The following is a 72,089-nucleotide window of genomic DNA, read 5'->3' as shown; positions in this document are numbered from 1 at the left end:
AATTGGCATTAACAGAAAATGTGTTTTAAAATTATAACGTAACGTAGGATTGGATAAAATTTGGTAGGTATTTTCGGCGAGTATCAAAAAGGAGTGAGCAAACATTTTGTTATAAAGAGATTAAATGTTAAAATGTAAAATTAAATGTTGAAATAATTATTAAATGGTAAATGAATGGAATTTCGAAGAAAAATTAAATTGTCAAATATTTATTTTAGATTAAGTCAATGTTTATAAGCCACCTTGTACAATTAAGGTTATTAAGAATATGTTAAACTTTTAAAACAACTCGACTCTTATTGTGATACACAGCTTATCCATTATACATTCTAAACGCACCTATCAACGCACATTTAAATACAACTAATTCGTAAATAATGATTTCTGATATAACTTGTTTGGTTTTAAAAAGCAATAGAAATACAAAGAAAAATAAGAAACAAAGACATCTATATTCGTATTATCCAAATATAAAGAGTCAATATATTGAAATTATTATGGAAAAGTTGATATCTTTTGTTTGGCTGAAAAATAGTTGTTGACAATACCGATATTACATATTATCTAGTCTCTGCGCATGCATGCATACGTTTTAAAGTTAATTATTTGAATAATTTCCTTCTAGTTGGAAATCTAGTTGGAAGAAAAATTTGCAAATGCCGTTACCGTTTGGTCAACGTAATAAAACGTAATAAAACGTAATAAATATGATTAAAGTTCGTTATTATAATATCGAAATGTACAGGTTGTTTTGCAAAATTTTCTCATTAAAACTGAATATTATTTACATATAGAATATATACATACTATATAATATCGAAACGAATATTTCTTAATTAATCTTGGCCCTGTTTGTTTAAACGGTATTCGATATTTTTGTGAAAACGACGTAATTCCAGATACAGCTAACTTGAACGATGAGAAAGCGTGAAATACTTTAGATTCAAATATATAGCACAGCTGATATTTCAGAGTATTTGTCTTTGTTTATTTCGCGATTTTATCAGAGGTAGAAGGAGACATCCGAATATATGTTTGCCCCGACGCACACAGGGATATGAAAACGGTAACGCGATATGACAATGTCGATATAGAATGCAGTTTATGCAGTGGGAATAGGTATGCGCGCATACGTGCAATGTGCGCATTACGAAGACAAATCCGTGTCGCGCGAATGGCTTTCGTCGGGTATACGTAGTCGCACACGACACGTACATGAAAAGAAAAAAAGAGAAAAATAGAGATAGGGAGAAGGAGCGTGTACTGGAAACTCCCTGGATCCTTGAGACGCGGATAGGCCTAGTGAGACTTATGAATATTGATGAACCTTTCCCGACGTACTTACTGGCCCGACCGCACCTCGATCATTTGTTGCTACTCGACGGCAATCTTCCTCTTTTCTTCCTCCTATTTGTTTTCACAAAGTAAGTTTTTCGAGCATGTCGCGTACTTATTGCTAGCTACACTTTTTCCTCCGCTCATCTACTTTCTTATCCAATCGACTTACGACGATTGTAAACGTACCGCCCCGTGTATTATAAATATTGCCAACAGAGAAGCGTTAAATACGAACGTGCTTCGGTTGCACACGATGATCGTTAATACGAATCCCTTTTAAATCTGTTCGTTTCCCATTGCCAATTTGCTATTAGCATTTAAATGTTTTTGGTGAAAATAAATTAGCCTGAATGATTTTTTAAATTAGTCAACCTAACCCCAAGGGGTTCTGGAGGGCAATTCTTCGATCTCATCTATATGACGATGAACGATGCGTTTGGAAATATGCAGGATAATAAATCTGTATTTTTGATTCAGCAGAAACGCGACTGTAAATGCAATTAGGCGGTGATGTGGACAAGTCGAGGGGAAAGTAACGCAGAAACGCAACATTCCTTTACGTTCCAGTAGAAACGTAAGATACGCGACGATATAATTAGTTTTTATTTATTTTGGGGTTAGGTTGACAGGACTTGACAGGATTGGACAGGATTTGACAGGATTTGACAGCATTTGACAGCATTTGACAACATTTGACAGGATTTGCCAACATTTGACAGCATTTGACAACATTTGACACCATTTGACAGCATTTGACAGCATTTGACAGCATTTGACAGCATTTGACAACATTTGACAGGATTTGCCAACATTTGACAGGATTTGCCAACATTTGACAACATTTGACAACATTTGACAACATTTGACAACATTTGACAACATTTGACAGGATTTGCCAACATTTGACAGCATTTGACAACATTTGACAGCATTTGACAGCATTTGAAAGCATTTGACAGCATTTGACAGCATTTGACAGCATTTGACAGCATTTGACAGCATTTGACAGCATTTGACAGCATCTGACAGCATTTGACAGCATTTGACAGCATTTGACAGCACCTGACAGCATTTGACAGCATTTGACAGGATTTTACAGGACGCGTGATATAACCTGGAAAAGAAAATTGCGAATCGAAATATTATGATTTACATTTACTTATTTCTATATGAAATAACTTTTTTGTCCAGTTGTAACTCGCGTCTTGCTACACCCTATATATATTTTATATATACATCGGATTTTCCTTTTAAATAAATCATACAACAATAGGGTAGAGGCTGCGAATGTTACGCTATCTGTATATAATGGGAATCATGGGAAGGCGATCTAACTAAGCTATTAGGCGCCGCTACCGATCGTTTTCTATCGGCATCGGCGGTGTGAATTTTTCCGAAGCGCGAAACCAATTGGACGCGATCTCGTTGAGCCAGGCGAAAACAAAATGCGGTACTGTACTTACACGAGACGACGGTAGCTGGCTATTGCAGCCGATGCCAAAGCGAACCGGTTTCCCGATGCTGCTGAAAAATGCTTCTCGACCGGCTATAATAATTTTAATTGACACACAGACCAGACCGCTGAGTATCCTCGATCGGCATGCATGTACATATAACCTCGTATAAAGTGTCGTATCCAGCAAATGAAAAATGGGCATTGTTCGTATTTTTATGTAACCTTGGTCGTCTTATCTAGAACGTTTTTATTTTTTTCCACCGCTTTCGATCGCTCGCCGATCAACTATCGTAGAATATATCGTAATACAAGATCGATCGCGAAAGCAACGTATTTGAAATTCACGTTGATTATAATTTTTCTTAAAATGATCTTTAGCTGTGAAAGATAAATCCTATCGAATATGTTACATTTTGGCTCGATCGCGGATAACAGTTTTATCTTTAGCGCTGTACAACGCCGATAATATATTAATTATAAAAATCTTGATTATAGCAAGTATTTTGAAATTTGTTTGGTATTTCGATTTCGATTTCGATTTTGATTAATCGTCGTTCGTAAGTAAAAGGAGAAATCGGAGAATGCTGAGAATGGGTAAAATAAGGGAAAGGAGGAAAAAGAAGAAACGAGAAAACGAGAAAACGAGAAAAAGGTATATGCGATTAAGGTTAGAAGGCGCGTTCATAAGCGCGCAGCCATGGAAAATATTCCTGTGAAGTTGTTACGTAGGAACGTATGCGCGTTCAACGAGATATTAAGCGTGTACGTATGTATATGCAGTTAGGCCTACTCGAGCTGACTGGCCCGGGTGAAAAGAAAACCCGCGCCTACCTTGCAAGTGAAACACAGAGAGGGGGCAGAGAGATTCCACGTCGAATCCAGTACTTTTTGTACTTACGTGGAACGCGATTGCAAGGAAAGCTTCTATGAAATACCTTAGTATGCTCATTGTGTAACGTACAGTCTTTGTAAACGTGCAATTATCGCACGTTATCGTTCGGTAGAAGCAGCAAGACAATCGATCGTATGAAATTTTTCGACTCGCTCGCATGTTTCTCCTTGCTCGCAGCTTTAGCGTGTACTTTCTAAGTTGAGTAAAAGTGTTTCTTCTATCGTATTTAATTCTTCTATCGTATTCATTATTAAATAATTCGATTGTTAAAACGTCTGCTATAATTTTAAATATAAATGTTAGTTTCTCACTAAACTATCGACTCAAATATCGACTAGGCTATAAATTTATAAAATGTTGTTTCCTAGCAACCGAGTCTAGCGATTCTCTCGTAGTAAGTCTCTCGGTAACTTTACCATACAATCTGATAAAGTAACTTTAATTTAGATACGCCGATATTTTGTTATTTTGGCGTAACAGAAAAATACGTAGGTGAATTATAAAAAGGATTACATAGGATTACAAAGGATTGCATTGTGCGATACCGTTTGTACCGACATTTGCTTAAAGAAGCGTACGTTTCGAATACGTCAATTCTTTTTACTTTGACATGGCAGAAAAAAATATGTGAAAAAAGTTATATGCGTTCTGTGTACGTAATTTTTGTATTAATTTTTTTATTCATTTTTGTATTCATTTTTGTTCACGGGACGAACGCATTCGTTCGTTTTATATAAATTTGAGTTTGACAGTTTGTCTGATTTATGCACTTCGTAACTCGTTGCGCACGTATATCCTTCTTTGATGTCCGTTTAGAGAGGGAGATATTACGTCGCCGATACGCATTTCCGCGAAACATGGCGTTTTTTTTGGTAATTAAAATTTGTCTCTTGGACCCAACCAATTAATCCGATAGTTTTTAACGATTATAAGAGAATCAATGTTAATAATAAGTTGCATTTGTTGCAAATGTTAATAATAAGTAACGTAGCATTTACGAAAGAAGACGCGTTTCAGTCGCTCGAACGTAAATTAACTTTTGTTCGCGCCAGCGTCGATTAAGAGAAGAGGTACGGGAGGAGGTTGTAACCCTTTTTTCTTTACCTTTTTTTTAAATTTACCCTTTAAAAAGATACATTTGAGGGAAAACTAAACTAAACATTTTTGTTTATATTTCAAAGACCATTTAAAGAATGTTTCTACGAAGGAGGCCTGCGGAAGCTTTAGTCCGACACTGTCTTTGCGTCATTCTGTAAGTTATGAAAATCATTCTGCAGCGTAACGTTAAAACGACGCGAAACGTTAACGATAATCTCTAACGAAAAGTCTGGACGTGGAACGAACGGTGGATGTGCTCAACGATAACGTCTTACTTGGCCCGCGTATTATCTGCATTGACAAGACTAACGTAATAGGAAAACAAACGTGGCTCGTCGTACTTGCTTCTTTCATGGTCATTCTGAATCTTAATCGGGGCCTACGGTATATACATATGTACGACCCGCTCGAAATAGAGCCGGCGTCGTGTACTCTTAAGGTCATCGATCCCTCTTCCGCGTCACCTGCCATCCTCGTATCTTTTATCTAGGCATGAACCTAACATCGATCGATAAGCAAATCGAAAATACCGTAATTATGCGATTTCCTAACTTTTCCCAATTTCCACTTTTTATATTTTCAAATTCGATTTTATGGCGAACGAAGCGTTGTATGAAAAGAAATTCTCTTTTGTATTATCGATTTATTCCCTTTTATTATCGTTTCTATTCGTTCATCGCGAATCATACAGACCCTTGTCGATCGTGCTACGATTACATAATCGTGCCGATTAGGGGCAAAATTTTGTTTGCCCTGTAATCGAAAATCGATTCTCGGATATAGAAACACCGATGAATTTTTCAAATTAGCGACAGAAAGTATAGCCAGAAGCTTACTTTTTTTCCAAAGCTTTATTCTATTACCAAATGGACAAGTGAATCGGCAGAGTTCGAGAAACTAACGTACTTTCTAATACACGTTTATAATTCGCATAAAGAGAACGGAGTAGGTACCTGTGGAATACTGATAATCGATACACTCGATCGATAACGAATCTTTGTATATTTACAACCGTAGATGAAATATGAACGTCGTAATTACGCTATAGGACGATTCAGCAACGTTATTCGTTCCACTTGAACGTATTAAAGTTACTTTCTTTTACTAAAGCTTTTACTATCGTTTACTTACTATCGTTCAGTTATAAATAACGTTAAATTCAAAATTCAAGGATTTTATGGTATATCGAAGTATATAGTTATATATAAAAATAATAATAACAAGTATATAAAAATAATTTTATTTCCTTTTTTTAATTATCATATAGGAAAATTTGCATCGTTTATATGTCTATACACTGTACACTGTACACTGTACACATAAAATACATGTACATATACGGATGGTTTTTGAGGAATGCGTAACTATACGAAACATTTTTCAAGGATCATTTTTCCAGTAGAATGGTAAATTGTGCGATACTGTGCAACGTAACGATAACTTGTATCAAGGATTTATAAATAATTGCGTACGGAAAATCAATCTGCAAGTGAAATAGTAGTACTGTTAATAATATTATACCGCTTTTACCGTATAAAATATTCGATTAGAACGAGGCGGCTGGCTAAGGACGCGATCATGCCGCTCTCTGAGCGGCGGACGCTGAGCGGCGAACGCTAAGCGGCAAAATTGGCATGTGAAACGGTGGCGTTGACTGTATCGTCGCTCCTTCTGCTGCTTACCGTTTACCTCTCTGTATGATCACGGTGTTGGCGGTTCTGCAGTTGGCATCTTTTTCCGCCAAACGTTCGTAAGGCCGAATTTTCATAACCGTCCATTTCCGTGAACAGCGATCCTCGTTTACGGCTTTAGCGACCCAAAATACCCCCGAAAAGACACACCCGAATGAGAAATTGTCCATTCCGTGAGAGAATAATAATTCTTCGTCGCCAAATTAAAACATGTACGCAGACAATCGGAGTAAGGTAAAAAACGACGTGTTTTAACCACTTGACTAATTAACTGCCATTCTTATATCTTGATATATATATATCGATATTTACGAATCGAAACTATACGATATCCGATACCATATCGATAATATGCGTAATACGTATGATATATCTGATAAAATATATACCCGTTCTCGTTGGTTCGTTGCGTTTTATTATACAAAGTCTTCGCTATATTCTTCTATATCGCTATATTCGCTTCGCTAATAAAAGAAAAATTTATATTAGAAGAAAAATATATGAACATTGTATGTAGAGTGTTGGGACAAAGGACAAGTTTCGAAGTCTGCGGATAGAAGCGAAACGGAGAACTTGGAAAATAGGCTGGAAAATAGAGAGAGAGAGAGAGAGAGAGAGAGTGACAGGAACGAGAACGTTTTCTCAAGTTCTCGATAAAGGTAAAACGTTATGAGACTGCGTTCGTCCAAATATACGAAAATAAGTGCAATCCTGGTGCATCGTGGTGGATGGCGTGGTTAAAGTAGGGAGAAAAGACCTTGAGTCGCGTCACGTGACCACGAAGCTGCATGGGAGTTGGGTAGGGCGGTTGCAGAGGGCCTTGACCTTACCGTCGGCGTCGCAGCCATAGTTGTAACTACCATCGTCGTGGCCTTTGCGAACATCCGAGAAGAGGCCGATATAGCCGCGTGACGCTTCATTTTCCTACGGTTTAATTCTTCCCGTTCTCCCGCTCGTTGGTTACACCAAAATTTCCACTCTTCCACGATATCCTACCGACTAATAGTTACCGCTGTACGAAGCAATGTCGTCCGTTCGTCGAACAGATGTTTTTAAAAACTTTACGAGTCACAAGTTAGTAGTATGAAAAATATATACAAGATCGTATACTTGAGATTTCAAGTATATAATCTAACTTTACGTAACGTAACGTAACGTAACGTAACGAAAATAGAATTAAATTTTATGCGAACAAAATTATGTATAAAATTGGTAATTTATATAGAAATAAAATGAAATTTTCCCCCGAGTCGCATAGCTTTATGCGAAATTCAACGCGCGAGCGAAAATTTATTAATTAATTAATAAAAAGCATAGAAAATTAGCTAGAAAATTAAATAGAAAAATAGTCGGTCGTAGTATGTTTTACAATGTTTCTTGTCGCTTTCTCGCTTTCTCGCTTCATTTAGCGAATAGTTCTTACGGTATATGATGCATATTACGTTACGAAGGAAAGAAAAGACTTGTATCATGAGTATTTCTGGAATATGTTCAAGGACTGAACGGTAATTGCAAAAGAAATAAGGTAATACGAAATTTATCGGTAATATGAAATTTAGCATATACGCGTAGTTAGGAAAGTTATTTTCTTTTTATCGTACGATTCGGTCCGTCCTATCCGCCACAGTCCGAAAACTATATTTTCTGAAACTGTATTTAAAGATAATATCTTCCGTAGAAAATGACAAAACCGAAATAATGTTTTTTTCTCCTTTCGTATCTGATTAATAAATAATCTCGTGTAAAGATATATTATACGTTTTTGTGTGTGTGTGTGTGTGCGCGTGTGTGTGTTTGAACGATATCGCAAATTTCTTCGCATCTTGGATAAATATTTGGTCACTGTGATTTACAATACTCGATTTACAAAGTAACCATGGTAGTTTTTAGTAGGTATTAAGATTAAGCGATTTGGAACGAATTAACGACGAATTGGAGGTAACGTTTAAGCGATAGCGTTTTTCACGAGAAATCAGCGTATTATAAATTTGCGTCTGTTAAAAGACGTAGCAACGTGTTGCCTGGACATACATAATTAACGGTATTGACGCATCCAGAGTATCACGCGCATCCACGTTCTGTAACGGACAAAGAACGGAATTTCGTATAATAATTTTTGTTTTCCCTTGCTCGGTGCATTATATCGTGTTGCATGATCGCCGAGTTACAAACAAAAGATACGAGTACGAAGCGCGTTTATGTTTCCGCGCGAAGGTCGATCGGTGGTTCTGCGGGACCGGAAGTGAACGGGATGAATAATGTACGCGCTCACAAACTCTAAGTCGGACTCTTTGTTAATAAAACGCCTAATATTCACTGATCGTAAGGCGTTACTCTTTTCGTCGATGAGATCGCAAGAAAGAATGAGTTTCCGTCCCGATGATGCCACAGAGGAAAACCATAATGGGGTGTGTCTAAGGACATGAGGATTCGTCGAGGATAACCTTCGTTTATCAAGTAAGAGAAATTGGCGTTGCTGCTAATTGGTCAATCTCCATATCGGTGGTTAGAAAAAAATGCTAGCCGCTCTCGAGGGAAAGTTGCTAGTGGGAGACGCCGCTCGTTGAAAAATATGTCTCCCCTAACTTCCCGTAGTTGGGACAAAGACTGTTTGTCTGTTTGAAGGACTTTAGTTAACTAAACCTTAAGATTTATAACGGGCCCTCGAGCTAGCCGAACATGTACTGCGGAGACGCATCGACATCTGGCAATCATCTTACTCGAAGAATAGGGTCTGCGTGTGACGAGCCACGGGACAGAAACCGTTGGAATGTTTACTGTCGCGTGTCGCCACGAATATTTCTTTTAAGGAGAGCTATAGAATTACTCCATACCTTTGTTAGGCAAAGCGTTCATCCCGTGACCGCGGCTACGTTCGGCAACTGACTGTCGCCTCGAGCCCAAGCTCACTATCACCAATCTCGAACAATTACAATCGGATTGAATAACTACAATTGTTCAGTTACAGCTATAGTAGACTCTAGGTTACAATGTTGCGGGATTATCCAAAATTCCAAAGGCTCCGGTGTTCTTTCATCTCCGACATATATAAATTTTCGTCAATATTGTACTTAATTTCTTGAATATTGATCGCATACGGTCGATAGTATTGTCAATACCTGGTGTTATGTCGCGTAAAACATCTGCACTCCATCCCTCGCTGCTGAACAGCCAACGGTCCACGTACCGTCATTCAGGCCCTCAATAAATCTAAGGACCCACCACAATCCTTTAACTTCTAACTTCATTGTTTCAACACATGTTTTTCAGTTAATCTGTTTGTCCTGGAGGATTTTCAAATTCTAGAAATTGTTCAGTTTATGGCTGGTTTTTAGAAAAGTCCTTGGGTTTATTATGTGCTCTTAAAAATTACGGAGAAAGCGGGTAGTGACCTAACAAAAAATGCGGTTATTCGCCTAACAGAAAATCTGGGTTTTCGCTTAAACAATGTCACCAACTAGCAACATTGGTAGGGGGGTTCCTTTCCCTCTTATCTCTCATTAACATTGACTAGAACCAATGGACATCGCAGATCGTCGCCCTCACCTTACTAACGAAAAGTGTGAGCAACGAATCCGGTCTCTCCGTTCAAAAAACCACACCCACACCGAGCTTTCCTCCGTAATTGCATGAGAGCGGAAAGTCAGTCAGTTCAATTGCTATCAGTTCTGCCCGAGCAGTCGAGTTATGCAGACGTAAAAACTAGTGCCTCCGTAAGCGCGACAAGAGTGAAAGAAAAGGGACCGAACCAATCGATGATGGAAAACACCCAAAAGATGCCAACAATAAGAATACTAAACAAAGGAGAAACATACGCTATAAACAGGGCAGTAGACCAACAGAGCCCAAATAAACCAACAAGTTAAGTACAGAACTGCTCAAATACAAACGAAATAGAGATGGAAATAATACAAAAAGACGACGAAAAGAACAACATCAACAAGGATCTACCACAACATAACGAAAGCTGGAAGACTGTAACTCCCAGCAAAAAAGAAATAAATACAAACACAAACGATAGGAGGACTACAGAAACAGAAAAACAACAATGGCTACAATAAATTCCTACACAAAACTCCTTCAGCTCGCTGACAGAAGAAATGGACACAGGCCCTACAGAAAAACCAAGAACACATACCCCCAAGCCACCACCAATCTACATAGACGCTAAAATAATAGACCCCCTCATTGACCTGCTAAACAGCACGGCAGGAAAAGAAAACTACACCATTAAACAGCTCAAACTGGATCAAGTAAAAGTACAAACTAATACCCCAGAAACCTATAGGAAAGTGACAAAAGCGCTAAAGGAAAGAAACGCTGGGTATCATACTTACCAACCCAAATCTGACAAAAGCTACAAAGCAGTAATCAGAGGTTTACACCCTAAAACAAATACAAACAAAATATGCGAGGAAGTGGCCAAGAGCGGAGCCAATATATCGAATATATAAAATAGCGCGCGTTACTATACGACACGCGTTATAACTGCTATATCGTATCGCAAACTCGCATATCGCTCAGCCGTTTTCCGACACAACGATAATAGACCATGTTTAAAGAAACGTACGCATGATGGCTGGATCGTCGGTGAAGATGCGCGCAACGAGCAGCAGACGACAAGGCAGGCACGCAAACCGATCTCGACCTGTTCCTCTGGATCGTCCGAGAAGCAGGCAACGTATCTTCGTCGCTGTCGCTTTCCGTCACCGAATTCCCATTTCCAGCGCAACTCTCCCTTCCCCCTTTGCTTCGCTTGCTCGAGAAATTCTTCTTCTCTATGCCGACGGTCGTCGACGAGGTCGAGCTCACCGGCAACGAGACTGCCGACACGTTCGTCGACGAGCCGCTCGTCAACGAGACTCCTCGCAAACGAGACACCAGCTTTATGTCCAAGCACAACATCTTTCCACTCTCTCTTCTCTTTCTTCTTTAATTTCCCCCTTTAAATAGTTTTCCCGCCATCTTTACCGATGCACAGTTTCCGTTTCCGTTTCCACGATCTCGTAATTGCTCGAAACAGCACCTTTCTTCTACTCGAAATGTTCACCTTTAATCCGATCCGGTAAAAAACGTCCGTCTTATTATACGCGAGATATTAACGTGTACAGCGTCATTTTCCTACCAAAGCCACAGCAACGACAGAAAATCGTAGAAAGCACGTCGTACACTTTCGTCGTGTGCGAAAACTTTGCACACTGCAACCTTCCGATAATACGTCGATACCGTAGGTTCCCCCGTAGCTCTGTTACGTTCTTTGCCTCTTTCAAATCGATCGCTGTATTAGATACGTTACAAACGATTACTATGTTCAACGACGAACAATACCAACTTAACCACCGATTTACGCTAAGAAGATCGTAGATTTACCATTTGCAAAGGAAAAAGAACGTTTGTTAATTTCTGAATTCTAGTTTCTTCTTTGCTTCGTCTCGTTTACTAAAATCAGCCAGTCAAGATATTATCTTCGTATCGATGTCGTAGAATGTAAATACTTTTTGTAAGAGCGTACACAATATCGAGCAGAGGGCAAACGGATAAACGAATACATTGTTCAGAGATGTCGAATCGATCCGATTCGAGGATCGTTTCCGAAATTTCATTATTTAATTAGAAAGAAAGAGAAGGTCGACCGATAACCAGATTCGAATTCCCTCGCCTCGAATCCGTATTTCCAGAAACAGAGTCGGAATTACTCTGTCAACACCTTACCACGGCCAGTATTCCGTTCGCATAATTATAATAATTTCTCGGTTCATCCTCATTAACAGCTACAACGAATTCCAATACTTGGCCAGCGTAACTGTAGCCACCAACTGTTGCAACGGCTACGAAAAGTATTTGTACGTCCTTCTAAGTATTACAGCATTTACTATTTTATTACTATTTAATTGCGCTCGAATATACAAAGTTTCGTATCTTTACTCGTTTAGTCGTATGTATTTTCATACGACAGCGAGAAATTTATTTTCCAAAAACGAATTCGAACGCTACAAAGCGAGCGTTAGCGAGTTTTACATTTCATTCCGATTTATACGTAGATGCTGAATTTTGTATATACGTAGCTCGAAAATCGCTCGAGGGCGAAAGATGCGACAATTCCGAACAAAAGTAGCAAAGTAATAGCAAAAGTAGCAAATGTAACAAGAAATCTGGATAACAGTCTAAACTACAGCCTTAAACAGAGATCTCCGAGTATATAACGAACTTGATACCATCGCTAGTTATCCGTTGAAAGCTTCGAGGTTCGTAGCATTGGTGCCAAGTTGCGTGATTTATTACCATCGATAAACCACCTTTTTTAAACATGCTGGCTGTCGGACGCGCGCGGACATCGATATCATTGACCGAGTTTCCCTGTTCCGCAGGTCTCTAACCCTTTTGAAGATCGTGGCTACATAATGGAAAAGAGTACCGACGACACTGACCGAGTCCCTTTGCCTTTGCTTTCCTCTCACTTTTTGCTTAACCAGATCTTTCACGTTGAACGAAGCGGCAGTCGATAGGTTGATTTTAATAATCAGACTTCACTTCCTCTCTCTCTCTCTCTCTCTCCCTTTCACTCAGCTTTGGCACGTTGAAGCTCGGTTATCGCGCCTGGATTGTAAGCGCCCTCCTCCTCCTCCTCCTCCTCCACAAAAAAAATGCGTCCGATTATTCGATGTAGGAAAGTAAGAGAGATAAAAAAAAATGTACTTCTATTATCGATAATTGACAAGAGAGATCTTTTTCTCACAGTCTAAAAGATATTCGATGCTGAATCGGTTAATATAATTTCTGCCTTTCCACTTCCTCAACCCGATCGAGCGTTCGCTTGACTGTAAAAAATTTCATTTTCAATTCGATTAATTTTATTTATCGATCGTTATCAACGATAGAGTCGTACGCGTGTTTTAAGAACGAACGAAGAAAGAACGTTTTAAGGAACGATATTACTTCGATATTCACGATATCGATATCAATAATTTTCACTTTTCGTTATTAATTTCCCAACTATTTCAAATGACACCGTATAATTCGCAAAAATATCGATCGTCTTGCAACAACAAAGCGTCGATCCCTTCGTTTTTTCTCCCCTTTCTCGTAAAAAAAATCTTCAAAGTATCAAACGGGCATATACTCGTTGGTTAAATACACAAAAATTCAAATCTTTCGTTTACGAATTTCGTAACGTTCTATGCAGTTTCGTTCACACTGCGAAAAGTGCCAAGATCTTCGGGCAATCGTTTTCATTACCTATTTTACGATGCCCTTTTCGTCGCATTGCGACCACCGTCACCATTATTTGATCGTCGAACGACTCTAAAACGAATCGATCTCACATTATCTTCCAATGGAAAGGCTTTCTTACAGCCTCATACCCGTCACATAGCCACCAAACAGTTTCATTATCGATGATTCTCACGGTCGATCATCGACGATCAACGGTTCGTTCGAGCGTAATAGCTGCACATAGCCACTGTCGTCGAGTTCGTGTCCGGACGACCTTGATCTCGGCCGTCGTCGATTCAGCCTACGTATCGTATCGATGGGAAAAAGAAAAACGAAAAGGCGCGGATAGAAAACGCGAGTGAAACGATAACACACGGTAGCAGTGACGTTACCGCGTCGGTAAGCACGAAATCGATAAATTGTGACGAATCGATCGAGTATCGGATGGATGAAAAATCGAAGAATTTGCCACGGGTCTCCAACCCCTACTGACAGAGTCAGGACACGACCCTTTCCGAACGAAGATGCAGCGAGTCACGATCAGAGAGCAAGTACTCTTACTAACACGGCGACTCGACGACTGGCACCACGTCGTCGAGCTCATTGGCTCTCTTTCGGGACCCTCCTCTGACGCCCTCCGCCCCTCTCTACAAAGATCTATCTCGTACGCTTTCTGTCTTACCGCGGTGGCTTCGTTCCTTTTCTGTTCGCGACCTGTACGTGCGTGCTCTCTCTATGCATACGCCTGTCTCCTTCTACCCTACCAACCGACCTACGTGACGGCGCGGCGACGCGGCGACGCCGCACCGCAACGCGCTCTCCCCCTCGCGTTTTATATCGGCCAAACTTTTTATCCTCCTCGAATTCTGCGCTTTGCACATTTTTCCAGCATTACATATAGATTGAATTCAAAAAGTTGCTTAAAAATTATACCGCTACTACAATACAATACTATACTATACTATACTATACTATACTATGCTATGCTATGCTATGCTATGCTATGCTATGCTATGCTATGCTATGCTATGCTATGCCATGCCATGCCATGCCATGCCATGCCATGCCATGCCATGCCATGCCATGCCATGCCATGCCATGCCATGCCATGCCATGCCATGCCATGCCATGCCATGCCATGCCATGCCATGCCATGCCATGCCATGCCATGCCATGCCATGCCATGCTATGCTATGCTATGCTATGCTATGCTATGCTATGCTATGTGGAAATAACACTTTTAAAAACATCTATGTACTTTCTCAATAATATAATTCGCATAGTATAATTCTTAAGGCATTGTAGCGCGAGATTCTTCTGCACTTACGACAGATCTAAAAGCGAAGCGATCCACAGAACGTATATAATATGCAAAAATATCGAAATTATCCAAAGTATACAAATTATTAGATGAAATAATTTTCTATCTAGATTACATCTTTTTAATTATATTCGGCAAAATATACAATGTTATAAATATTCGATGTTGCTTATTTTATTATTAATAAGCCCAATAAGCCGAACGAGCTTGAAACCAACATTTCAACTGTTTTATTATGTTTATTTTTAAAATAACATAGAAACAAACTAACTTTAAGTTATAAGATCAAATAAATTATTTTCGAACAATTTTCCACTTTAGTCGACTGCTTCAAACGAGTTATGATAACGAATAATACGGATATTTTCTTCTGCCCATTTCTTTCATTTTTTCCCTTACTCTAGTTAATTGATACTGTACTTGTTACTGTAATAGCAGGTATTATGGTGTTGTTTTTGCGAATATAGTTCTATGTATTAATTAGCCAATTAATATCGGAGAAAAATTGGAGATAAGATCGAAATAAGATTGCGCTTCAGGGTATAATTTGTTTAATCTGGAATATAAAAATATTAGATATATGTATGCATACTTGATTTGCAAGTTGCTATTTTGTTAAACATTTTCGTTGCCAATAACAATACGTATATATTAATAATCAGATACTATGTATATTATTATTACTTACTACTTTAGATGCATGATGAACGATAGTTTGGTTTATTCATTGAGTAAGCTCGGTGGTTTAGTTCATATTCTTTACCTTCGGTGTATACAGTTATTGTTTGCACCGAAGGGTGGCGTTAAATACTCCGTCCTAATCAATCGATCCAAGCGTTCAATGACGGCCATTTGGTAAAACAATTCTCTCTGCGGTTAAGATATTTTTGCAAAAGCATTCTAGTTTCTTTTATACCAATCGTAAGATATCGAAAATCATTTATCTCTCCTAATTAATTCCTTACCTACAGTTAAACTAATAATTTATGATAATTACTCTATTCATTTATATCAATTTATTCATAGAATGTATTCATGGAATCAAGGGAGCAAGTGCAATTTAGATCAAAGCCAACCAGTTTTCATCATCCATTGATGCGTGCTACCATTGGTAAGTCGCATGGTTTCGTTTCTTCGACGATAAGTTCAATGTTCAGGTATAATTATTTGGAACAACATGCTGTACCTATTCTAATTGATAAATTTCAATACATACGCCGTGAGACACCGTGGAATGCGTGCGTTTTAGCCTTAATTATTCGTAAGATAGGTTAGTCTATGTTAAGAGCATTGTGAGCTCATCGTGTACAATGATACTTATCCACCTTGCAAGGAAAATTAAAATTCTATTCTCTTTTTCTGCCGAAACACGCGTCCATTGATTCTTCCGAAAGATCGCAAACTCGTTCGTTCGTGTCGTGATTTTTATTTGATTTTCCGATTGATTGCAGTTTCTCTTTGGCTTCTGCCTACTTTTAGGGGCACATACAGCGTCAGTAGCTTCATTTTCTTTCTCTCGTCCCAAGTTAGACAAATGTGTCTTTGATGCCGAATGCAAACCAGTGGGGCTACGAATTATCGTACTGTAATATCGTAGAATAGATTTGAATTAGAGATCGGTTGAAATTAGAAAGCACCGTGTACGTCTTCTTTCGTGGTTTGTTTACATCCAAGAGCGCCTAGTAACAGCGACGCGAGAAAGGATAAGCAGTGTCAAAACAGAGGTACGGTTTCATATTTCAAGGAATCGAGAGGCCAAAGTATGTGAGCCGAAAAGTGTGTGTGTGTGAGAGGACGAGAACAAGAGCGAGCACGACCGGGCAGGATTGTATTGGCGAAGAGCAGAGCTAATTGAGTCGTTGAAGAGTAGAGTCGTTAGAGCTTTCGAGTCGTCGAAGAGTAGAGTCGTGAGAATTGATAGAGTTGTAGAGAGAGAGAGTGTGTGTGTTAGATTCGTTGTGACGAGAGTGATCAAATAACTGTAAAGTTATTTGATATAGATACGAGTATTGCATTTAGTTCCGTTAAATAAATATCGTTCTCTGTCCAATTTATATCTGTATATTCAGTTTAATATTAATAAATTGTAAGTAAGCGAAAAAAAATTTCTATCCTTATTTTTCGATCTTACAGTACGATGTTTATAAAGATGGATGTAATCATTGTGTGAGATATAGATATTGCGCGATGTATCCTTTGTTTGAAATTTGGAAAGATTCGTGTAAGATCGTTTTGTGTAGATCGTTTGACTTTCCGTATCTGTTTGTATCTCCGTCATCCTTCCCACCACGCCACTTTGGAAGCTGCTCAGCGAAACTAAGGTGCGACGAGTCCATTCAGTCGTCTTCTTTTCTATCGATAACATGGATCACGTTGCGTCAGGTTTGTAACCTATTCTAACCTATTAGCGGCGTCACTTCTTCATTACTGTCATTACTATATTTTTTACTATCGTTTATATCTCGTTATTAATATCGTTTAATCAATCCACGTTTATTTAACGATTTGTCGAACATTCAGATAATGAAATTAGGTGGTTTTCTGAAATTTTTTGTTTGTATCTCTCTTTAATCGTCTAGTTACAAAATGATACTGTTACCGGTAGCTTGTATCGTAAGCTTTCGTAATAAAATCGTTATTGATCCTTTGATCGTATTTTCATGTAATTATTTTATACATTTCTAGTTTGTTTTTGTGCAGGTTATCGATCGATGGCGGGGATAATATAGAAGTAACAGGAATATTAATATATGGACGCAACGACGATCAACGATCAGTCTGATGAATTTTCATGGAAATCTGGTAACGTTTAATTTATTTTAACTAAGACAGCTGTGTATGAACGGTTCTATTGTCTTTTTATTCGAGCATGGGTAACATTTGATATACAATTTATGTCTACTTTAAAATATACTTGATACATATTTCATAATAGATCGTTTCGTAATTATTTGGAATATTAAAATGAAAGTAAATACGATTAAACAAATCACTTTTTTTCATTCAAATATATGAAATCATTCTCTTATTTCAAACGAACTTGTAACAAATTATTTTATTGTTTCAATGTAATTCATAATGTAGAATCCTTGATAATTTAACGATAGCTTCGTGTAGACAGTTTGAAACATAGAAATCTTAACAATAACAGCTTTAACTATTTCTATAGGTATTGTAACACACTAGGTATTGGTATATCGAATTCAAATTATTTTTCTATATTACGTGAATTTGCTATAGTTTCCGTCATATATTGCAACTTTGTAACTTGTGTCTTTTTCATAGAGGTGGCGCGCAAATAGACTGAAATACTTCAAAGCAAGGCTTCGCGCGCGTTTCTCTAGCATTCTTTAAGCATTCTTTTAGTTGTGAACTTTTGAATTCTTGGAAATATTTTCGGATATTTATAACACGCGACCGTTGTGTGTTAACTATGTTTCGTGTTCTAATAACGAACATTCGTGGTATGATTCTCGCAAATGAAATGATCGATTCCCTATTTCGGTTAGGACAATAGAGGTGGTTATATGAAGTATTACACTGAGATAACGGTTTACAATTCGCACTTTATTCCAACAATTTTGTAGAGAAGATAGTTGAGCTGGTGCGTATAGATAAGTGAAGTAGGTGACTGATCTAAGGGTGGAAACCCGGTCAAGAGATGTCGACTGTTCTAAAGATGGAAAATCAGTAAAGTTCGGTGACGATGCTATTGTCACGTAAAATAACAAAATAAAAAAGGAATTTGAGGTAAAAAAATAAAAAAAGAAAACTTTATTTTTTTTCTAACATCAATACACTTTACAATCTACTTCCGAACTCTAGACGTGACTTTCTAAGACTGACTCTTACGATTTTACTTTCAATCGGATTCGATTACTTTCTTTTGTCATCCCTCAACATCCCTACCGTCCATGCATTTGCTAGGCGTCCGCGATCGTTGCCACGTGCTCTTTCTTCTAGAACCTTCGGTGGAAGGACCGTTGGGATGTTGATGGTTCATTAGGCACTTCAGCGATATACATTGTCGCCGAGTGCCGCCACATCTTTATCTCTATCTCTATCGTCAGTCCGTCGGATTTGAAGTATGCCGGTCGTGACACTATGGCGGAGGAAGGCTAGCGATGGGTGTGTCTAGCGCACGGGACCATCGGATTTGTAGATGACAGTTTTGACTAGGAAAGTGAGGGCAATAGTCATTGCTTCTGATTGGATGAGAAAAAGGTTGGTGGGCAAGGAAATGTTCTAACCGCCCCGGAGAGAAAGTTGCTAGCCGGAGACACCAAACGTGAGAAAAACCAACTTTCCCGTATCATTCCGTAGTAGACAATAAATTTAAGGAACACTTGAAATAAAAGAACTATGAAAATGCCAAGATTTATGGTGGGTCCTGAAGACTATTGAGGGTACGCAGTAACGATGCGTAGACAACTGGCTGTCATGTTGCCCGCGGATTGGGGCCTGGTTTGTGTACAGAGTCACCGGACGTAACATTATGTATTAACGATATAAACGATATCTTATGTTTTGTTGTAGACATATCACAGCTTCAACTTTTCCGTCTTCTTTGGGAATGTTCTAACAGTGGCTCAGAAGCCAAGAACGTAAGTATCTTTACATATCGTACTTTAATTATGTCTATTCTGTATATTTTGTATATTTTGTATATTTTGTATATTTTGTATATTTTGTATATTTTGTATATTTTGCTTTGAACGCTATTAATTAGGGAATACAATTTGATTAAAAACTTGGGAGGTTAGGATCTTCTCGGGTTATTCTTCTATTAAAATAAAAAGAGTGTTAGTTAAAGTCTTAATATCGAAGTGTAAAACAAATAACTAACATATTTCAGGAATTATTCTAGATTTTAAACTTTCATATCAGAGTTTCAGTTTTTGTACTTATCGAAGTTTATTAGCATTTCAATCTTTATTATTAGCAAAGTTACAAATTCAATAAACTTGCATTTTTCATTATCTCCAGCTTTCCAAATAATCAGCAGTCATTCATCGTGTTTTGTTCTGCTGGGATAGCACGGCAGTTCGATGGCGTAACGCTTCTGTTCCTCTGTTCCTCCTAACGGTGAGTCGCATGCATTTCTGTTCCTCCGGTCACTCAATCGTGTGATAGGATGGAAAGATGCGAATCGGCGTGGGGTTGTATTACGTAGAACTTTTTGCGAGCATAATGACCGCGGATATTTTTTAAACTCGTGAGTAGTAACATTTTTCTCAAATCTTTATTTATTAGTTCAGGATAGGTCTTCTCGCACATCGCGATTATAATAATTAGTTTTTTAATAGTTAGTTGAAACATGTACATTTGAGAATATACTCGTGGTACTTATAAATATGTATATTAATATTCGGTAGAAATAGACAAGTATCGACACGAATATACCTGTGTCACATAAATATGTCGGAGATGAAAGAACACCGGAGCCTTTGGAATTTTGGATAATCCCGCAACATTGTAACCTAGAGTCTACTATAGCTGTAACTGAACAATTGTAGTTATTCAATCCGATTGTAATTGTTCGAGATTGGTGATAGTGAGCTTGGGCTCGAGGCGACAGTCAGTTGCCGAACGTAGCCGCGGTCACGGGATGAACGCTTTGCCTAACAAAGGTATGGAGTAATTCTATAGCTCTCCTTAAAAGAAATATTCGTGGCGACACGCGACAGTAAACATTCCAACGGTTTCTGTCCCGTGGCTCGTCACACGCAGACCCTATTCTTCGAGTAAGATGATTGCCAGATGTCGATGCGTCTCCGCAGTACATGTTCGGCTAGCTCGAGGGCCCGTTATAAATCTTAAGGTTTAGTTAACTAAAGTCCTTCAAACAGACAAACAGTCTTTGTCCCAACTACGGGAAGTTAGGGGAGACATATTTTTCAACGAGCGGCGTCTCCCACTAGCAACTTTCCCTCGAGAGCGGCTAGCATTTTTTTCTAACCACCGATATGGAGATTGACCAATTAGCAGCAACGCCAATTTCTCTTACTTGATAAACGAAGGTTATCCTCGACGAATTCTCATGTCCTTAGACACACCCCATTATGGTTTTCCTCTGTGGCATCATCGGGACGGAAACTCATTCTTTCTTGCGATCTCATCGACGAAAAGAGTAACGCCTTACGATCAGTGAATATTAGGCGTTTTATTAACAAAGAGTCCGACTTAGAGTTTGTGAGCGCGTACATTATTCATCCCGTTCACTTCCGGTCCCGCAGAACCACCGATCGACCTTCGCGCGGAAACATAAACGCGCTTCGTACTCGTATCTTTTGTTTGTAACTCGGCGATCATGCAACACGATATAATGCACCGAGCAAGGGAAAACAAAAATTATTATACGAAATTCCGTTCTTTGTCCGTTACAGAACGTGGATGCGCGTGATACTCTGGATGCGTCAATACCGTTAATTATGTATGTCCAGGCAACACGTTGCTACGTCTTTTAACAGACGCAAATTTATAATACGCTGATTTCTCGTGAAAAACGCTATCGCTTAAACGTTACCTCCAATTCGTCGTTAATTCGTTCCAAATCGCTTAATCTTAATACCTACTAAAAACTACCATGGTTACTTTGTAAATCGAGTATTGTAAATCACAGTGACCAAATATTTATCCAAGATGCGAAGAAATTTGCGATATCGTTCAAACACACACACGCGCACACACACACACACACAAAAACGTATAATATATCTTTACACGAGATTATTTATTAATCAGATACGAAAGGAGAAAAAAACATTATTTCGGTTTTGTCATTTTCTACGGAAGATATTATCTTTAAATACAGTTTCAGAAAATATAGTTTTCGGACTGTGGCGGATAGGACGGACCGAATCGTACGATAAAAAGAAAATAACTTTCCTAACTACGCGTATATGCTAAATTTCATATTACCGATAAATTTCGTATTACCTTATTTCTTTTGCAATTACCGTTCAGTCCTTGAACATATTCCAGAAATACTCATGATACAAGTCTTTTCTTTCCTTCGTAACGTAATATGCATCATATACCGTAAGAACTATTCGCTAAATGAAGCGAGAAAGCGAGAAAGCGACAAGAAACATTGTAAAACATACTACGACCGACTATTTTTCTATTTAATTTTCTAGCTAATTTTCTATGCTTTTTATTAATTAATTAATAAATTTTCGCTCGCGCGTTGAATTTCGCATAAAGCTATGCGACTCGGGGGAAAATTTCATTTTATTTCTATATAAATTACCAATTTTATACATAATTTTGTTCGCATAAAATTTAATTCTATTTTCGTTACGTTACGTTACGTTACGTTACGTAAAGTTAGATTATATACTTGAAATCTCAAGTATACGATCTTGTATATATTTTTCATACTACTAACTTGTGACTCGTAAAGTTTTTAAAAACATCTGTTCGACGAACGGACGACATTGCTTCGTACAGCGGTAACTATTAGTCGGTAGGATATCGTGGAAGAGTGGAAATTTTGGTGTAACCAACGAGCGGGAGAACGGGAAGAATTAAACCGTAGGAAAATGAAGCGTCACGCGGCTATATCGGCCTCTTCTCGGATGTTCGCAAAGGCCACGACGATGGTAGTTACAACTATGGCTGCGACGCCGACGGTAAGGTCAAGGCCCTCTGCAACCGCCCTACCCAACTCCCATGCAGCTTCGTGGTCACGTGACGCGACTCAAGGTCTTTTCTCCCTACTTTAACCACGCCATCCACCACGATGCACCAGGATTGCACTTATTTTCGTATATTTGGACGAACGCAGTCTCATAACGTTTTACCTTTATCGAGAACTTGAGAAAACGTTCTCGTTCCTGTCACTCTCTCTCTCTCTCTCTCTCTCTCTATTTTCCAGCCTATTTTCCAAGTTCTCCGTTTCGCTTCTATCCGCAGACTTCGAAACTTGTCCTTTGTCCCAACACTCTACATACAATGTTCATATATTTTTCTTCTAATATAAATTTTTCTTTTATTAGCGAAGCGAATATAGCGATATAGAAGAATATAGCGAAGACTTTGTATAATAAAACGCAACGAACCAACGAGAACGGGTATATATTTTATCAGATATATCATACGTATTACGCATATTATCGATATGGTATCGGATATCGTATAGTTTCGATTCGTAAATATCGATATATATATATCAAGATATAAGAATGGCAGTTAATTAGTCAAGTGGTTAAAACACGTCGTTTTTTACCTTACTCCGATTGTCTGCGTACATGTTTTAATTTGGCGACGAAGAATTATTATTCTCTCACGGAATGGACAATTTCTCATTCGGGTGTGTCTTTTCGGGGGTATTTTGGGTCGCTAAAGCCGTAAACGAGGATCGCTGTTCACGGAAATGGACGGTTATGAAAATTCGGCCTTACGAACGTTTGGCGGAAAAAGATGCCAACTGCAGAACCGCCAACACCGTGATCATACAGAGAGGTAAACGGTAAGCAGCAGAAGGAGCGACGATACAGTCAACGCCACCGTTTCACATGCCAATTTTGCCGCTTAGCGTTCGCCGCTCAGCGTCCGCCGCTCAGAGAGCGGCATGATCGCGTCCTTAGCCAGCCGCCTCGTTCTAATCGAATATTTTATACGGTAAAAGCGGTATAATATTATTAACAGTACTACTATTTCACTTCCAGATTGATTTTCCGTACGCAATTATTTATAAATCCTTGATACAAGTTATCGTTACGTTGCACAGTATCGCACAATTTACCATTCTACTGGAAAAATGATCCTTGAAAAATGTTTCGTATAGTTACGCATTCCTCAAAAACCATCCGTATATGTACATGTATTTTATGTGTACAGTGTACAGTGTACAGTGTATAGACATATAAACGATGCAAATTTTCCTATATGATAATTAAAAAAAGGAAATAAAATTATTTTTATATACTTGTTATTATTATTTTTATATATAACTATATACTTCGATATACCATAAAATCCTTGAATTTTGAATTTAACGTTATTTATAACTGAACGATAGTAAGTAAACGATAGTAAAAGCTTTAGTAAAAGAAAGTAACTTTAATACGTTCAAGTGGAACGAATAACGTTGCTGAATCGTCCTATAGCGTAATTACGACGTTCATATTTCATCTACGGTTGTAAATATACAAAGATTCGTTATCGATCGAGTGTATCGATTATCAGTATTCCACAGGTACCTACTCCGTTCTCTTTATGCGAATTATAAACGTGTATTAGAAAGTACGTTAGTTTCTCGAACTCTGCCGATTCACTTGTCCATTTGGTAATAGAATAAAGCTTTGGAAAAAAAGTAAGCTTCTGGCTATACTTTCTGTCGCTAATTTGAAAAATTCATCGGTGTTTCTATATCCGAGAATCGATTTTCGATTACAGGGCAAACAAAATTTTGCCCCTAATCGGCACGATTATGTAATCGTAGCACGATCGACAAGGGTCTGTATGATTCGCGATGAACGAATAGAAACGATAATAAAAGGGAATAAATCGATAATACAAAAGAGAATTTCTTTTCATACAACGCTTCGTTCGCCATAAAATCGAATTTGAAAATATAAAAAGTGGAAATTGGGAAAAGTTAGGAAATCGCATAATTACGGTATTTTCGATTTGCTTATCGATCGATGTTAGGTTCATGCCTAGATAAAAGATACGAGGATGGCAGGTGACGCGGAAGAGGGATCGATGACCTTAAGAGTACACGACGCCGGCTCTATTTCGAGCGGGTCGTACATATGTATATACCGTAGGCCCCGATTAAGATTCAGAATGACCATGAAAGAAGCAAGTACGACGAGCCACGTTTGTTTTCCTATTACGTTAGTCTTGTCAATGCAGATAATACGCGGGCCAAGTAAGACGTTATCGTTGAGCACATCCACCGTTCGTTCCACGTCCAGACTTTTCGTTAGAGATTATCGTTAACGTTTCGCGTCGTTTTAACGTTACGCTGCAGAATGATTTTCATAACTTACAGAATGACGCAAAGACAGTGTCGGACTAAAGCTTCCGCAGGCCTCCTTCGTAGAAACATTCTTTAAATGGTCTTTGAAATATAAACAAAAATGTTTAGTTTAGTTTTCCCTCAAATGTATCTTTTTAAAGGGTAAATTTAAAAAAAAGGTAAAGAAAAAAGGGTTACAACCTCCTCCCGTACCTCTTCTCTTAATCGACGCTGGCGCGAACAAAAGTTAATTTACGTTCGAGCGACTGAAACGCGTCTTCTTTCGTAAATGCTACGTTACTTATTATTAACATTTGCAACAAATGCAACTTATTATTAACATTGATTCTCTTATAATCGTTAAAAACTATCGGATTAATTGGTTGGGTCCAAGAGACAAATTTTAATTACCAAAAAAAACGCCATGTTTCGCGGAAATGCGTATCGGCGACGTAATATCTCCCTCTCTAAACGGACATCAAAGAAGGATATACGTGCGCAACGAGTTACGAAGTGCATAAATCAGACAAACTGTCAAACTCAAATTTATATAAAACGAACGAATGCGTTCGTCCCGTGAACAAAAATGAATACAAAAATGAATAAAAAAATTAATACAAAAATTACGTACACAGAACGCATATAACTTTTTTCACATATTTTTTTCTGCCATGTCAAAGTAAAAAGAATTGACGTATTCGAAACGTACGCTTCTTTAAGCAAATGTCGGTACAAACGGTATCGCACAATGCAATCCTTTGTAATCCTATGTAATCCTTTTTATAATTCACCTACGTATTTTTCTGTTACGCCAAAATAACAAAATATCGGCGTATCTAAATTAAAGTTACTTTATCAGATTGTATGGTAAAGTTACCGAGAGACTTACTACGAGAGAATCGCTAGACTCGGTTGCTAGGAAACAACATTTTATAAATTTATAGCCTAGTCGATATTTGAGTCGATAGTTTAGTGAGAAACTAACATTTATATTTAAAATTATAGCAGACGTTTTAACAATCGAATTATTTAATAATGAATACGATAGAAGAATTAAATACGATAGAAGAAACACTTTTACTCAACTTAGAAAGTACACGCTAAAGCTGCGAGCAAGGAGAAACATGCGAGCGAGTCGAAAAATTTCATACGATCGATTGTCTTGCTGCTTCTACCGAACGATAACGTGCGATAATTGCACGTTTACAAAGACTGTACGTTACACAATGAGCATACTAAGGTATTTCATAGAAGCTTTCCTTGCAATCGCGTTCCACGTAAGTACAAAAAGTACTGGATTCGACGTGGAATCTCTCTGCCCCCTCTCTGTGTTTCACTTGCAAGGTAGGCGCGGGTTTTCTTTTCACCCGGGCCAGTCAGCTCGAGTAGGCCTAACTGCATATACATACGTACACGCTTAATATCTCGTTGAACGCGCATACGTTCCTACGTAACAACTTCACAGGAATATTTTCCATGGCTGCGCGCTTATGAACGCGCCTTCTAACCTTAATCGCATATACCTTTTTCTCGTTTTCTCGTTTTCTCGTTTCTTCTTTTTCCTCCTTTCCCTTATTTTACCCATTCTCAGCATTCTCCGATTTCTCCTTTTACTTACGAACGACGATTAATCAAAATCGAAATCGAAATCGAAATACCAAACAAATTTCAAAATACTTGCTATAATCAAGATTTTTATAATTAATATATTATCGGCGTTGTACAGCGCTAAAGATAAAACTGTTATCCGCGATCGAGCCAAAATGTAACATATTCGATAGGATTTATCTTTCACAGCTAAAGATCATTTTAAGAAAAATTATAATCAACGTGAATTTCAAATACGTTGCTTTCGCGATCGATCTTGTATTACGATATATTCTACGATAGTTGATCGGCGAGCGATCGAAAGCGGTGGAAAAAAATAAAAACGTTCTAGATAAGACGACCAAGGTTACATAAAAATACGAACAATGCCCATTTTTCATTTGCTGGATACGACACTTTATACGAGGTTATATGTACATGCATGCCGATCGAGGATACTCAGCGGTCTGGTCTGTGTGTCAATTAAAATTATTATAGCCGGTCGAGAAGCATTTTTCAGCAGCATCGGGAAACCGGTTCGCTTTGGCATCGGCTGCAATAGCCAGCTACCGTCGTCTCGTGTAAGTACAGTACCGCATTTTGTTTTCGCCTGGCTCAACGAGATCGCGTCCAATTGGTTTCGCGCTTCGGAAAAATTCACACCGCCGATGCCGATAGAAAACGATCGGTAGCGGCGCCTAATAGCTTAGTTAGATCGCCTTCCCATGATTCCCATTATATACAGATAGCGTAACATTCGCAGCCTCTACCCTATTGTTGTATGATTTATTTAAAAGGAAAATCCGATGTATATATAAAATATATATAGGGTGTAGCAAGACGCGAGTTACAACTGGACAAAAAAGTTATTTCATATAGAAATAAGTAAATGTAAATCATAATATTTCGATTCGCAATTTTCTTTTCCAGGTTATATCACGCGTCCTGTAAAATCCTGTCAAATGCTGTCAAATGCTGTCAGGTGCTGTCAAATGCTGTCAAATGCTGTCAAATGCTGTCAGATGCTGTCAAATGCTGTCAAATGCTGTCAAATGCTGTCAAATGCTGTCAAATGCTGTCAAATGCTGTCAAATGCTTTCAAATGCTGTCAAATGCTGTCAAATGTTGTCAAATGCTGTCAAATGTTGGCAAATCCTGTCAAATGTTGTCAAATGTTGTCAAATGTTGTCAAATGTTGTCAAATGTTGTCAAATGTTGGCAAATCCTGTCAAATGTTGGCAAATCCTGTCAAATGTTGTCAAATGCTGTCAAATGCTGTCAAATGCTGTCAAATGCTGTCAAATGGTGTCAAATGTTGTCAAATGCTGTCAAATGTTGGCAAATCCTGTCAAATGTTGTCAAATGCTGTCAAATGCTGTCAAATCCTGTCAAATCCTGTCCAATCCTGTCAAGTCCTGTCAACCTAACCCCAAAATAAATAAAAACTAATTATATCGTCGCGTATCTTACGTTTCTACTGGAACGTAAAGGAATGTTGCGTTTCTGCGTTACTTTCCCCTCGACTTGTCCACATCACCGCCTAATTGCATTTACAGTCGCGTTTCTGCTGAATCAAAAATACAGATTTATTATCCTGCATATTTCCAAACGCATCGTTCATCGTCATATAGATGAGATCGAAGAATTGCCCTCCAGAACCCCTTGGGGTTAGGTTGACTAATTTAAAAAATCATTCAGGCTAATTTATTTTCACCAAAAACATTTAAATGCTAATAGCAAATTGGCAATGGGAAACGAACAGATTTAAAAGGGATTCGTATTAACGATCATCGTGTGCAACCGAAGCACGTTCGTATTTAACGCTTCTCTGTTGGCAATATTTATAATACACGGGGCGGTACGTTTACAATCGTCGTAAGTCGATTGGATAAGAAAGTAGATGAGCGGAGGAAAAAGTGTAGCTAGCAATAAGTACGCGACATGCTCGAAAAACTTACTTTGTGAAAACAAATAGGAGGAAGAAAAGAGGAAGATTGCCGTCGAGTAGCAACAAATGATCGAGGTGCGGTCGGGCCAGTAAGTACGTCGGGAAAGGTTCATCAATATTCATAAGTCTCACTAGGCCTATCCGCGTCTCAAGGATCCAGGGAGTTTCCAGTACACGCTCCTTCTCCCTATCTCTATTTTTCTCTTTTTTTCTTTTCATGTACGTGTCGTGTGCGACTACGTATACCCGACGAAAGCCATTCGCGCGACACGGATTTGTCTTCGTAATGCGCACATTGCACGTATGCGCGCATACCTATTCCCACTGCATAAACTGCATTCTATATCGACATTGTCATATCGCGTTACCGTTTTCATATCCCTGTGTGCGTCGGGGCAAACATATATTCGGATGTCTCCTTCTACCTCTGATAAAATCGCGAAATAAACAAAGACAAATACTCTGAAATATCAGCTGTGCTATATATTTGAATCTAAAGTATTTCACGCTTTCTCATCGTTCAAGTTAGCTGTATCTGGAATTACGTCGTTTTCACAAAAATATCGAATACCGTTTAAACAAACAGGGCCAAGATTAATTAAGAAATATTCGTTTCGATATTATATAGTATGTATATATTCTATATGTAAATAATATTCAGTTTTAATGAGAAAATTTTGCAAAACAACCTGTACATTTCGATATTATAATAACGAACTTTAATCATATTTATTACGTTTTATTACGTTTTATTACGTTGACCAAACGGTAACGGCATTTGCAAATTTTTCTTCCAACTAGATTTCCAACTAGAAGGAAATTATTCAAATAATTAACTTTAAAACGTATGCATGCATGCGCAGAGACTAGATAATATGTAATATCGGTATTGTCAACAACTATTTTTCAGCCAAACAAAAGATATCAACTTTTCCATAATAATTTCAATATATTGACTCTTTATATTTGGATAATACGAATATAGATGTCTTTGTTTCTTATTTTTCTTTGTATTTCTATTGCTTTTTAAAACCAAACAAGTTATATCAGAAATCATTATTTACGAATTAGTTGTATTTAAATGTGCGTTGATAGGTGCGTTTAGAATGTATAATGGATAAGCTGTGTATCACAATAAGAGTCGAGTTGTTTTAAAAGTTTAACATATTCTTAATAACCTTAATTGTACAAGGTGGCTTATAAACATTGACTTAATCTAAAATAAATATTTGACAATTTAATTTTTCTTCGAAATTCCATTCATTTACCATTTAATAATTATTTCAACATTTAATTTTACATTTTAACATTTAATCTCTTTATAACAAAATGTTTGCTCACTCCTTTTTGATACTCGCCGAAAATACCTACCAAATTTTATCCAATCCTACGTTACGTTATAATTTTAAAACACATTTTCTGTTAATGCCAATTTCTCTTTAACACAGTCTTTATAGCATTTACTTAGTTCGTTCGTTTACTTGTACGTGCATACATACGCGCATACGTATGTAGATCATATGTATTTGTACATATTGTCATGACAGTCCGTGTATGCGTACGCGTATTCGTATACGTATTGCACGTGTAATGTATACACATGTACAGTATATAGTTTGCGGTCGTGATAAGATCGAGAAGGAACTTGCGCAATCTCGAGTTGCGATTACCACTGTCGTGGACAGACCCGTCGCCGCCACTGTCGATAGATTTTACCTGTATCTTGTATTTTCTATTCTATTAACGGAGAAACTACTCGTTACCTTAAAACTTTAAGATATAGAGGTAGATACAAGAATCGTATGAAACTTCTTAATGAAAATGACTTTCGTAATGTTTCCAACGGTAACTCTACTTTTATCTTGCATTGCCATATTCTCAAGTTGGTGCTTAAAGGTTACGTTAACACGAGATACATACAACGAGGCTAGGCTATCTCTACCGTGTATCTGTATCGCGTAATAGTTGCCATTACATTTTTATTTTTTTCCCATCTATCTAGTATCCAGAATTTGAAGTTTCGGAGGAAGAAATTTTAATCGACCGAGTGTTTACAGAATATTTTTCTAGGTTAGGAAATACGTACCGTTCGTTCATTGCAAATCCGCGAGATGACCTCGAAGGTGATTTGCAGGCTTTGGAAGAGGCGATTGCAAAATCGGAATGTCTGATAGCAATACGCGTTTCCATGAAATTTCAGATACGCAGCGTGAAACATCGTGGATGAGCAACATTTGACAACTTATAGACTTTATTATTGGATTTCCTATATGATTTTACATTTAATCTGAACAATTGAAAATGCAAACGATACGATTAATACGATTGCTTTCAATTTACTAGTTCATTTCGCTAGACATTTATTCACATGTTACAAATTCCACGACTAATTTATTTTTCTTATTTTAAATTTTTAACATTTTTCTTATTTTCACATGTCACATGTAAATACATACATATATGTATATACGACAGAGGATTCGGCCGAATAACGTGATTAATAATAATTGATAATAACACGAGGCGATTCTTTATGCAGAAATAAGAAGGACATATAGAATACAAGTTTTCTTATGTGACGCTTCGTTCTCGAGAAAATCGGCTTTGAAAATTTGTCAATGATTCTATGCTCGAACGTGGCTAATTCCGAAATGGGCAGTAGTACGTAAACAACCGTAATTCCTGTAATCTTAGTAAAGCAATTATCTACCTTAGGTAGATATAAATATATAATAGATATATAAATAAACGCAGCGAATTTTTATCATTATTATTGGTAAATGTTCGCAAAACATGTCCATGATTCTTTGACATGTCGTCAAGGTCATCAACCCGAGCAGTGTTACAAAGCTTTTGTTCGAGTGTCGCCGTTCGTTAAAAACTTATTATTTAAAAAATGTTTAAACGAAAGTACATCATTTTTCGCACATTATTTACATTGAAATACAAGCTGATTCTTGATTAACTTAAAATTCGATTTGCATCACTGTTATCATATATATGATAAAGTATAATATTATTATATTCAATTATAATAATCAATGTATATATGTATATATGTATATTGATCCTACTGTATCGAAATATCAAATAATTGTAATATAAACTTTTCAATGTGACAATAACTTTTTAACAAACGGCGACATCTAATTGAAATCTTCGCAACGCTTTACTCAGGTTAACGACCTTGTATTATTTTTCAAAAATGACAAGCGACATGATAGATATAGAAGAAAGTATGTCGGTGCTAAAATTTGTATCAATAACGTCATTACTGATTGTGTTCGCTATTCTCACGTATACCGCTGTAGGCTAACGCCCCATTCATTCGATCCCGTTTCCTTTTTTCTGTAACAGCCAGCCTCGAGTCAGTGATTTTCTCGTGTTCTTCTACTTCTTCTCCCTATTCTCTCAACCGTTTTCCTTTGTCTTTCTCAATTTAGTTCATTATTTCGATAAAGAATATAAGAAGAATGAATTTACTGTACGAATTCTTCTTAATTTATTATACGAAGATTGATTTAGCTTCAAGGAATAAATTAAAGCAGAAACAAAATACATCCAGCGTGCTCGTGTACATACTCAAAAATGATTGATTGTAATATGCGCAAGCCTCGATGTAATAAGGAAATACTATACGATACGATGCGGTGCGGTGCGGTGCGGTGCGGTGCGGTGCGGTGCGGTGCGGTGCGGTGCGGTGCGGTGCGGTGCGGTGCGATGCGATGCGATGCGATGCGATACGATACAATACAATTTCAGTAAAGAATTATTAGCAACATACATCTTGTAGAACAGAAAGCATTATTAAATTGTTTGAGAAAGTTGTATAACTTTGATTGTACACCATATGTCGTAAGATGAACTCGTTTTCTAATTATTTTCTTTACTGCTTATCTTAATGCACAACCTTATTTTACCCTTATCTTGCTATTACATTTATTTTGCTATTTTGCTATTTTGCTATTTTATTATTTTGCTATTGTCTATTCAATCTAACGTATTCGAACGTTATCCAACTACTAACCATTATGTGTATACGTCTATCTATTATTTATTGCACAAATCTTTACCTTTTCATCTAATTTACCTAGTTAATTAGCTACGCACTTTATCTTCGCACTGTCCTTCTTCTTCTTTTCCAATTTCTTCATCAGTCTACAGCCCTATTTTTACTCCTTCGTTCTTTATCTCTCCTATACTAAATATCTATATATGCTATTACTGATCCCTCTAATTGCCTATACTCTCTTGTCGCGAACTCAAATAAATAAATAAATATATATATATGAACTAGCAAGAAACTATAAACTCTGGCATAACAAGATTATTGTACGCTATACACTATATATTAAATCGATTCGATTCAACGATAGTTTACATTTTCGAAATAATTCTTGTAAATGGAGTGTTTTATTAATTCGAGTAACTTCCCATTATAAAAACTTCATCGTGAAAGGGGGGAATGAGAAGTACTATAGTTTAGGTCGGAGGAAAGTAAAAAAGATCGATATTGAGATGAAAGAATCGTATAACCTAAACAGGACAGCTAATTATTCTTACATAATTTTTAGTCTACAGAACAGTGTAATTCTTGCATCGTTCTATATAGTTTTCATAATTCTGGTATATCAAAATACGATTTGCTAATAAATACAGAAATTCCATTAGCGAACATTAATTAAAATCCAATACGATCATAGAATGTCAGACTTTCGTTTCAAGTTCCTTGATCGAAGATAACTTGACTACGCGCTAGATTTCGCGTTCGACCTTCGATTTGATAACGTTAGGATAACATTTCGATGAGAATGCATTTATCACCTCACGCGGAGCGATTAAACCGACTCACATAAGATTTCATACACGTGAAAAGTGATATCCTTATTAAAAGAAAAACGAAACACGACATACTAGTACTAATAAAAGCGTTCCACAAATAGATAAAACTAAAACTACTAAAAATATTGCTAGCACTCTACAAATACTTTCCCCCTATATTAAAACAATATTTACTTTTTTTCTCTGCATTACTACAACCAAAAATTTAAATGAAAATGATTTCAATTAAATGATCTCTGCACATTTTTATTCGTTACTTATTCCACGACGATCCTTCTTTCCACATACAAGAATCTCCAACGTTCGAATTTTTCCAACGTTCGAAATTCGAATTTTTCTGTAGTTGTTTAAACGCATAAAGACGTTAAACATCTATAACGACATAATAACAAAGTGGATGCGTAGACAAGCACGGGCTGGAATTCGATAGCTCCGTTTCACATACAGAAGTCACCAAATTGCATCATGAGATGGTGAATTCCAATTTCCATATCGATCTTTAAACACATAAAGGTGTCGAGCGTCGACGAGTCAACATAGTAGTTTCGTAGACGAGTTAGAGGTCGAACTGGAGCTCGATAACTCGTCTTCTTGGCTTAACGGATTCACTTAGAACACGAAACGTCCATATACAGCGCATTGCGAGAGAAAGAAGTCAGCGTGAGCGCGCGCGCGCGATAGAAGAAAACCTTCAGCCACAAGAATCTCGCGTTAAGGAGCACTGATCCGCACTGTGCATCGTGTATTACCCCGGGGAGGTGGGGATAGAGGTGCAGAGTGCAAGAGGGGAGCGCAGAGGGGCTCAAGACCGGTCACGCCATCATGCCAGAAAGCCTGCGCGCCGAAATATCATGACTGTTCAACTCGGTTAGCCTCTCTTGCTGCTCCGATTACTTCGCCCCGTTCGTAGACACGCGGCTATATCACGTTCTCGTTCTTCTGTCGCGGACGAAAGTCGCGGAATCATGAAAATTTTGTGTCAACAATTCCGTCCCATGGATTAATATACAGAGCGGAGTAAAAAGGGATAGAATTGTGATGTATAAAGTATAAAAGGGAAGGAGAGGCGGATAATCGACTCTAGGACAGGTGGTACAAACACGGAGGCTGACAGCTGATAGTTCGTGACTTTTGTATCGAGGGAAGTTACGAAACTCGTTACCACGAGAAAGGCTACGACACAGTCTCGCAGGAAAGAAACGGAACACGTCGGTGTGTGAGAACGTGCGTGTCGAGTGCATTCGCGAGTGCATTCGCGGTCGAGAAAGAGAAAGAGGAAAAGGACGTGAAGAGACAAAAGGGAGAGACGGAGAGAGATAGATAGTTAGAGATAGGCAGACAGATAGATAGGTAGGTAGATACATAGATAGATAGATGGATGGATGGATGGATGGATAGATAGATAGATAGATAGATAGATAGATAGATAGATAGAAAGACAGATAGATAGATAGATAGATAGATAGATAGATAGATAGATAGATAGATAGATAGATAGGGAGAGAGAAGGAGAGAGAGAGAGAGAGAGAATGCGCGAAATCGGTAATCGATCGATCTGCGATCGAAATTCACTGCGTCGCTAGGATATCGTCCTACCAAAATTGCGGTGATGCCCTTAAAGCGATTTTAAATCGGCGAAAGAACACGTTTGTCAGGGAAAAAATAAGGCGAAATGCGAAATGAAGGGCGAGACGTGGAAGAAGGGTAGAGTAAAAGAGGAGAGAAGAAGAGACCGACGAAAGGAAAGGGGATAACGAGGAGAAGGAGGCGGGAGTCGAGGGGTCATCGGGAAACATAATCTCTGTACGCGCAACGTTCGAGTAACCGACCGAAGTAATTTTCGACTTTACCTTCACTTCCGATACACTTCCGCGTATCCTACACTTACCTTATGTTTCGTGCAACCCTACGATCGCGATGAAGATTGCCCGTAAGCGTTCGCGTTTGAAGCCAGCGTCTGAGATCACACAACACTCTTGACAGTTTTCCGCGATGATGTACGGCTCGGCTGGTATAGTTTTTTCGGCTAGCACACGAGGACAGACAGGCCAATAGATCACAACACTACTACCGACACTTTCGATACGCGACACTATGGTAGACGTACGATTGGGCGTCTTCGGACGAAGAAACAGGCAAGCGAAAGAGCTTGGCACACCTTCGCGTCACGTTACAACGAGCCACGGGCAGCTACAGCCACGGGCTACCTCGGACTCTCCGTCTCCGTCTCCGCTGTTGACTGGTGGCTACCTCGCACCACAAGCTCGTCTCGTACCTGTGTCTCTCTTTCTCTCTTTTTCTCTTTCTACGCTGGTGCTCCGAGCCAGCAGCCGGTAGTACAGTGCATTGCCACCAGATGGACGTGTGTATCAATGTACATAATGCATATAGCGAGCGATTCTACACGAAATTGATTTGAAACGATACTCGAGAAATGGACACCAAAGAAAAGAAATTTCAGAAATTGCTCCATTCGGCGTTTCATCGAGTGTATCTACAGGTACGTTCGTTAAAGTGGACTGATAAGGTATAAGATAAAACGTAACAGCTCGTAATAATCATTGAGCATAAATATGTTTAAACGTAACTTTTTTTATTATAATCAGTGGTACAATCGTAAAGACTAGTTGGAGAAACATGTTAAACGCTTGAACTTAACTTCTATTGCTATAATAGAATTTAATTGTTAAGTAACGAAGGAAAAATTACAGATTAATTATATAAATGTTAAGAAAACCTTATCTTATTTAGGATGTTCTTTTTTTAGAATACTTTGATCCATCGATAATCGAAGCAACTTAAAGAATGATTGTAAAACGTTTTAGATTATCAATGTTAGTACAGATTTATACGACGAATAACCTATTTAATTATAACTGGTAAATCGATACCTTTTATTTTACCTCTCCGAATATCTTACTAAACAGTCGTATTATTTATTAGATAGGTTATAGCGAGATAATCTTTAGAGTCGATTTTTGGGGTAATTTTAATCGAGGAACGTGCAAAACAACCGAAACGTTACACGGAAGCAGGATTTCAATATGGCGGACGCGCAACTTGATCTAACCGAAATCTCGCTAGTAGATCGAACACATGGTTCGTCATAATGCATCGTTTATTTTCTAATAGAGTATTACGTGTACCCGGTTTGTTATCGTTTATCCTGTGATTTTAGTGGAATAGAACAAGTTAGAGAAACACAAGTCGATCTTTGCAAGAATATGGAAGGTATAGGTGTAGATTTGCAATCAACTAAGTATACAGTCTATCATTTTTGAGAACATAGTTAAAAAAGGTAGAACCTCGATAGAAAATTGTTTTGTGCCTACCAAGTATTGTAGAAAGCACCGCACCCTGCACGTTTTACATATTTTTTTATATTATTTGTATTTTATCTTCTCAAATCCTGCACTCTCAAACTTTCTATAAACTCATGAAAATCCGCAGTCTAGTAATTACCGTTGTATTTCATGATTTTTTACAATTAATTAAAATTTTATTCACAGACTGATTGATCAACGAAATCGATCGATTTTATTTTGTGCACAATGTTTTTCATAGGTATTTTAGTTACGAGATTCGAACATTTTATTTTACTTATTCGTCCATTATTATTATTATTATCATTATTACTACTACTATTATTATCATTATTGTTGTTGTTGCTGTTGTTGTTGTTGTTATTATTATTATTATTATTATTATTATTATTATTATTATTATTATTATTATTATTATTATTATTGTATATATGTTATATCGTATTGTTTTATTACGTATATTTCATTACGTCAATTAGCATTTATGAAATATTTCGTTAATTTAATGTACTTGTTCTTCGCTCATTATTATTTGGTATAGAGATATAGGAAATAATTAGAAAATATGAAAAAATATCAAAATAGTCTGTGAATAGTGAACAACGAGGTTAAAACGAATTTCGCTGATATTACAGTATTATATTAGAGTTCGATTACGATATTGAATTCGGCGTTAATCAAGTGTCGGGGAAAACTTATTTTACCGATTGCAAAAAAATGATTCTAGCGTTATTAATTTAATTAAATTGTTAGTAATATTGCTAGTTATTAATTTAAAGTAAATCAGTAAAACTTGACAAGCTCGAAGTATAGAAAGTAATAAAAAAATTTCATAACAATTGAAATGAATTAGATTCCATTCGACAAGTAGATTGCGGCGCAATATTAAATAAATTGTACAGAAATGATTGTATGGGATTTTGTAGAGAAACAAGGTGTTTTAATTAGAGAAAATGATTGTTTTGCTACTGGCGCGAATAAACCATTAGCTGGATTATATTTAGTGTTATTAATTACGGTTCGACTTGAACGATTAAATCGAATCTAATGTTTGACATGAAAGTTCGTTAAATTAAAGTGTATCGATAGATCAATAGGGAAACTAATATTTCTTCTGTGAAATTGTGCAATCGCTATTATAATTAATGGTTTTTGTTAAAATTCTTTTCGTCTATCTTCCGAAAACCCGTTGAATGTCGTCACGAATCTGGAAAATAAGACGGGATTTTAGTCTTTGTACGTTAATGTCAGATAAATTAGAGGAAAGAACGCGGACAATTATTATTATAAGACTCGGCTGATAGTGGCATATAAGTCAGGTAAACGTAAATGATCATAGTTCAACGCTCGAGACTGACCGGGGTCGCCAAAGCATTTTCCTTTAGCTCCGCTTGACAGCGATTGGCATCTATAATTCTCGACGGTGCGGTGTGGCAAAAAAGTCGCGGAATGCGTTTGATTTGAACCCGTTTAAACGCGTTTCAGGAAACGTGAGCCAGCCCTTTCCACTCGTCACGATCATATCGAACCGATCGTTTTCCTTTAAGCGATTATAACCGAAGCACGAAAGGTGTATAAATATTAGGAAAGAGAAAAAGGAAATAAATTAATCTAGGCAGGGTTGTGAAAGTATTTGAAGAGTATTTGAAATTTTATAGATTTACGAGAGCGGATTTTTCAGACTTTCAGCAATTCTTTATAAAATATGTATAGATGAAAGTTCAACATTTACCTTGAACTACGTATCTTTTCGTATATGTACAATTTTGTTGGTTTTGTTTATGTAAACAATCGTTGTGCAATCGGTGAAATTGACGATTAGAAATCATTTTATAAAAATACGAGAATCGAGAAGAAACTGGTGCTAAATCGAAAAAATAAAATTATCGAAGAGAACATTTTCTTACATGCGAATATTCAACTGATCGTAATAGACACAATAGAAAACAGAAAATTGATTGTAATAGAAAAATGTCGAGTTTTACAGCATATGAAAAAAATACATTGAGATCGGAGAGAACGGAAAGATTCGACAAATTCATCGACGAATTTACTAAGAGAAAAGTTTCGTGAGAATAACATTTTCAGATTATTTTCAGTGGTTTTCGCGAAGAAGATTATTTATACGTATATGGCAAAAAAACTAACGATACAGAATACAATGTAATATAGTTTTTTGAAGGAGTTAATCGTCTGAGCAAATGTAAAAAAATTCACCTGTACATTTTTTAAGCGGAGATGGACGATGAAATACGCGAGTGCGTGGATTTGAATAAATTTTCAATATGCGTTGTGATGTATCGGCGTCAGCTGGTCGGTGGTCGGTGGTCGGTGGTCGATACGAGACAGACTGGAGCAAAAGGACGTTTTCCGTTGCGACAAGATTCCGCGCACACTGTCAGAAACAGGCGTCCAGTTAGCAAGTTTAGAAGCGCTGTAGACGAAAGGTAGAAAATAGGCGTATACGATAAGATGATTACAGACAGCTTTCCGTGACTAGAACGCGTGTTTGATAGCAAGGATCAACTGCTTCCGAGCGATGATCGTCCGTTAACGAGGGTAGACGAAGACTGTCCTCGCCGTCGAAGAAACTCCCTCCGCTGGAGTACGGTCCGAGAAAGATTCCTCGAGGCCTGTAGCAGTTTTACGATGCGCCCGGCATCGCGCTCAGCAATACGAGTACCACTTGTAACGCGGCAATAATAATAAAACCAGGTCCTTTCCACGGATCGGTGCGATGCGTAACCAAACACTGTTAATGTACCAATTGTGCGTGTATATATCTATATCTATATTGGAATATTACATTTGAAAACATTCGAAACATTAAAAGATTAAACATTAAAACATTAAAATTGCTCTATAATCAAATCCAATTACGTCACAAGGATGAAAAAGAAGAGTGTCATAAAAAAAAAAAAAAAAAAAGAAAGGATGTTAAGATACGTCTCCGAGGAAATGAATTTTAACTGTGTTAAAACGCGTTAAACACGATACAATGTACGCGTACATATAATACTACGTATATAAGGGCTCGGCCTTACTTCGTCCTCCTCTGACTCTGACGTATTACGTTAGCGACAGAGAAATATGAGTAAAGTAGTAAAAAGCTTGGATCAAATTCATCGAATACATTTTTATGTTACGACAGATTATGTACATTTGACGCACATAGGCCAACCTAGCTTAATCTTAAACTTATCAACGCGATAATCATTTTTAATATCGTATAAATAAATAAACATAGCGTAGGCTGAACCAGATAAATATGCAGTCGGCAATACGGTTTGCAATAATAATAATTCGACGAGTCCATCTTCGATTCGACAGTCGGTCGACTGTACGACAAATATACATATACCGTCCGAATGAAAAATTACTTACAGAAGAAAAGTTGTTCGATCGGATCGCATAATTAGCAAATTCCTGTTTAAATATGAACGTTTAATAGGTTATCATCTTCCTTTTATTTGCGGTAAATACATACATATAGAAATCGCTAGGCGATTTAACGGCGTACATTTTCTTTAATTATCCTTTTACGTATTAACCGTGGCTCCTATCGTACCTGTTGTAATTATCGGCAGAGGTAATTCGTCACGACAACCATCGAACGAGACCATCGACGTATAAGTTATCTACGAATTGCGTAAAAGTAATCGTAAAACTTGGTACAACTCGCGCGTAGACCTTGGAAAACCTTTGAAAGCGACGAGAATCCTTTGCTCTTTATCGTTCGTTCGCTCGAGTTGATAAGTCGGTAAAATAATTCTCGTAAAGCGGCTAAATTAGATCGCGTATATCATTTTCTTGATCGAAATTTAAAGCCGAGTAAATACGAATAAGACGAGAAAGGAATAAAAGTAACACGTGGACTGCGGATATTTATGCAGACTCTTCGACTTTGTCGTTAAGATAACGCTTTAACGTTCTAACATTAACAGAATAATCAAACTTGTTGTATGTTACGAGATATAATACCCGTCAAAATACACTGTACGTACTATTTATCATATATACCGATTTACACGAGTCCTTTACACGTACTTTTTACGATCAGATCCAACTATACGTAAAATTTCGTATCATTCTCTTTTCAGTTTCTACTTTTATTTATTATTTATTAGTTATTATTTATTATTTATTACCATCGTGCTAGTACTATCGGGGCATCTTTTTATCCGGTGCCTTGTCTCGTACTAAACATTCTTCTACCTATTATTATCATTGCTATTGTTATTGTTATTATTATTAGTATTATTATTATTATTATATAGGTATAGAGTGATTTTTCGTATTTGCGACAAGAACTTATCAAGATCAACGCTTCTTTCACGAGCAGCGAACGAAATCGCGTCGTAGACGTAATTTCGTAGAAACTGAAACAGCCGATAAGCTTTGTGCTTCTATAGTTTGACGAATAACGACAAATATAGCTATAGTCTGCGAAACTTGAAACGGGACACTCTGTGTAATTATTTCCTCGGATACTACGTCGTTAAAACAAATACGTTCGTATAGATTTATTTAAAAAACATATTTTTTCGTTGTTTACGTTTATGATATAGAAACCAGTTTGTAGAGTAATTCCTACACTTACGTACGTTTCGTTCTCCGTACGTTGAATCGAATCGATGGACGCTTGTGTGTGCTTGTACGTATCTCGCGAAGCGTGAATTTTGTAGGAACGTGGCTAAATTACAACAAGCGTCGTATCGCTCTCTCCTTGATCGAAACAAGCTATCCGGCATTTTTTCATTTCTCAAGATACGTCGCAATCATATCGTATAGACTGTTTGGAAATTATACTGTATATACGTCTATAATTATAATATATACGACTAGATATTTTAGGCGAAACGAGGAAAAACAAAGATGGCACGTTCTAACTTGCATTTACTTTTGGCATTTGTAATATTTCTGCCTGTCGCTCACTCCTACCCATGCTGCGTATCTCCGCGATTCTAAATCTCTCACAAATGCATAAATATCCGCCGTCCGATACTTTTCCAACTCTTTCTCTAACATTTTTCCAACGCGATAGAAACATAAATTTGATCTGGGTTCGATCAACGTTCGAATAAACGCTAACGCGGACAAAGTCAGGTTCGCATAAAAATTGTAAAACTGTTAATTAAACGGTCTAATTGTAAAAGAAGAGAAAGAAACGGCGCGCGTACGTGTATTTTATCTCGATTGCTCTTTGCAACGGCAGTAAATTCTAGCTACAGATGAAACGCACCGAATCGTGCACGATCCGTTGTCGCTTTTACAATTGGATCGAGGCACGAGCTTCAGGTGATCGCAGTTGCGATCTGTCGGAAGGAAGGTCGTTTATACGTTGTGCGCGAAGCTCGAGTTTAAAGGAAATTTTGTTTCACCCGTCGGCGCTCATGCACTCGCAACCAATCAACGACGATTATTACCAACGACGTTATTAATAAATAGCAGGCACGCTCGATCAACCATGTAACTTTTTGTACTAATAGAAATCACATTTTCGTATTTACAAAGACACGTGCTTTTCCTATCTTGCGTTTTACGCTTTATCGTAACTTAAACGTAAGTTACTAAACGCAGCAAGAACGTAAGACGTAGAGTATTGGAAAAACATCTATCGTTATACAGCTAAGAAACGATTAAGAAACGCGTTAAAAAGAAAATGGCGCATTTTTCATCGGTTAGATATGGAAAAGGTTACGGGATTAACTTAGTAAGGAGCGAGTGTCGCTAGCGATCGCTAGCGATCCAGCCTATTTTCTGAGTCGAGGCGGAAGCACGTTGGTCGGCGATGGCGTTGGACTGCTGCTACACGATCTGCTCAACGCTCTGTGAGGCTCAACGCTGAGGAAACTCTTGTCGCTGGTCGGCGGCGCCGAGATGATTTCTGGCTCGGCAGGGCTGGGACAGCGTCGTTGCGAGCACGTTGACAAGCTACTTCTCGATAACGTTTGCAACGGTATTTGGTAGATTCTTATCGGCTTCCAGTCGCCCTGACTGTCTATAGAAAGCAAAAGACAATTATTCTCGATTATATCGATTTCCTACTCGTATCAACGTTAGCTACTATACTATACTATAACGCCAGATATAGTACGTCATGGTTTTCTAGACTTTTCGATTTAGCAAGTTGTTGGCACAGTGTTGGCGCGTAAACGTGTTTATCGCTGCAAGCGTATTTTATATATATATACCGTATAGATATCGTTCTAAATAAATAAATAGATAAATAAATAAATAAATAAATAAAATAAATTATCCTATTAGGATAAATGTAGAATAAGTAGAATAAGTAGAAAATGACGATCGGTTTGGAGAAGACGGACACGTACTTTGCTGATTGGATCGAGACGTAGAAGATTGGGGGAAAGGAGGCGGACTGGAAACCGGTTCTTCCTTGTCCATGGGTTTCGAGTCCAGGCGAATTCTTTCGCATTTTCCAGGCAGAAATTCCGGAGCCGTTGTGGCGAAGAAGATGTCTTGCTTCGAAGTGATTAGATTCAGGTTTGGCATGGCGATCGTGTGCACCAAATTTCCATTGATTATCAATCGTATCTCCATGGTGTCGTTGGTAAAGGCGATCACGTAGGGAAAGGCACAGGCTGAAAGTTTGTATCGGGACACGAAGGATTATCGAAAAATAAAGAACGACGAAACGTAAAGATGCAAAGATACGTTACCTATTGCCGCAGGAACGGAATTCCAGTTGAAATCGAATTCCGTTGCTACGGTATTCTCTTCTAAGAGTTTTTGAAAGTGACACGTATCTGAGGTAAGAAAGGCAGGTAAGCGAGTATCGATCGACCACGTCGTTGTTGCATCGCTGCCACCAATTCTTCCTCCGTTTAACCATAATTCTACCGTTTATTATATTTATTAAATTCTTCGGTTTCCCATTTCGCTTCTTATTCGACTTTTAGCTAGATCGATATACGTAGGCACGACGTATCGTTGAAATCGAACGACGACCTTCTATCTTTAAATTTTGTCTACCTTTAAATTTACATTTTTCACCTTTATTCGGCTGTTTACAATTTTCAACTATACTTTCGTATTACGTCGCTCTTTCGTCGAGTATACTGCAGTAAGTACAACAGGCCAAAGAACCTTTACGTTTTTTACTTTACTTTACGACTTTGATACGTTCGATCGGTTTAGCGTATAGCGGTGCGTTTGCTCCAACCTCTATACTATATACATATATAAATACGTACTGTTGTAGCAGAGTAACAATTCGGGTTCTTCGTCTTCGCAGAGATCCAAAGCAGCCACCACGTGTGGTTTCGGTGTTCCCTCGATGTGAAAAATTCTCGTGCTTCCAGAAGCTGAGATCAATTCAAAATGATGTCGGACATCGCAGCAAAGCGTCCATTCGTTGTTCGAATCTGTATTTTCTACTATCGTTACCAACGTCGGAGATTCGCTGGCGTTCAACTCCTTCAAATGCAAAAATCCTTCCACGGTGTCTGTGTCCGTAGCGGAACACCATGCGGTCCACGCGGCGCTATGTTTCCATTGGAAAACTATCAAACGTCGGCCGACCGCTACGCACTAAATAAAATAAAAAACGATATCCGAATTACCAAGGTAATCTGAATTTCTCTATTATCGTCCTATATTTATTCCTATATTTCCTATATTTATAATTCCTATATTTATAATTTACTCGAACAAAACTACTACTAACAAAAATATACATAACTATCGTACGAGTAGTTCAAGTAATTATTAGACAAATGGAAGATTAGATAAATTTGCTTTTTACTCGGTCCGGTAGATTCTAGGGTCTCGATGCCATCGCCATTGATACATCGTACACGCACCTATACTATACTATACTATGTTTAGCGACGCGATCCGAAAATCTTGGAATCCTGATAGAATATATATATATATATATATCAGATAAATTGGCAGACGATTCGAATTCGATCGGAGTCTGGAATCTTTTAGTATTTTTACGACAATTCCGAGTCCGATGATACGCTGTTTCGACAAAAGCAATGGAAAACACTCGCCTACGAAACACATTTAAACTTTCGCGACTTACTACTCGCCATACGATCCAGATATTTTCAGCTTCGAATCGTGTTCCAAGCGATTTTCAAGCTTTTGCGATCCCAATACGCGTATTACGTTAAAAAACAAAGAAAAACTCATCTTTATACGAACAGCCAAAGCTTCGACAGCAAGATCGTAAATTATCGAGCTTTTAATCAATATATATCGGATATATTTATCGGATATAAATATACGCAGTAGTGTAGCGGATGTAGCTTCCATGTGCAAACAAAGCTTAAATAAGCAAAATTACATAAGAAGAATCGATTCCAAGTATAAGCGCTAATTCGAAAATAATTTCTTTAAATATTTCAGCAACGCGAAGCAACGATCGTTTTTCGCGTCTGTTTACACGTTACAAACACGATTGCTTTGCGTCAGCCGATCCACGCGAGTTACATCTGTACAGCGGTTTTTACTCGAGAAATTACGTAAATTGTCGACAACTCGAAAAATTAAGCCGCCACTGACCTTTCCTTGACAGCAACGTTTTTCGTCGTCTCGAGTCGATTGTCCAAATACAGTCTATTTTATAAACATACGCGCTACGTACTGCGTACGTTCGGTTAAAACGATAAATCGAAATAAGAGGAAAAATGTATATAAAAGTTGCTCGTACGAAACGATCAACTCTCTCCACTCGACAATTTCAATTCTTGGGAAAAATTTGAAAAGCCACTGTCGTCTATTCTTTTTCTCTCTCCTTTTTCCTTTTCTCTTGTTCGGTACATACCATGCGCAAATGAGAGCCACCAGGCATAGTAACGGTGTATAAATGGCAGCCCCGAGTTCTAGGTAGTCTTCTTTCCTTTATATGCGCTCGTCCTTTAACAGCCAAGGGACGAACACGAACACGAGTACGACGAATCAAGGGCTTAAATTTTGTAGTGGCTCGCGTGAAATTGTCGCAATCGTTTTCTTCGCTTTCGTCGCCGTCGTCGTCCGCATCGTCCTCGTCGCCATTGTCTTCGCACTCTTGATCGTCTTCATGATCGTTTGCAATTTCGGCAGGCCTACTCGTCGTGCTATTCTCGAATTCTCTTAGACGAAAAACGTACACGTTGCTATCTTTGCCTTTATCACCGGCTCGAAACAACAATATTCCGTGTTGCTCGACCACGTCTAGCTGTTTAATTTGCACGGACTCGTCGAAGATCAGTCTGTGCGATAAACTGTCTGAAACAGAAAATGCATTGGAAGGTTCTTGCGTTTTGTAATTTCGTAGTTAGGAACAGAGAGAGAGAGAGCATCGGTTTTCTCTGTCCTCGACGAAGGAAAGCGTGCTCTCCTTTTATATATTTTATTATTTCATATATTTCATATTGTTATTTCATACACGCGTCATCTTCTTTCTTTCTTTCCTTTCTTCCTTTATACTAACGAGGTTTTCGCTTAATAAATAAATCAATTTTCTGATTGTACAGTTTCGCACAATTTGTAAGAGAAGACGTATTTTCGAAAATATTCCCTGTAATGGTAAAATAAGGTTTTGATAATGCTCGATTCACCTTCGATCAGAAAAGTTCCATTCTCGGTAGCCAAGATCAGCTTGTTATCCAGCCAAACGTCGCCGCATACGACTTCGTGCGGGAAATCCGGATAGATACACCTCGGCTCCCACGGTCTAGGCTTCAAAGGACCAGCAGTGGCCAAGGAAGTTGGCGCCAAACCTCTGACGATCGCTTCGAGTTTCAGGGCCTGTCCGACGCGCACCATCTCCACGGCACGGGTCTCCTCGCGACGTCGACCTGGAGCCTCCACGACATCCGACAATGCTCGTCGGTTTAACATACTCTGCGAAAATTTCATCGATTTTCCTTTCTACGGGGAGGGTGTGCCGCCAACAGTTAATATATACAGCTAGTACAGTTTTCGTTGCTCGCCAGGCGACGCGGGCGGTTCGGAAATTCGTGCAAAGGCGGAGAAAAGTGGCAATTTACCGTTTTCACGATCATTTTATCGCTTGTCCGTGCTCCGATCGCGTTCTCCGATAGCGCGTTGTTCGAGACGTCGTCGACGAAATGTCGCAACGCAAAAAACGGCAACGCGCTATTAAAAGAGACGCTTGAAGCCAGAATTCACGTTGTATCATCTTTTACGTACTCGTTATCGTGCGATAGCTTTGGTCGAATAACGCCTACGTACAAGAAAACGCGTCGAAGCTTGTGTAAATATTGTATTTCGAGTAGTTTTATCCGCGTAGACGAACGAATTCGCGATAAATACTCCTGATAAATACTCGCGATTGCAATTACAAACAGCGTACTAATTAAAGGCAGCTTGACCGAATCTTTCAGCATTTTATCCAAAGTATTCTAGTATTTCTTACATGCCTTCTAATTCGGATTTCCCTAATTTGGCTTTCTAGCTACAAGTCGTCTGACGAATTTTCAACACGAAGAATATTATAGATGCGATAACGAACGAATCGAAACGCATTACTCGAACAAATAACAGCAAAACCGTGTTTTATTAATAACAACGAATAATACCGCAAGCACGTATAAATACAGAGATGTTCGATACTGGATAACAACGAGTACACAGGTGCCGATAATACTGTCGGAAGTAAGAGCAACTTTATCAAAGAAGGATCTAAAAGCGAGAGGAAATGCATATAAATATGATTGATCGATTAGACTTACGTTGCTCTTGCTCTCCTGCGAGTGTTCTTGATACATATCCCGAAGAAGAGCGTCCAGGGTCCTTTCCCTTTTTTGAGCGAACGTTGGCGTGTTGAACGTGGCTTTCTCGCCGTTTATTAACTTGACGAGAAGAAATTCTCGCAGGGTGTACGGGTCCTCGAACACAGGCGGGCATGGAAGGCTCGGGCCAAACAGAGGAACGTTTTCGTCGCAGTAAATGGCCACGCACCATCCTTTGCCGTTTTCTTCGGCCGATACCACGGCAAACACGTCTGTATTTGTAAATGTATCGCGTGAACGTCGAATTAACGATCTTGTTTATCCTTAGGAAAATATACAAGAAGATGGTGAAACAAGACGTTGGAAGAAAGAGTTTTCTCCGCAAAAGTGGCGTGTATTTGCGAGAATGGGCCGACACATTGTTCGCAAAGGTGCGAACTCGTCGACCACCAGCTGCAAATTTGCGCCGCGCATCGCCCGTTGTAGCAAAACCGACAAATAGGTCTGCGACTTTGCAGCCGGCCGGTCGGTGGGTCAGGTTATTTACGGTAAAAATGGTATCGTCTACGGTATATCGTTATGTAACCGTCGTTATATTACGGGATTCTTAGGAGCTGCGACCAGGCATTAGCTCGTCAAAATGACAATTACGTCGACTAACGTCTCCCTCGACCTCGAAACCAATCGTTTCGCTCTCGTTCGAAACATTTCTCCACACGATTCGGTTATATCGCGGTTATATCCGTTATATCCGAAAAGATCGCAGCTCTTGCCTACACGGATAGACGTATTTATATTTTTATCTTACTTTGTTCTTTCCTCCTTATCTTACCGATCGATTAAAAATAATATTAGAAACTCAGCCTAGATCGAAAAAATGTAGATAAATGGCGTATCGACTTACGGGTAAATTGACTTTTGATGCAGTTTGGGTTGAAAGTGTCTATGGCGTTCGAGTCATCCGTGTAAATGATGTTAACGATATCGTTACCGATGTGTCGCTTTCTCTCCAATTGTTGCGGGTTGTCCTTCGAATAGGGAAGCATCGTACTCACATGGTACATCACTTCGTGTCCCGCGTACACCGTATAATAACTCTCGTTGCGAGTCATGTCGCCTGCAAACGTTCAGAGAGAGTTCGCACTTTGAAGAAGAAACTCGAAAAAAATACAACACGAAGAAAAAATAACAACGACGACAAACGAACATGAAAAACTAGCGTTTACCTTACCGTCGACCATATTTTCAAACCATAGCTACCACCTACTAACTACATAGAAACGGAAATAAGAACGGTACCTTTTACGTCTAAACCATCTCGATACTTGTCCAAATTCTTCAGTTCTATCCTCTCGCCCACAATTTCCAGGAACTTGTCAAAATCTGGACTACCCTTCTCTGTAAACCGAGCGAACAGATCGCGTATCGAGACGAATTACGAATCAACGTTGGAATCGTATTTTTCTAAAACTTGAAACTCGCTATGAAACGGATACAAGGCGGTGAAAAATTGCTCGCGTAACAGTGCTATAGACTCGCGAGAAGCTACTTTTTCGTACGACGGTTAAAATGCTTGAAACGATCGAAACGGTTAAAACGGTCGTAATAGGTGGAACGTACGCTTTAAGCGAAAGCGACCGCCGTTCTTCCGCATAGTCGTCCAAGTTTCAAGGGTTGGTCGATTCGTCTTGGTTAAATTTCAATCGAAACTTTTCCTCCGCTTACCGTTGGATAGCATTTCGTCGTCGGTCGTTTGCCCTTTCTTCGCGTATATCACGCCAAACTTGAAGTTGACGGAACCCTCTTGCTCTTCCAGCAACAGCAGATCCTGCGATGCAAAAATTTCCAAAAGTTCAACTCCACCGTCTCCTTCTTACGATTTCCTACAGTTTCTCGCAATTTCGTACGGTTTCTGCCGTTTTCCCACACACACACACACTTGTAGAAATAAAGACGGAAAAGCTGTTTCTTATTAAGTTAATCGCAGGATTGGCCACTTACCTTTTGAAAACCTCGCGCGGAGCCTTATCGAGTTTCTCAAGACCAAAGAAATTGCTGAAATTTTACCAATTAGTTACTTCAACTTGACTTAATTTTAATTTAACCGAAGAAAATTAGCAATCAACGAGCAGTAAGCAAGTCCGTACCTCAAGATCTGCCTGATCGTCATCGTTTTGTTCGCAGAGTATGGCAGCGATATCTTCTGTGCGCCCTAAATTCGTTACTCTTTCATTCATCGATCGCTGTAAACTTTTTTTTGCCTCGCCTTTCTCTTACATAGTGTCTTTTAATACGTAATAACATCCGAAGAAAAAGTGTGGCTATAAAAAGTCACAGTATCGACACTGTTTAGTAATAAAACGGTTCGTTCTACCGTTCACCTACTAATCAATCGATTCTCGAGAGATTCGCAAGAACGTTCGATTCTCTAGCATTTAGCGGTAGACTTTCGTGCGTTTCGTTCTATGAAAATGAAACGCGGAGAACGCGATAAGTAGATAACGGTATCCTTCGTTGCGAGATAAGGCTATGTGCCGATACTTCTTCTATATATAACTATACATGGGTATAGCGTGCAAGTGCGTTGGCATTTTTCACGTAGAAATCTGCTTTTAGAAATTCATTCGTAGCAAGCGTACCGACGCCTAACTTTTTATCGCTTTCGATTTCTGTCCAAGATAATTGCACAACGGGATCGTCAATTTATTCCGCGATTCGTTCGTTACTCGTCCATTGAATAATCTTTAAAACGACGAAACGCGATCAGCTGTACGCGAAACCCGGTACACGAAAAACATATGGTTCGTCAAAGTACGATGTTGGAAACGGTCAGCTCCGCGGTAAATTTAGTCTTTCTTATTTTCTATAATTTACTTTTATCGTCTTATCGCCGATATTTACGTTTACGTTTTAATTTTTCATTAGTTTCGATCAAATCATCGTTCATTTCGAATAGAAAAGTATCTGACAAGTTGCAGTAGTTGTCGTAGAGGTACGTAGAGGTACAGGCGGATACTCACAGTTTTTCTCTATAAAATAACTCTGTAATGCGGCACGCTTTGATCGCTGACTTCGCTCGTCACCACCGATAGAAACAAGGGATTCCTTTCTTGGTCCGCGGCAACGTAATTTTGATGCACTGTAAACCAATTTTTCATCGAGTGACAAATATTTTCGATATACGTATAAGTAAGTAAGTAAGTAAGTAAAGTAAGAAATTATACGGATAACGAATTTTTTACGATAATAAACGTAAAAGACTGTCGGACGAGAACGGATCGAGCTAAATCCAAAATAAAAGAATAGGATATTGCTTGAAAAACGCTTGAATAGGATATTGTTCATCCGTCGTTCCTCTTATCCTGTACATGTATATCGAATATACGTACACTGATACTCTAAAAGACTCGTATAACATAACAGCATGTTCTTTACTCATGTTTTCCGAGAAAGTATTTGAAGTACCAGCGCGTTTGGTACTCTGGATTTTCCAATATCGGCGTACTCGGTGATCCGAACATCTGCACACGTGCAAAATCAGTTTCGCCACGGACGTAATCAAATTTTCTGTTAAACGAGGGGAAAGAAGCGGCGCAAGTGGAAAGCGGAAAGCAGGAATATCGCGTGTTTCATGCCTAATTTCTACCTTACTAATTAATTATCTAACTGTACAGAATTACATCGCATTACATCGAACGAATTAGGATCGCTAATAAACAAGTGCCTTTTAGAAACCATTTACATAGTCAGTTACAGCGACGAATACCTTTGTCGCGCATCGTCCACGAATAATCAAAGTAAACGCATTCCAGCATCGTTTTATCGAATTATCTGCGAAGCCGGTACTCCCACCGATCTTATCTCAATTCGTTAACGATAACTTATATATGGTTCGTTGAAAAGCACCACGACGATCAGTCGTCCATGGTACGCGGATGGATGGATGGTACTCGCTTCTCGATAAAAAATGAAAATTAAACAATATCCGGTTTCAATATGGCATATCCGGTTTCTGGATATTTACGAGTTTGCTCGTTCTTCGAATATTTCCAACGCGTTAACGAGTATTTTGTACGTCGTTGAAACTAACATGCCGCCGTAACAAAGAAGAAGGAATTTTATCAAGTTGAGAGAACCAGTTAAAAAGCAAACGGATTCGTATAATTACCGATCTCTTACTTCTTCTTTCTCGCCCGGCGAATCACCGTTCTCCACTCGAAATCTTCTTCCATTGTCGGACCCGTCTTGCTCCATTTGTGGCAGCTGAAACGCACCATATCGAGAGACTAAGGTTAGCGAGACCGTGCGAATCTCCTCCGACGACACACGGAAAAAGGAAAAGGAGACGAGAAACAGATAGACCGTCCCCTTTCTCGGCGCTATCGTTGCGCGCGCCTTTCTTCCTTTCGGAACGCGTGCACGAAAAACTATTTTAAAAATAGTCTCGCGTACCATGTCTCGCGTATTACGCGTTACTGCCAAATTCTCTCGGCGCGCACATCTATATCAAGTCGATTTTCAATCGCCCACTCTCCATACAAATGACCACCGCGCTGCTTTCCAAACTCACCATTTCCACGCTGCCGTAATATCGCCTGGAGAGGACACCCCGCCTCGAAATGGCATCCGTGCTGCATCTGAAAATATCATACTGTAATATCGAAAAATAAGGATAGAAAATTTTTTTCCGATTACTTACAATTTATTAATATTAAATTGAATATACAAATATAAATTGGACAGAGAACGATATTTATTTAACGGAAACTAAATGCAATACTCGTATCTATATCAAATAACTTTACAGTTATTTGATCACTCTCGTCACAACGAATCTAACACACACACTCTCTCTCTCTAACAACTCTATCAATTCTCACGACTCTACTCTTCGACGACTCGAAACCTCTAACGACTCTACTCTTCGACGACTCAATTAGCTCTGATCTTCGCCAATACACTCCTGCCCGGTCGTGCTCGCTCTTGCTCTCGTCCTCTCACACACATACACACTTTTCGGCTCACATACTCTGGCCTCTCGATTGCCACTCCTTGAAATATGAAACCGTACCACTGTTTTGACGCTGCTTATCCTTTCTCGTGTCGCTGTTACTAGGCGCTCTTGGATGTAAACAAACCACGAAAGACGACGTACACGGTGTTTTCTAATTTCAGCCGATCTCCAATCAAAGCTATTCTACGATACTACAATACGCGTTTAACGTTCTACGCGGCCACGACGAAACGAAGAAACGGTCGCGGTCTCTTTTGCCCAGCTTCCTGCCCGTGTTTATTGCTTCTTTCCCAGCAAAAAATCTGGGTTAACGAGGCCCCTAAGAAACGAACCACACGTTTCCCGATGAAATTCTTTCTTTACGGCAGACACTCGGTCGCAATTATTTTTCACCCGAGTTATCCAAATAATTCTGCTGTACGATTTGCCGGTGCTCGTTAAAACTTTCCACGATATCCGAACCATCGAATAATAGTTTCTCTAATAGTGTCGTTGCTCTTGTTTCTAGTCGAATTCAGAGTGGCGAGTGAATCTCTATAGCAAGGTTCATCGATTACCAAAGCGTATAACCGCGATCGGTTGACGATCGTCGAACCAGTAGCAAACTACAACCAGCCCCTAAACACTGCTCTATCCAATACATCCGTCCAATTTTGCGTATCCGTCCGACTTTGTCGCGTTTACGCGTCGATACGATCGTCGTTGACGCGTATCTCTAAAAGAACAAACGATTAAAAATATGGAAACAGGTAACTCGGAGAAATTATTAGGTCCGAAAAGGTAAGGAAAATTCAAAGGATAAACTATAGTATCCGGAGTGGACAATTTTTCAGCCTTTTGCCGTTTGTCCTCGTATCTTCTCGCGGGTATTTTAGGAGTTTTAGACCTAAACTCTGTGTACGATCTTAGCCATAGCGTACGATATGGTATATATATACCTCGATTCTAGCAATGACCTTCGACACAGCGCGAATTACGTTCGTACTCGTATAGCGATACGCGTCGCCGTCTCATTCGATGCAATAGCGATGCGTAGAATCGCAAGCGATGATAAACGGTTAGCAGAGCAGCGAAGGAAGTTTCCAACGAGAATTTATCCGCAACGAGATTTTCGCCTCGCGTTTTTCCGCTTTCCAATCGTTCTTCGCGTTTTCATGCGTGTTTTCATGCGTGTTTTCATGCGTGTTTTCATGCGTGTTTTCATCGAACCGGTTACTTCGAACGCCTCGTAGCGGCAAACCCAATATATCGAATATATAAAATAGCGCGCGTTACTATACGACACGCGTTATAACTGCTATATCGTATCGCAAACTCGCATATCGCTCAGCCGTTTTCCGACACAACGATAATAGACCATGTTTAAAGAAACGTACGCATGATGGCTGGATCGTCGGTGAAGATGCGCGCAACGAGCAGCAGACGACAAGGCAGGCACGCAAACCGATCTCGACCTGTTCCTCTGGATCGTCCGAGAAGCAGGCAACGTATCTTCGTCGCTGTCGCTTTCCGTCACCGAATTCCCATTTCCAGCGCAACTCTCCCTTCCCCCTTTGCTTCGCTTGCTCGAGAAATTCTTCTTCTCTATGCCGACGGTCGTCGACGAGGTCGAGCTCACCGGCAACGAGACTGCCGACACGTTCGTCGACGAGCCGCTCGTCAACGAGACTCCTCGCAAACGAGACACCAGCTTTATGTCCAAGCACAACATCTTTCCACTCTCTCTTCTCTTTCTTCTTTAATTTCCCCCTTTAAATAGTTTTCCCGCCATCTTTACCGATGCACAGTTTCCGTTTCCGTTTCCACGATCTCGTAATTGCTCGAAACAGCACCTTTCTTCTACTCGAAATGTTCACCTTTAATCCGATCCGGTAAAAAACGTCCGTCTTATTATACGCGAGATATTAACGTGTACAGCGTCATTTTCCTACCAAAGCCACAGCAACGACAGAAAATCGTAGAAAGCACGTCGTACACTTTCGTCGTGTGCGAAAACTTTGCACACTGCAACCTTCCGATAATACGTCGATACCGTAGGTTCCCCCGTAGCTCTGTTACGTTCTTTGCCTCTTTCAAATCGATCGCTGTATTAGATACGTTACAAACGATTACTATGTTCAACGACGAACAATACCAACTTAACCACCGATTTACGCTAAGAAGATCGTAGATTTACCATTTGCAAAGGAAAAAGAACGTTTGTTAATTTCTGAATTCTAGTTTCTTCTTTGCTTCGTCTCGTTTACTAAAATCAGCCAGTCAAGATATTATCTTCGTATCGATGTCGTAGAATGTAAATACTTTTTGTAAGAGCGTACAAAATATCGAGCAGAGGGCAAACGGATAAACGAATACATTGTTCAGAGATGTCGAATCGATCCGATTCGAGGATCGTTTCCGAAATTTCATTATTTAATTAGAAAGAAAGAGAAGGTCGACCGATAACCAGATTCGAATTCCCTCGCCTCGAATCCGTATTTCCAGAAACAGAGTCGGAATTACTCTGTCAACACCTTACCACGGCCAGTATTCCGTTCGCATAATTATAATAATTTCTCGGTTCATCCTCATTAACAGCTACAACGAATTCCAATACTTGGCCAGCGTAACTGTAGCCACCAACTGTTGCAACGGCTACGAAAAGTATTTGTACGTCCTTCTAAGTATTACAGCATTTACTATTTTATTACTATTTAATTGCGCTCGAATATACAAAGTTTCGTATCTTTACTCGTTTAGTCGTATGTATTTTCATACGACAGCGAGAAATTTATTTTCCAAAAACGAATTCGAACGCTACAAAGCGAGCGTTAGCGAGTTTTACATTTCATTCCGATTTATACGTAGATGCTGAATTTTGTATATACGTAGCTCGAAAATCGCTCGAGGGCGAAAGATGCGACAATTCCGAACAAAAGTAGCAAAGTAGTAGCAAAAGTAGCAAATGTAACAAGAAATCTGGATAACAGTCTAAACTACAGCCTTAAACAGAGATCTCCGAGTATATAACGAACTTGATACCATCGCTAGTTATCCGTTGAAAGCTTCGAGGTTCGTAGCATTGGTGCCAAGTTGCGTGATTTATTACCATCGATAAACCACCTTTTTTAAACATGCTGGCTGTCGGACGCGCGCGGACATCGATATCATTGACCGAGTTTCCCTGTTCCGCAGGTCTCTAACCCTTTTGAAGATCGTGGCTACATAATGGAAAAGAGTACCGACGACACTGACCGAGTCCCTTTGCCTTTGCTTTCCTCTCACTTTTTGCTTAACCAGATCTTTCACGTTGAACGAAGCGGCAGTCGATAGGTTGATTTTAATAATCAGACTTCACTTCCTCTCTCTCTCTCTCTCTCCCTTTCACTCAGCTTTGGCACGTTGAAGCTCGGTTATCGCGCCTGGATTGTAAGCGCCCTCCTCCTCCTCCTCCTCCTCCACAAAAAAAATGCGTCCGATTATTCGATGTAGGAAAGTAAGAGAGATAAAAAAAAATGTACTTCTATTATCGATAATTGACAAGAGAGATCTTTTTCTCACAGTCTAAAAGATATTCGATGCTGAATCGGTTAATATAATTTCTGCCTTTCCACTTCCTCAACCCTACGATTTTTCTCAACGCGGGATCGAGCGTTCGCTTGACTGTAAAAAATTTCATTTTCAATTCGATTAATTTTATTTATCGATCGTTATCGACGATAGAGACGTACGCGTGTTTTAAGAACGAACGAAGAAAGAACGTTTTAAGGAACGATATTACTTCGATATTCACGATATCGATATCAATAATTTTCACTTTTCGTTATTAATTTCCCAACTATTTCAAATGACACCGTATAATTCGCAAAAATATCGACCGTCTTGCAACAACAAAGCGTCGATCCCTTCGTTTTTTCTCCCCTTTCTCGTAAAAAAAATCTTCAAAGTATCAAACGGGCATATACTCGTTGGTTAAATACACAAAAATTCAAATCTTTCGTTTACGAATTTCGTAATGTTCTATGCAGTTTCGTTCACACTGCGAAAAGTGCCAAGATCTTCGGGCAATCGTTTTCATTACCTATTTTACGATGCCCTTTTCGTCGCATTGCGACCACCGTCACCATTATTTGATCGTCGAACGACTCTAAAACGAATCGATCTCACATTATCTTCCAATGGAAAGGCTTTCTTACAGCCTCATACCCGTCACATAGCCACCAAACAGTTTCATTATCGATGATTCTCACGGTCGATCATCGACGATCAACGGTTCGTTCGAGCGTAATAGCTGCACATAGCCACTGTCGTCGAGTTCGTGTCCGGACGACCTTGATCTCGGCCGTCGTCGATTCAGCCTACGTATCGTATCGATGGGAAAAAGAAAAACGAAAAGGCGCGGATAGAAAACGCGAGTGAAACGATAACACACGGTAGCAGTGACGTTACCGCGTCGGTAAGCACGAAATCGATAAATTGTGACGAATCGATCGAGTATCGGATGGATGAAAAATCGAAGAATTTGCCACGGGTCTCCAACCCCTACTGACAGAGTCAGGACACGACCCTTTCCGAACGAAGATGCAGCGAGTCACGATCAGAGAGCAAGTACTCTTACTAACACGGCGACTCGACGACTGGCGCCACGTCGTCGAGCTCACTGGCTCTCTTTCGGGACCCTCCTCTGACGCCCTCCGCCCCTCTCTACCAAGATCTATCTCGTACGCTTTCTGTCTTACCGCGGTGGCTTCGTTCCTTTTCTGTTCGCGACCTGTACGTGCGTGCTCTCTCTCTATGCATACGCCTGTCTCCTTCTACCCTACCAACCGACCTACGTGACGGCGCGGCGACGCGGCGACGCCGCACCGCAACGCGCTCTCCCCCTCGCGTTTTATATCGGCCAAACTTTTTATCCTCCTCGAATTCTGCGCTTTGCACATTTTTCCAGCATTACATATAGATTGAATTAAAAAAGTTGCTTAAAAATTATACCGCTACTACAATACAATACTATACTATACTATACTATACTATACTATGCTATGCTATGCTATGCTATGCTATGCTATGCTATGCTATGCTATGCTATGCTATGCTATGCTATGCTATGCTATGCTATGCCATTCCATGCCATGCCATGCCATGCCATGCCATGCCATGCCATGCCATGCCATGCCATGCCATGCTATGCTATGCTATGCTATGCTATGCTATGCTATGCTATGCTATGCTATGCTATGTGGAAATAACACTTTTAAAAACATCTATGTACTTTCTCAATAATATAATTCGCATAGTATAATTCTTAAGGCATTGTAGCGCGAGATTCTTCTGCACTTACGACAGATCTAAAAGCGAAGCGATCCACAGAACGTATATAATATGCAAAAATATCGAAATTATCCAAAGTATACAAATTATTAGATGAAATAATTTTCTATCTAGATTACATCTTTTTAATTATATTCGGCAAAATATACAATGTTATAAATATTCGATGTTGCTTATTTTATTATTAATAAGCCCAATAAGCCGAACGAGCTTGAAACCAACATTTCAACTGTTTTATTATGTTTATTTTTAAAATAACATAGAAACAAACTAACTTTAAGTTATAAGATCAAATAAATTATTTTCGAACAATTTTCCACTTTAGTCGACTGCTTCAAACGAGTTATGATAACGAATAATACGGATATTTTCTTCTGCCCATTTCTTTCATTTTTTCCCTTACTCTAGTTAATTGATACTGTACTTGTTACTGTAATAGCAGGTATTATGGTGTTGTTTTTGCGAATATAGTTCTATGTATTAATTAGCCAATTAATATCGGAGAAAAATTGGAGATAAGATCGAAATAAGATTGCGCTTCAGGGTATAATTTGTTTAATCTGGAATATAAAAATATTAGATATATGTATGCATACTTGATTTGCAAGTTGCTATTTTGTTAAACATTTTCGTTGCCAATAACAATACGTATATATTAATAATCAGATACTATGTATATTATTATTACTTACTACTTTAGATGCATGATGAACGATAGTTTGGTTTATTCATTGAGTAAGCTCGGTGGTTTAGTTCATATTCTTTACCTTCGGCGTATACAGTTATTGTTTGCACCGAAGGGTGGCGTTAAATACTCCGTCCTAATCAATCGATCCAAGCGTTCAATGACGGCCATTTGGTAAAACAATTCTCTCTGCGGTTAAGATATTTTTGCAAAAGCATTCTAGTTTCTTTTATACCAATCGTAAGATATCGAAAATCATTTATCTCTCCTAATTAATTCCTTACCTACAGTTAAACTAATAATTTATGATAATTACTCTATTCATTTATATCAATTTATTCATAGAATGTATTCATGGAATCAAGGGAGCAAGTGCAATTTAGATCAAAGCCAACCAGTTTTCATCATCCATTGATGCGTGCTACCATTGGTAAGTCGCATGGTTTCGTTTCTTCGACGATAAGTTCAATGTTCAGGTATAATTATTTGGAACAACATGCTGTACCTATTCTAATTGATAAATTTCAATACATACGCCGTGAGACACCGTGGAATGCGTGCGTTTTAGCCTTAATTATTCGTAAGATAGATTAGTCTATGTTAAGAGCATTGTGAGCTCATCGTGTACAATGATACTTATCCACCTTGCAAGGAAAATTAAAATTCTATTCTCTTTTTCTGCCGAAACACGCGTCCATTGATTCTTCCGAAAGATCGCAAACTCGTTCGTTCGTGCCGTGATTTTTATTTGATTTTCCGATTGATTGCAGTTTCTCTTTGGCTTCTGCCTACTTTTAGGGGCACATACAGCGTCAGTAGCTTCATTTTCTTTCTCTCGTCCCAGGTTAGACAAATGTGTCTTTGATGCCGAATGCAAACCAGTGGGGCTACGAATTATCGTACTGTAATATCGTAGAATAGATTTGAATTAGGGATCGGTTGAAATTAGAAAGCACCGTGTACGTCTTCTTTCGTGGTTTGTTTACATCCAAGAGCGCCTAGTAACAGCGACGCGAGAAAGGATAAGCAGTGTCAAAACAGAGGTACGGTTTCATATTTCAAGGAATCGAGAGGCCAAAGTATGTAAGCCGAAAAGTGTGTGTGTGTGAGAGGACGAGAACAAGAGCGAGCACGACCGGGCAGGATTGTATTGGCGAAGAGCAGAGCTAATTGAGTCGTTGAAGAGTAGAGTCGTTAGAGCTTTCGAGTCGTCGAAGAGTAGAGTCGTGAGAATTGATAGAGTTGTAGAGAGAGAGAGTGTGTGTGTTAGATTCGTTGTGACGAGAGTGATCAAATAACTGTAAACTTATTTGATATAGATACGAGTATTGCATTTAGTTCCGTTAAATAAATATCGTTCTCTGTCCAATTTATATCTGTATATTCAGTTTAATATTAATAAATTGTAAGTAAACGAAAAAAAATTTCTATCCTTATTTTTCGATCTTACAGTACGATGTTTATAAAGATGGATGTAATCATTGTGTGAGATATAGATATTGCGCGATGTATCCTTTGTTTGAAATTTGGAAAGATTCGTGTAAGATTGTTTTGTGTAGATCGTTTGACTTTCCGTATCTGCTTGTATCTCCGTCATCCTTCCCACTACGCCACTTTGGAAGCTGCTCAGCGAAACTAAGGTGCGACGAGTCCATTCAGTCGTCTTCTTTTCTATCGATAACATGGATCACGTTGCGTCAGGTTTGTAACCTATTCTAACCTATTAGCGGCGTCACTTCTTCATTACTGTCATTACTATATTTTTTACTATCGTTTATATCTCGTTATTAATATCGTTTAATCAATCCACGTTTATTTAACGATTTGTCGAACATTCAGATAATGAAATTAGGTGGTTTTCTGAAATTTTTTGTTTGTATCTCTCTTTAATCGTCTAGTTACAAAATGATACTGTTACCGGTAGCTTGTATCGTAAGCTTTCGTAATAAAATCATTATTGATCCTTTGATCGTATTTTCATGTAATTATTTTATACATTTCTAGTTTGTTTTTGTGCAGGTTATCGATCGATGGCGGGGATAATATAGAAGTAACAGGAATATTAATATATGGACGCAACGACGATCAACGATCAGTCTGATGAATTTTCATGGAAATCTGGTAACGTTTAATTTATTTTAACTAAGACAGCTGTGTATGAACGGTTCTATTGTCTTTTTATTCGAGCATGGGTAACATTTGATATACAATTTATGTCTACTTTAAAATATACTTGATACATATTTCATAATAGATCGTTTCGTAATTATTTGGAATATTAAAATGAAAGTAAATACGATTAAACAAATCACTTTTTTTCATTCAAATATATGAAATCATTCTCTTATTTCAAACGAACTTGTAACAAATTATTTTATTGTTTCAATGTAATTCATAATGTAGAATCCTTGATAATTTAACGATAGCTTCGTGTAGACAGTTTGAAACATAGAAATCTTAACAATAACAGCTTTAACTATTTCTATAGGTATTGTAACACACTAGGTATTGGTATATCGAATTCAAATTATTTTTCTATATTACGTGAATTTGCTATAGTTTCCGTCATATATTGCAACTTTGTAACTTGTGTCTTTTTCATAGAGGTGGCGCGCAAATAGACTGAAATACTTCAAAGCAAGGCTTCGCGCGCGTTTCTCTAGCATTCTTTAAGCATTCTTTTAGTTGTGAACTTTTGAATTCTTGGAAATATTTTCGGATATTTATAACACGCGACCGTTGTGTGTTAACTATGTTTCGTGTTCTAATAACGAACATTCGTGGTATGATTCTCGCAAATGAAATGATCGATTCCCTATTTCGGTTAGGACAATAGAGGTGGTTATATGAAGTATTACACTGAGATAACGGTTTACAATTCGCACTTTATTCCAACAATTTTGTAGAGAAGATAGTTGAGCTGGTGCGTATAGATAAGTGAAGTAGGTGACTGATCTAAGGGTGGAAACCCGGTCAAGAGATGTCGACTGTTCTAAAGATGGAAAATCAGTAAAGTTCGGTGACGATGCTATTGTCACGTAAAATAACAAAATAAAAAAGGAATTTGAGGTAAAAAAATAAAAAAAGAAAACTTTATTTTTTTTCTAACATCAATACACTTTACAATCTACTTCCGAACTCTAGGCGTGACTTTCTAAGACTGACTCTTACGATTTTACTTTCAATCGGATTCGATTACTTTCTTTTGTCATCCCTCAACATCCCTACCGTCCATGCATTTGCTAGGCGTCCGCGATCGTTGCCACGTGCTCTTTCTTCTAGAACCTTCGGTGGAAGGACCGTTGGGATGTTGATGGTTCATTAGGCACTTCAGCGATATACATTGTCGCCGAGTGCCGCCACATCTTTATCTCTATCTCTATCGTCAGTCCATCGGATTTGAAGTATGCCGGTCGTGACACTATGGCGGAGGAAGGCTAGCGATGGGTGTGTCTAGCGCACGGGACCATCGGATTTGTAGATGACAGTTTTGACTAGGAAAGTGAGGGCAATAGTCATTGCTTCTGATTGGATGAGAAAAAGGTTGGTGGGCAAGGAAATGTTCTAACCGCCCCGGAGAGAATGTTGCTAGCCGGAGACACCAAACGTGAGAAAAACCAACTTTCCCGTATCATTCCGTAGTAGACAATAAATTTAAGGAACACTTGAAATAAAAGAACTATGAAAATGCCAAGATTTATGGTGGGTCCTGAAGACTATTGAGGGTACGCAGTAACGATGCGTAGACAACTGGCTGTCATGTTGCCCGCGGATTGGGGCCTGGTTTGTGTACAGAGTCACCGGACGTAACATTATGTATTAACGATATAAACGATATCTTATGTTTTGTTGTAGACATATCACAGCTTCAACTTTTCCGTCTTCTTTGGGAATGTTCTAACAGTGGCTCAGAAGCCAAGAACGTAAGTATCTTTACATATCGTACTTTAATTATGTCTATTCTGTATATTTTGTATATTTTGTATATTTTGTATATTTTGTATATTTTGCTTTGAACGCTATTAATTAGGGAATACAATTTGATTAAAAACTTGGGAGGTTAGGATCTTCTCGGGTTATTCTTCTATTAAAATAAAAAGAGTGTTAGTTAAAGTCTTAATATCGAAGTGTAAAACAAATAACTAACATATTTCAGGAATTATTCTAGATTTTAAACTTTCATATCAGAGTTTCAGTTTTTGTACTTATCGAAGTTTATTAGCATTTCAATCTTTATTATTAGCAAAGTTACAAATTCAATAAACTTGCATTTTTCATTATCTCCAGCTTTCCAAATAATCAGCAGTCATTCATCGTGTTTTGTTCTGCTGGGATAGCACGGCAGTTCGATGGCGTAACGCTTCTGTTCCTCTGTTCCTCCTAACGGTGAGTCGCATGCATTTCTGTTCCTCCGGTCACTCAATCGTGTGATAGGATGGAAAGATGCGAATCGGCGTGGGGTTGTATTACGTAGAACTTTTTGCGAGCATAATGACCGCGGATATTTTTTAAACTCGTGAGTAGTAACATTTTTCTCAAATCTTTATTTATTAGTTCAGGATAGGTCTTCTCGCACATCGCGATTATAATAATTAGTTTTTTAATAGTTAGTTGAAACATGTACATTTGAGAATATACTCGTGGTACTTATAAATATGTATATTAATATTCGGTAGAAATAGACAAGTATCGACACGAATATACCTGTGTCACATAAATATGTCGGAGATGAAAGAACACCGGAGCCTTTGGAATTTTGGATAATCCCGCAACATTGTAACCTAGAGTCTACTATAGCTGTAACTGAACAATTGTAGTTATTCAATCCGATTGTAATTGTTCGAGATTGGTGATAGTGAGCTTGGGCTCGAGGCGACAGTCAGTTGCCGAACGTAGCCGCGGTCACGGGATGAACGCTTTGCATAACAAAGGTATGGAGTAATTCTATAGCTCTCCTTAAAAGAAATATTCGTGGCGACACACGACAGTAAACATTCCAACGGTTTCTGTCCCGTGGCTCGCCACACGCAGACCCTATGCTTCGAGTTTTACGTTACGTTTTAGATTATAATGTATATAATAAACAAAGGAAATTATAAAAGTGGGGCAAGTAACTGGTAATTACACTTAATAAATTAGTTATAGTATACATTAAAAAAATTTTACTTACCTGAAAAACAACATGTCAACTCTAGAAAATAATTTTTAATTTTCGAAATATCAATGTATATGTTTGACATATCAGATCAATATGGCTCCGAAATATGTTACACGGAATTGTTCATTATCATTTGTTTGTTCCAATAAAGGCGCTAATATCTGGTGAAAAATCCTATGTATTTAGAAATTAACAGAAGTGTTAAGTGAGCTGTTATTTTGCCCGCATCGTATTTCTTACATGTAATGCCCTTTACACGTTTTATCTTTAAAATAGCAAACTCATTATTTACTCGAGATTTATTCCTAGCGCACGAATATTTTTCAATAGAGCGATGCAAAGTTTTACTGTATCTCGGATCATCACAAGTTAATCAAAATCTTGAGGATTCGATTTCACCGGCTCAAAGTGACTTTTGCAGGCAAAAGAAATTGTTCCTCGGATACTTTAATATTTTTTACTAAATTTCATCAAAAATAGAGTTTTATTTGCTAATAGAAGATAACTATGTTTTGGTACTCCTACAGAACAGTATCACAACATTCGCTAAAATTACAAATATTGTACAGTATATTCACTACAAGGCTAATTAAAATAGCTTGTAATCCAACATATAAGAATGCTACTTGCAAAGTATCTTTGCTAGTAACAGTTTAAAGTAGAGAGATATTCCTAAAAAATCATATATTTTATACATATATGTACGTAGTATATACAGTGGATATAACTATCTTTCTGAATTTATAAAATAACAGTATATAATAATAAATAATAATAATAATATAATATAATAATAATAAAAAAATAATATAATAATAAATAAAAATAACATAATAATAATAAATTTATAGAATAACAATATTCCAATATTTATATTTTTCCTTGTTGCAATTTTGTAAACCGTCAAAGCGTTTACAACAGAAATTCCCAGAAGGAATTGAATGCCAAGTTTTCTGTACCATTTGATTCCTTTTCTAATTGTGGTGGCATAAGAAACCATTTGATCGGAATAATCTATACCACACTTTCCTTCATTATATTCAACGATAGATAGTGGTTTTAATGTTGCGAACAAATGAAACGAAAGATCATTCTTGAGATCACCACTTGAGCGACTCGTATTACTAAAACATCGATGGGGAGCACCTAGCAGAAAACGCTCGGTACTGCTGTACGCGTGGCCTGACGCAGTTTTTTTTGAAAACACGCGTGGCAGTCAATGTGTTAATAAACTATTAAACTACATGTCGTGAAGAAGTATCCCCTTTATGAACATTTATTAATAGCTCTAGAGTTGATAATATTAGCTTGAGGAAGTTCTGTATGTACGTGTAATTGATAGTACTCGCGTACACCTGTGCGTGTAAAACGTTTCAAGTTAATAAAGAGAACATGATACACGTGGAATAGGTATGAATAAAAATTACAAGAAGCCGGAGAATATTCTAAAACATATGCCATGATAAAATATAAATTGTAAAGAGTTATAGATCATGTTATTATATATTAAAATTATGCTTAACAAGCAGATATTAGCGTAAATATGACGCTGCGTTAATTAAATCCAACAATATTGAGAAAAGAACAAATTGAACAATACCTAGAAATAATTTAGAAAAACAATGTTAGATCAATTTCAAATTGGGTTTTCTTTACTCGATGTCAAACTTAACTCTTATTCGTCTTTTGCATAAACTCTTTTCGTGATATGAAACTTTAGAGTTGACATGCTGCTGGTATTAATTGCACACGCAGAATAAGATTTTCCAAATTGAACCGAAACGATTTAGACAGAAAAATGTAATACTTTCAATATTCATAACAATTATTTATGCATTCCGCATATAAACCTACCGAATATTTATTACTTACTTTTAGCTCAAAAATATTTGATATACTACTACCAAGCAAATATTAGATTGAAGAGGAAATCATACATGAAAGATGTCACTTTTTTTAATAAAAAGTTCGTTCTCATCAAAGTTTCTGGCAATTTATTACATACCTGTATACAAAGTGGATTACTTTGTAACACAACTGGAAAGTAACTTTCTTTAGTAATGATTTGCGTAATAAATTACGCAAAAAGTAAAAAGAAGATTATATTTTAAATCATATTCTAAGAATAACTGTATTTTAAACGTGATTTCAAAAGAATTTTGAATTTAAAAATTCGTCAAAAGTACATACGTACTTACTACTTCGACACGATCTAGGCTAATTATGTGTTCTAATGTTTATACATCTTGATAGTAGCTGTATTCAAAGAGCGCGTCGAATCTTTTTATAGTATTTGCCTTTTGATGTATTAAAAGTATCATTAGAGATATTCTTCTTATTATCGGAAATATGTATAGTTCTGCTCATTGCATCGACAAGTGAACGGATTTTAAGCTTCCTATTCTTTTACATTTTCAATATTTCCAGAGTTATTTGTTTTCAGAATAAAAAAATATTAATTCCTGCCACTTTTGAGAGAAATTGTTTAGAAGTGTATCCTGTTTATCTCGAATCGCTCAAATATATCGGGGAAAAAATGAATGATACAAAAATCGAATGACATCGAAAGGGATATACTATTATATTCGTGTGTATTTACTTTGCGTGTATTGTCTTAACATGAAATCTCTTGCGTGTTAAAATATTTCAGTGGATATCTCCATTTTTTGTTACATAATCACGCAGCTGACGTTCAGACATCTCTAAAATACTAGAAACTTGCGTCTTTCGCACCATCCGCTATCGTAATAGAAACTTTCAAATTCGACAGAGCAATACAAAGCACGCGAAAAGTGACTGACCAAAAAAGAACTGAATGTTTTGACGACATTACGAAACTGCAGCCTTGTATTTCAGCAATATCATACCAGCAATAACAAATTTTGAGAAATATCTTTATGTTCTATTCCCGTGGCGTACTTTGGATAACGCTAATCCCGGCGACACACTAAATTTTGAAATCCATACGACTGATTCTACAGAAGCGGGGATTCTACAGCAGCGATTTCGCTTGCACAGTTGTTCATTTAATTTGTGAATTGTAAGAAACCTCAAGTATGTCAGAGGACATAGTGATATTGCTACAAAAGCGACTAGACAAATAGAGAGCTACATGTGATTTTATCGTATTTTTTTAACCCTTTCGCTTCGGCAATCCAGTCCGCCGAAGTACTGTCACTGAACGGAAACGCGCGCCAGAAATACGCACAGTGTGCGTGGCTACTGTATATACGTTTTCCTAAGTCTTAAATAATAATAATTCTTGTAAGAACCGTATACGAAATATCGTTTCACTGTCAATGGATTTAGTAGATTTTTTAGCACGAAACAATATACGATTTTGATGTTGTTTCAAGAACGAGTAACTTAAAGAAGTGATTAATCCAGTATGTCAATAAAATCAAGGGAAAATGTTCTGTCGATAACGAAAAAATATATTAATGACCACAGATAGCATTTGTATATGCATCATTTTTGTCAAATTTTGTCTTCCAAACACAACTTTTTAATATTCCTATTTTATATACTTTTGCTAAAATACATTAAACACATTTCAATACTAAACTAAAGATCTTTAAACTTAAAAATGACTTTTGCTTATTCCCATGTCACAAACAATTGGCTTTAATAATTATCGATCAATACTCTCTTATTCGTAAGCACATCAGCATATTCGATCCATGCAAATTCACGTAAAATGTTACTACTTCCTGCCTTTCGTTACATGTATCTTAATAAATTGTATCTTATTAAATCTTAATAAATATGAGTCTTAATAAAAAGAAGTTACTTTTTACGTAGACCAAACCTAGTTCTATTATTAAGCGCGTAAGCAGATAAGATGAAGATCAAATAGAGGCAAAGCTAAAAAATAACGACTATATATTTTCATGTTTCAGCGTTGAAAACTTATGTGGGTGAAACGCTAGAATTGACTGGAGTTCTTCGACAAGAAATGGGCACTTGTCTTTGCCTAGACAGCAACAATGTGCCTCCGACAGTCAGCAAACGTTACTCTCTACAAGTTCACTGTATGTATTATTAAGCGCTTGTCATAGAGTTATTATACAAATATATTTGTAATTATCATTCTTATATATTATACAAGGTGAATCAGAACACGTGGAAAATATGGCAGAGGTTGATTCTGAATACTGAAATAAGAAGAAAATTTTATATAACATAATATGCCTAATATGCCCATACGTTCCGCTTATAGCTTATTTTGCGATGCTAAACATTACACAGATGAACGATTTCTTGGAAAATAGATAAATCGTGCTGGCCTTATTTCCGGACCAATACGCTCTTCGGATCCGAATCCGTTCGATTATTAAATACGGGGGCGTTTAAAATCTCTTACTTATAAAACGTTAGTTGACGTGACGATCAAAATTTTCGACAAATTCGTGTGAGCTGTTCGAACAAGATGGACGATCTATGACGCGACGCATTCGCGTTTCCGTAGAAACTGGAACTGGTCGATTCGAGTAATTTCTCTAAAGATAGGTAAGAAAGTACTGTGACACAAAGCAAGCGTCTACTCGAAAACGTTTATACGAAATTTTCTTCTTATTTTAATGCGCTGAATCAGCCCCTGCTTGCCTGGAAGCCGTACTTTCCACATGTCTCGAACTCTATCATACCGATCCACTAGGTAAACAAAATAAAAGCCTGCCAAGCACTGTGGCGGCACGGGCCACGGAACTTTTCAACGGCTCCGGATGCAAAGCGCGACGCCGCCAAAGCGCAACACCGACGTGCTCAATGTACCATCGATATCTTCACACTCTTTCCGCCGAATTCTCGGAAGAGCATACACGTGCCAGCACTGGGCTACGATATCGATGGGCTACGAAGGGAAGAATCTGCGCGATCCGAAACAAAAGCACAGGCAGTCTGTCTTACGCCATTAAATGTGTAACTCCTCGGTATTATTTGCATAGCAACGCGTCGAATGATCTCTCGGTGTCTATCGTTATTTGTTAGTTGTTACCAATTGTCTGTTAAGTGTAATTGTTAATTGTTAATTGTTAACTCTGATTGTTGATTAGTTCTAAATAAACTATTGTTCGTTAAAAACACCAAGAGTAGTTCCTTACGCACCTATCACCATACCACCTCAGCACGAACGCCGTATAGATTGCTTTCACCTGTTCGATTCGTGCTAGATTTGACTAAAATACTCATGCGAACTTATTGAAAATATAAAATCCGAATTAACATCCAGTTTTCAACAACCTGTCTAAAGATACCGCTCACAAACAAGCTATCATTTCTTGAAACAAATATATAAGATTTATTTACGTTATCAATTTTGTCGTGTGTCGAAATACAGCCCACTCAAAACATTCTATGGACCAAACGAAAAAATTGTTGACATTGATTGTCAACAAGTCCTACAAACTAGGATCTTTCATATTTCTTTCGCTTTTGATAATTAGGCACAACCTCCCGCTAGCCGATGAGTCATTCTGCTATATTTGGCTTATCCTTTGTTATTATACAAATTACTGCCATTGTTCACGGCTGATCTACTAATTCGTTTGGTGACTAGACACTACGTTAGATATTTTAATCAAATAAACTCATAATTGTATCGATAAAATACTTCCTATCAGTACAATATATGATCCAAAATTTAAACATCCTGCTTCAGGGCGACATATCCAGTGAATTAACGGCGCCTGAACAATCCCTTAAAACGGGTAAATCTATAACTTTATTATCTAATTTCAACCTAATATCCACAAACTGATCAACATAATTTCACTATGCCCAAAAAGAATCGCCTTGCAAATGATATCGATATTTACGACATTTTTTTGCTATATTAATATAGTATTATTTGTTATAGATCCAGACCACCGACCTCGACCAGGGCTATCAAAATTCGCCTTCGTCATGGCCAATAACCAATATAATATTAACTACGATAGAAACTGTCATTGTTAATTTAACACTAGCTATCGCTGCTATAATACGAATAGCCTGTATACATATTAAATAAACTGTAATAAATAACTTATTATTTTTAAATACACCCTGTCTTATTTATCTACACCTTCCTTTGTCTTACGTCCACCTTGACCTACGCATTGTCACGTAAAATTCGTGATAAAAAAGGATTTTTGCAATCCACTAGCGATAAAAAGTTCGCGTACAAGGTAAATAGCGGGCAAAAGAACGGTATAAAGCATAGAGTGTAGAGTATAGTAGCATTGCAGAAAAAGAAAAATCAACAGCTTGCTCGGTCATTGCGCAGCAACAGATCGAGCAACGATACAAATGATCATGGAAGTGCGTTTCTGCTTCCCGGTCTGTTCGAACTATGATGATTTGTCTTTCTGATCTTTCCGACTCGACCGTTGCACCGTTCACTCGACCATCGACCATAAATTGTTTCGAATTTTCTAGAGAACGGACACTTGAAACTACGTGCTTGCGGTACATTCGATAGCCAGAACAGAGGGATCCTTCGTGAGCCTGTTTTCGTCCTGCGAGACGAGCAAATTATTAGAAATTTCCTGATGCAATTGTACGCGGTTTTATGCAACTTTGATTATACACGTGAACGATATTTGGCACAGAGGAGTAACATTTTCGGGGTAACATTTGCGCACTAATAGGTTCCCACGTAGCTAAAATAAAGCAAAAGTTGCGCGAAATTAACGGATGACAATTGAGAAATTTCTTGGGTGATCTACGTTTATTACGAAATGGTTGAATGCGAGAATCGATATCTGGTAGCATCTAAGTTGTCCGAGATAGTTTCACGATAAAGGAACAGATCTCTGCCGATACTCTCTATCCGACTATCGTAGCAGATTTGCGTACTTTTGCAAGGTTCTCCAAATTAATACAAATTTCTAACTACCGTAACATCGAGATATTATACATCGTAAGGCAAAGTTAAGGAGAGTGGCGATGACCTCGGAAACGCGAAAAATATCTCAGAAGATAGAATTTTGGTGGCGCGAAGGACAAATGTTCGTGATGGTTTTTGCCAATAGCGATTCTGATTCTCCCTTGACGTGTCTGCTCGGCGCCACTTTCGGCATCGTGACAACCACCGTAAGCCGTAGGACACCCTTACAGCCTCCTTTACATCGCATATGCCCTTCTCGCTGTTGATGAAAATCCAATTTGTGAAATTAGACGTTTGCTCGCTTTGAGACAAAGTAAACCGCGTTTCTCACAGGTGTTCGGCAGATGGCGATGATGAGATATATAGTGCAACAAAGTGAAATTTTACGCGCGTAAATCTAACAGGATTATAATGTAACAGAAGCACAACAAAGAGGAAACTTGTGATGAAAAAGGAAGAATATATTACCAACGAAACTCTTTTGCTCCATTTTCTTTCGTAGAATTATATTTCACTTGCGAGTATTATAGCAGGTCTGCCTTTGATACAAAAATCATAAAAGGTTTACGTATCTGCACGTATATTTACGCTGTATGAACGACACTCGAGTATTACACGCATGCATTATCGACAAATAGATCCACGTTCGAGATAAGAGTTCCTCTTTGATACTTTCTTATGGTATAAATAACGAGAAATTATCAGGAAGTATGTTACAGTGAAACTGCTCGTACTTCGTTACTTTTACTCGCATGTATGACACCTACAACGATATTCTTTGTTGAATCAATAAATAAAAGCGCTCCCCAGCGTACATACAAGACTAGATCTTGAAATATAAGAATCGACGTAACAATAAGACTAAAAAAGTTCGAAATGAAAGTAATTATGTATATTCGATATATCTTTGGTAATCATTTCTTTAATCTCCTTCTTTGATCCAGTATCCATATTTAAAATCTACGAATAAATGATATATATTTAATATATACATTAAACTATACTTTTTAATAATACATACCATAATTTAATATTATGGTTGAAATTATGACCTATATAGCAATTAATACATACACATGTGTTTAGTTCTATTAACTTAGAAGCACATGTAAATTAAAAAAAAATATATATATATGAAACAATAATAAAATAATGAAGTAACATTGAGAATAGAATCTAGTTTAATTACACATATATACCCTTTTAATAATTCCGTTCTTATAAATTTTATTAAATTTACAGTGAAGCTTACAATTACACTAATGCCAATGAATATTAACGTATGCGTTTATTATTACACTAAATAACAATGAAAGTAATGCAATGAAAAATACAATATACCTTAATGGAAATAAAATAAGTAAATAGCGAAGTATTTATTAATATTATTATATAGCATTATATTATATTATTATAATATTTATTAATATTTACTTACCTTTTACGTTTGCACAAAAACTATAAAATTTTAAATATAAAGAGAGATTTATAACAGAGATAAAGCAAGTCACAGAAATTAGTGTCTTTCAATGGCAAAAATGCGTTAAAGGAAGTGAAACGATAATCTCCGTCTCGCGTCACAAGCGGAACTGTGTCAGTTTTGCTCCTTGAAAGTACACGTAGCGGTACATGAGCTAGAGAACATTTCAAATCATGTTGTTGTTTATTTG

General features: G+C 37.9%; 3 long non-coding RNA genes and 1 pseudogene across 7 annotated transcripts; 2 read left to right on the top strand and 2 right to left on the bottom strand.

Annotated features, from left to right (window-relative positions):
- Positions 1-10,915: 10,915 nt before the first annotated feature.
- LOC143304680 (uncharacterized) lies at positions 10,916-14,254 on the bottom strand. 2 transcript variants are annotated; one of them, XR_013061329.1, is made up of 3 exons: positions 13,212-13,700; positions 12,758-13,103; positions 10,916-11,914 (listed from the first exon to the last, which is right to left on the bottom strand). It is a non-coding gene; the product is annotated as an uncharacterized LOC143304680 (long non-coding RNA). The 2 variants fall into 2 exon arrangements; XR_013061328.1 differs by lacking the exon at positions 10,916-11,914 and adding an exon at positions 13,712-14,254 and having other exon boundaries at positions 12,606-13,103; positions 13,212-13,293.
- Positions 14,255-17,905: 3,651 nt separating this feature from the next.
- LOC143304681 (uncharacterized) lies at positions 17,906-27,582 on the top strand. 4 transcript variants are annotated; one of them, XR_013061339.1, is made up of 5 exons: positions 17,921-18,758; positions 18,972-19,472; positions 19,545-19,612; positions 19,995-20,093; positions 27,496-27,582. It is a non-coding gene; the product is annotated as an uncharacterized LOC143304681 (long non-coding RNA). The 4 variants fall into 4 exon arrangements; XR_013061340.1 differs by lacking the exon at positions 27,496-27,582 and adding an exon at positions 20,384-20,809 and having other exon boundaries at positions 17,906-19,472; XR_013061338.1 differs by lacking the exon at positions 27,496-27,582 and adding an exon at positions 20,384-20,809 and having other exon boundaries at positions 17,909-19,472; positions 19,995-20,223.
- A 12,525-nt stretch (positions 27,583-40,107) lies between these two features.
- On the bottom strand, positions 40,108-56,382 carry LOC143304677 (GTPase-activating Rap/Ran-GAP domain-like protein 3; annotated as a pseudogene).
- A 2,155-nt stretch (positions 56,383-58,537) lies between these two features.
- On the top strand, positions 58,538-63,264 carry LOC143304685 (uncharacterized). The gene is made up of 7 exons (XR_013061341.1): positions 58,538-58,633; positions 58,739-58,823; positions 59,953-60,094; positions 60,413-62,176; positions 62,249-62,316; positions 62,681-62,779; positions 63,070-63,264. It is a non-coding gene; the product is annotated as an uncharacterized LOC143304685 (long non-coding RNA).
- Positions 63,265-72,089: the final 8,825 nt, after the last annotated feature.

This window comes from Bombus vancouverensis, unplaced genomic scaffold, assembly GCF_051014615.1.
Source record: "Bombus vancouverensis nearcticus unplaced genomic scaffold, iyBomVanc1_principal scaffold0046, whole genome shotgun sequence".
Lineage (NCBI taxonomy): Eukaryota > Metazoa > Arthropoda > Insecta > Hymenoptera > Apidae > Bombus > Bombus vancouverensis.
The sequence above is the reverse complement of the archived record's forward strand: the minus strand, read 5'-3'. Positions and strand labels throughout refer to the sequence as shown.